Here is a 72,089-nt window from a genome sequence, read left to right as displayed (position 1 = left end):
CAGCATTGTTTACTTTCATAACAGCATAGTTTTACTCATAACAACACGGGTAACGGACCAATGAGGTTCAAGGATTGAGAGAGGAGAAGTAAAATTGTAATGATTCGAAATTCAACTAATCAGCTGTTCGGGTCAATGTAATTGTTGATTGGTGCAATTTGTGTTTGATACGTCTCGTTGCATCACTTACTGTCACTGGCAATGAGAGGTTATAAATGAAAACATAACCTCTTTTAGAAGTTAGGAGTAGTGATTCTTAGTAATTAAAACAATGTCGTAGGTAAAGTAGTATACGCAACTCGCGTAAATAATGTTAACGACACTCGTAGACACTCGCCAAGGCTCGTACCTTAAATTTTCTACTCGTGTCGTTAACACTATCTTTACGCAATCGTTGCGTAAACTACTACAACAGCATTGTTTTACTTAACAACACGATTAACGGCGCAGGTTCAAGGATTAATAGAAAAAAGTAAAATTGTAGCTTCAACTAAACAGCTGTTAAGACCAATTTAATTGTTAACGAGTGGTGCAATTTAGTGTTTAGTATAATTATTCAGTGACAATGAGAGAATAACGAAAACATAACCTCTCTTAGAAATTATGAGTGGTGATTGTTACTGTTAGTAATTTTTCAAAAAACTGTCGTAGGTAAAGTAGTAGGCCTTATACGCAACTTGTGTCAATAGTCTTAACGACACTCGTAGAAGGATCATACAAATGACCTAATGACAAATAAATGATGATGGTAGTTGTACGCACTAATGTATATTTTTTGTCATTAGTTATACTCTGTTATTTATTTGTAAATATTAAGTATTGTCAACTTTTACTAGTGTTTTAATTTTTTATATGCTTATTCTAAGGAGGCCATGCCGTTAAAAAATAAACGGTATCAGCAATCTGACACATACTTTCTTCCATAAGCTTGTCAACAACTTTTATGATGGGTAAGCGGTGGGAGTAACTATGATATTTTGTAGGGAAAAAACACAAAATTTGCAATAACTTTTGAACCCTAATTGACACAGCAACGGAAGGCTGTACTATTTAGTTTAGAATTATAACGACCATAACACATTAATTTTAATCAAAACCGGCTTTTTTCCTAAATCCGATTTTTTTATGGTTATTTTATGAGAAAATAACTTTTGAACTATTATTTTAATGGAAATGGGACTGGTACAATTTTGTTCAAAATTTAAAGTATCATAACAAACTAATTTTAATCAAAACAGGATTTTTCTAAAATCCGATTTTTCGTTATTCTATGGGGTTTTATGGGAAAATAACATAAGTTACAAACACCATAACCTCACATGAACCTTATGGTGACCTGATCAATGAGTAATATTACTTCAATTCTACCACTACCGTGTACCAAGAGTTCTTGAGATAATTAAGTCAACAATGCTCTCACCCAGCATCTGTACCATCCGTCATACACTGACAAAACACACCGCTAGATGGTGGGAACTATGTGCAGATGTAGATGTGGCTGTAGATTACCAGACAGATAATGAACCGATCTTGTATCCATCCCTACCAGACACTGCATTACTGCGGACGTCTTGTTCTGTTCAGGTGTAATTTATAACCGATAGTCTGCAATGTTTCTATTATAGTGAGAGGAGCAACTATTGTGAGAAGAGTATTGTGACCTATTTGTGCGAAATTAAAATTAATGTTGCAAAAATAAAAATAAATATACACATACATTGTTTTGTGAAATAGTCCACATTAAGTTTGCATTGAAAATTTTAATAAAAAGGTTATTTGTGTATAACAATTTTTTTAAAGTTAAATGGTGAAGTATAAAACAGTTTTGTATCGATAGATTGCTATATTTGTAGTTATACTAGTTTTGTCCTAGTACGTTATGCTCTAGCAATCAGGTTGTTTTTCACATGCTAGTCATAGGGGTTGCATCATTTTCACTTAGGTAAAATTCATTGAAGATTTAGCGGGATTTGATCCCGGATCTGGAGTTTCGCCAATAGACCAGCTCGCTCTCTAACAGCTGTACTGTAGGCTATTAGTGCACTACTGTTTATTAATTATACTTAAGATAAGAACATCCTATCTCGTCAGTAAGGATGATTTGAGGTTCATTCGTCCAAAGAAATGTGAATCCTACCGGATCGGCGGTTTCGCCGGAGCAGCGGGTAGCGGGGCATTGTGCCTTATGGAGATGAACACACTTACCGGCGAAACAGCCGGACTGCCACTGCCCCCACTTCTCAGTCGTGGTTCAACCCTCGAGGGTGGTGATTGTTTATGATTTAATGCAGTGTCCAAGTGGTGTATTTAGTTTTGTTTTGCTATTTAGTTAATTTATTTTTTATTTTTAGTCTGTTTAGTTTTCTATATCATCATGGTAGATGTTGATATGGATTTACTTATTAGTTTGGTTCATGAGAAACCAGAACTTTGTGATAGGTCCTTGGAAGTTTACAAAGACAAAAACAAAACAAGGGACAGCAGCAGCTGGCGACAAATTTGTGCCGCACTGAATCTAACCTTTCCAGCGTCTCATGGACAGACATACGAAAATAATTTAAAAAACTTATTTTCTTCATTTCTCAACTGTAAAAATAGAGTGTAAAAAGCTCCATGTAGCTGTCTGTTCCCCGGAATAGGATGTACCCAAATAGTTCGGTGGTGTTTTCTCTTCCTTCTGTGGTGGATCAAACACAGCAAGGCCAACTTTTGAGGTCTTGACAGCACCATTTCTAAGACTAAACTGTACTAGAATTGTACTAGTCTACTGATTCAGAGTTCATTGCACTCTATTTATTGTCGCCAGCTCCGGCAAAATAGTTTTCGCCGGAACAAGTGTGTTCTGACCCTCAACCTCCGGCGGTTCCGCCGGATCTGGCGCTCGGCGGTTTCGCCGGTAAGTGTGTCCCTGGCCTAAGTAATTACTGGTCAAGAAAATGTGACGTAAGAGGATGGAAGAGTTAAACAATAAAAAATTGTCAAGAGTATAGGCGATCCTTTGATGCAAATACTATGTCTCTAAGGAATGGAAACTTGCTAGTAGGCGAGGTAAAAACCCATATACACTTTTTTTATATAACACATGAGCTATCGCAAAAAAATTGATCAACAAGCCAATTCAAAAACAACATTTAGAAAATCATAAATAACGTCTATACACTATATTTCAGTCAAAATTCGTCCCATCTTAATTGGTGACCTACCATAGCGCAATCTTTGAGAAAAATATTAACTCTGACTTAAGAGTCATCACTGAATTGTAACTCTCCAAAACCTAAACAATATTTACAGTTGAGTATTGCGCAACTCAGTCGTCATTATACCATATTTGCATACTCACTGGCATTTCAAACGTCTACTCAGTCCATCAAAACGTGATCATCATAAATAACAACGACCGCCAAAAAGTGAACGCGAAACCGATAAAACGGTAATAAACCAAAAAGAGTTGTCTTGGAAAGTAAAAGCGGCGATTTCCTAACGATTTCGCCCGATGACTCGCTGTTATTTATATTAATTAGGTGTTTTTATTAACCGCACAGCGGGGGATTTTACTTTTCAATAGGTTACACACTTCTTTATGCTGCGGACCAGGTGATAAAATAAAACCCGGAATTAATGGCAACATTTAATGGAAGTAGGTTTGTAATAAATCCAGTAGCTTCGTTCTCTCTGAAATTTTATAATTAGGATTTAATTCGGTTTTAAATTGACTCGTTGAATTATCTTAACGGAACCTGTTTTCGGGGTTATGTTAAATTGTGGGAGTTACATAAAACCCCGCATTAATACAAATACGACGTTCTTGGCGATATTCTGTGGGATTTAGAAACTCGAGTTTCAGGATTTCCGAGTTTCTCCTGAAGGTTCGCTACTGTTTGTGGCCAAGCTTGACAAGTTAACTATGTTTACATAACACCCTGTATGTTTAATTAGTAGGGAATCGATTTGTTTTGTGATTCATTCTTTTTAATGATCAAGATGAGTCGACAAAATGTTGGTACTAAACATCCTTTTGCTGTTAGACTACACTCACACAGTCAACACCAACATGTTTGTATGTATTATTTATACAGGGTGTCCCGGAACTCCCTACCAATATTGTAGGCATTAGTTACTGGATAAGAAACATGTCTGAATATCATATTTAAACCATCGGAAAGTCCTTAGTTACTCACACAATCGCCATTGTTTTTGCTTATTATTATTTTTTATTGTTGAACATACGAAATTGAAACTATGCGAAACATTTAGGTAGAACAACTAGAAAAAGCTACAAAAACAAATTACGATTTTTTAACAAATTTTCCAAATTCATAAAATAATGGTGACTATAAAATAAAATTGTTATAAAATCTAAAGGTTTTGAGTTATTTAAGAAACAAAATCATTATCGGCCGATATTTTGTTTTATGAATTTTGAAAATTGTCATAATTTTGTTGTAGCTTTGTCTAGTTGTCTCTCCAAAGTTTAACTTTCGTACTTTAAACCATTTAAAACAAAATAATGAATAAGTGAAAAAAAAAATTGCGGCTGTGTGAGTAACTAAAGACTTTCGGATAATTTAAACGTGATATATAGATATGTTTCTTGCCCAGGAACAATGCCATAAAATATTGGTAGGGAGTTCCGGGACACCGAGCTGGTCTAATGGTAGAGCGTGAGTCTTCGATTCCGGAGGTCAAGGGTTAAAATCATGCCGAATTACCAAAGGACTTTATCCAAGTGATAATCCCACAATCCCTAGGCCTAGCCTGAAGTAATATGTAACACGATCCCGATCTTGGAAAACATATTAGTCCATCCGTAGTTCAAACCTGTAACCTGTACTAGTTGTCTATATGAACCATTAACCTCTGTAAGCTTTTGCTGTGTAAGCTATTTACGCAAGCTATATGTAAGTTGTAACATTGACTATACCATAAATGGTATATAGTCAATGGTTGTAAACTGTGCGGCTCCCACGCCGCGCCGCGCCGGTAAGACACTGTAGTGACTAGCGAGCGATTATTAGCTATTCAGGGTGTGTAATTAGACACAATGCCAGTATTGACGGTACAATGTGCCGCCTCACCGCCTCTGATGGTTGCCCCGGGCAACAGGTGGGGATCAGCTGTGGATCAGCTGATCGGTGATCAACTAATGACGTCACAGAGGTGGGAGAATAGGGTGGAGTATGATCCGACATAGATATTGGAAGTGTGACTGGACAGAATATATAAAAATGAAAAATTTGAGACAATGATGGAAGAAAAGATTATAAAAAGAGTTATACAAATTAAATTAAATTATATTAAATTAAATTAAATTATACAAATTTAGAATACGTATGAAAAATGGAACATGCTCAAAAATTCACAAGTTTGAAGGAGGGAGAAAAATTAAGTCAATTGAATAATAGAAAGAGTTTTATGAAAAACCCTAAGAAAACGATGAAACAAAATTTTTTGGGAATATAAAAGGAATGGTGGTAAAAAAGATCTGAAATTCCAAAATGAAAAATAATACTTTATGAATTCCAAATCAAAACATAATTTGTTAAGTACTTTTTAATATAAAATCAGTCCCATATATTAAACTTTTTTTAACTATTTGTTTTCCAGATGTAATTATTTTAGTTACCATATGTTTAATAATTTGGATTTCTAATATTTTAATTCTGCATGCTTTCAATAAAAAAGTAACGTTATTTTATAAATCAGCTATTATATTGTTCTTACCTATAAATATAGTACACTTATTTAACACATTAGAAATAGCGCAGATTCTAAATTATGTAGATTATTAATTATGGATTCTAACAATTATTAATTATATGAGATTGGGACGCCTAGGTACGTGAAGGATAAAAGTGTAGAACATGATATGATCTGTGTTGCTTTGTTACTGACTAAGATCAGCTGTTTCATCAATCTGGATAATTTATTTGCCAAATGATCAGGAATAGCTGGGTCTGGTTTCTAACCAACAAAATGCTACTTTTCTCAGGATCGAACCAGTGACATTTGATTGTTAGGAGAGCACATTATCCACAGGTTTTAAAATGTGACACAGATGTATATCTATTTAGTATATAAACAAATACAAAATCAATATCTGTTTTAAAAGAAGCAACTAAATCACCATATACTCAAGTCAACTCCAATCACCCCAATCAACTAATTACCAATCACAATACCCATTAACGTTACTTCAGTTTGCGGGAAAGTACCACAATGACCGTAGTAAATCCCGGACAAAACTCGTGCAGGTTTAATTGCATAACCGAGGTTTACGAGATCGCTATACTGTTGATAAATAGACGGGTAAAGTGTTAAAAATTGATCCCAATTAAGCTGTGGGCTGCTTGGGTGCCTCGTTAAGAACGTGAGCCTGCACGACCTAGGTAATTACGGATTCTCCCAGGCAAAGGCTTTCGATTCTCACTTGCACCACCTCGATATCTTTATTTTAGACGTCTATGAATTAGCTCGACATTAATGAGCCCCTTGAGCTAGTGCAAGGTTCATCCTATTGGAGCGCTGCGAGACTGTACTTGTTTGACGTATACCTGATAAGGATGCAGGGTGGAGCTGTTTGATAATATTTCATGTGATTTGTAAACTAGTATGTGGTTTTGGTAGAGTTTATGATGACGCATAGGTGTTATATACACATTATTGTGCAGTGCAAAAATGTATTGTAAAGATAACAATTCAGGTGAATGCCGTATTTCTTATTCAGGGAATGATATATTACCGTAGGTCTCATTATAAGGCTTGGGACCAATTTGCACTTAGTATTTTTGCGGAAAGTAAATAAAAGAAACGTCTTACAACAATATAATATATAAGACTTACCGTCTTGAAGCAATCCAGTTTTTGTACGCAGTGTACAGCTGTTTCGGCTTCATAAAGCCATCTTCAGCACATTCTTCTAAGGTAAATTCATTATAAATATGCGAACATTCTGGTTCTTGTCAACTTTTTACAACAAGAACCAGAATGTTCGCATATTTATAATGAATTTACCTTAGAAGAATGTGCTGAAGATGGCTTTATGAAGCCGAAACAGCTGTACACTGCGTACAAAAACTGGATTGCTTCAAGACGGTAAGTCTTATATATTATATTATTTAAAAAGCAAATCCTGGTCAGCCAACCACAAAATATGTCTTACAACACTTAAAACATATATTTACGCTTATACTGTTACTCACAAGACGGTAAATATACAAAAAATATGGTAAGTGGTGATCAATTTCGATTGGACACTCCAATCATCATCAGACCCAATATGCGAATTCCCTTCCTGGTGTGGTAAATTTAATACAAATACAATGCTGATCAAGAAGGTATTCAAAATTTTGATGAAATTTGGTAAAGATAATATGTAAGCCGATATTTATTCGGATAAGTTCGCAATCCATCATGATTTACTATGAGAGTTTTATAAGTTAAAACGTAATTTTCCCTATTAACGACCCTCGAAACATAGGATTTGGCATTTTCTCTAAACAATTCCGTAATAACTCAACTAAAAATATAGTTTAGTATATTAGAGTATCATTATAAATACGATAACAGTAATTTCCACAAAAAGGTAAATGTAGGTCTGTCCCATGTTATTCTTACTGAGAGAGAAGAATACCTAAGAAAAGTATTATTGTTCACTTGTTTCATCATAAGACATTTTACAAAAAGTACATCTTATACAATACCTTCCCTGAAGCAGCACACCAACGTGTTACCTAATTTTATCCAAACAGGGAATAAATCTGACATATTCTAGCAAATATTTAAGTAAAATTAAATCAGGCATTTTTAAATCGATTTAGTCAGCAGGTTTGCTAGATATTTTTTATTTATTTAAATTCATTTAAAAACCTGTGATAAACTTCGTCATGGTCACTTTCTTTATCCTTCACTTACAGGACTCTGTACTGTATTTATATTTATAGAACATCACCATATATGGTATCATTTTCATTATCATTTGATACGGGAATGCTAACCTAAGTGCCCTTTTGATCAAAGAAACAACAGAAATTAGAAGGAAATGATATAATCTCCTCTTTGTCTTTAGTTAAACAAATGTTGTCTTACAAAGAGAAACTGGAAAGTTAAAAAATATATCATAGAATATCATAGACCTATCAATCATATAGCCTAAACATCTGGTATTCTTGCCAATTTAAGAGCGACAAAATCATATGGCAAAACTAATTCCTCCAAAATATTAGCCCGTTAAATACCTGTCGCTTGGATCGATGACGACAGTGACATGGCCCAGATATTTAACAGATGACCTGAGAACGACCAGCGACACGCTGAGAAACGTTGTGTTATTGATGTTGATTTAATATTCGCTATCGCCCATCGGCCTAGGGGGGTCCATTGTGGATAATGCAGCCCGCGTGTGGCCTGCCTTTCTTGTCATCAATATTATTCCTTTGTTTGATGTATTGTTCGCTCTGTTTGCGAATCTCATTGACGTTTATCAAAATCGTTTAGCGGGATGTCGTCATGAGTGGTAGAATATGGTATCGATGGAGAATTGTAATAACGTCGCTATGTGAGGTTGGAAAATTAATAACTATGTTTAGTAAGTGAAAAAAAGCTTTGGGGGTGGATATTGTTAATAGCAAAGTAACAGGCGTTGTAGACTTTTTAAAATTTGAATTAAAACAAGCATGCGTCAAATTCATGCATACGTATTATTAATAGTTTTAACTTAACATAAACTTTTGTTTGGTAATTTTCTTAAACCTCTTGTAGAACAATGTTTCCAAGCTAGATTGTAAAAAAATACTATAGTAATTTACTGCACGTAGATGAGTTTATTAAAATCTATTAGTCTATTTAATTAAATATGCTTAAATGAAATAGAATAAATTTAATGAATAGACGGTCAGCTCCATGCAAACAGTTTTATTCTCTGGAATATGAATTGACTATCAACATTTTCTTATGGTATTTTTTTTAGATTCAAAACAATGTAAATGTAGATCCATTATCAAATTATATGGTTTTTGTTTGCAAACTATTATGAAAAATGGGAACTCACAATCCTTAAAAGACACGATAAATTACTTGGATGTTTTCAACGTACAGATCCAACGTTGACATGCAAGTTCAAGCTACAAAAAGGACACCAGATTTACCAGATTCTCACAAACAATTAAAAATTAAGTCAAAATTCTATCGACACGTTTCAGGGACTTCACATAATCCTCTACACCTTTCGGGAAATTAGGTAAAGGCGACTTAAACAGGCTTTTAACCCCATTCATGCACTTGACCGCCCCTCTTCGGAGTTCCGGAAAGCGACAAAAGATGGGATTTCACGCTGGTCGCCCATAATGTCCAGGAGCTGTGCGGGCCGCAGACCGCTGGACTAAATCTGCCAAATTTGACACAAAAGGACAATAATTCATTGTTGGTTGTCAACAGGCCACCCTTGCGCCAATTACAAAGTTTCTGGGAAGGTCGTCACCCCGCCAGACAGTGGTATGTCACGTGGTCTTCCTTGTGTTGTTCTTCCCACGCCACTGCGATTTTCCACCTTTGTTTCGACGTTGGCGTTTTCAGTTCATTGTACAAGTTGGGACCTTGTGTTGTAGTGGCCTAAACTAATTATCTACAGTGAAATAGTATGTTTTGAAATTGTAGACGTATGTGTGATTTAAACAGAAAAAGAAATGTTGCTGTTTGTTTATAAATCGTTTGACATACCGGTAGTGTAAACAAAACTTATCATTAGATATGAATGACAACCAATAAAATTATTTCGAGTAAACCTAAATTTAACAGTTATAAAATATTCTTAGGTAAAAATTATTCCATTGATAATATATACGAATATATCGTCAACATCACTTAAATAGACGTGTTTAGTGATGTCGACGATGTATTAGCATTTATCATCGTAATACAAATTATAAAAAGATTCTGCCAAAACGGCTCAAGAAATAATCAAACTTTATTTAAAGACCGAAAAATAAATAGTTTTGAGAGTTTTAAAACAATTTAACCCGTCCAGTATAAGGGGGGAAATATTTAAATACGTACGTTTAAAAAATAGTATAGTTTTTGAATCAGAACTAAAAATAACCTTCTAAAAACATTTTTAGTTAACGCATCTTACAGTTAAGAGTCCGAGACCTAGTGGAGTACAATACTAGTATGTGCTTACAATACTCAATTTTGACTTATGGCTTACCCCAGAGAAACAATGTCTGCGACTGAAACATTTAACATTCCGTTACAACAGTCAATGTCACTCACAGGCAATGCTTTCGGAAGTAGTAAATCACAAATGGCAATATTGATGACGTGGCGGGCCACACGCAGTTCTGAGACGATCGTAGATAGTAAAAATTGGATAAAAATATATTTGCACTCCCTAAAATAACTCAACTCTGTTATCTAAACAAAAGCTTGCAACGATGTAACACATGTAGTTGAGTTTGAGTGGATTTATTTCATGGAATCCTAACCCCAGATACTAACTACACAGCAGATACTAACTAAAAACACCTCCACCGCAGCAAACCTGCATACTAGGCGAAATTCCATTTACCTAGCTGGATGGAGATTTTGGATTGGATAGATTATGGATATAGGAATTTGAACAGAAGGTGTTTTTGACCTCTGAGGACCTCAAAATGAAAAAGTTAACCGGTCCCGGGTCTACGTCTTACTATGAGACCTACGGCTTATTCTCTATATAGGAAACTTGCTAAAAACAATAAACATTTGAAAATCAACAATACCCAACATTTATTACAGACAGACCATTTTATACAATTAACAAACATACAGTATGTGATGCCAATGTCCAAAAATCGATACACCAACACTAATGTTAATATGCTATGCAATTGCTTCATGAAATGCGTATTGCTCACGTCTTAACTGGATGTACATTGCTCCGCTAGGATGATACTATGATTATTTAAGACGTATAAGCTTTATGCATGCATATTACAGATGTATAAGTTGTATGTATGCATATTCAGAATCAGAATCTTTATTGTCTTTAAACATAATATACAATGCAATAGACAGCGTCAATATGATCAATGATCAGACGTATATGTTGTACGCATGCGTATTGTAGACGTATAAGTAGTACGCATGCGTATTGTAGACGTATAAGTAGTACGCATGCCTCATATCAGAGCATGCGCAGACGTGTATGAGCCGCAAGCATGCGCAAAACAAGAAATGCGCTGCACATGATTAGCGGCACTCAAAAACGCTAATAACATCATTATACGAGGCTTACACGGACGGCGAGGTTTTGTAGGATTATAACTCATTACGTATAACGAGATCAGAGCAGCGGATGTTGAAAAACTCGGTTTTTATAACCAGGTGATCTGGATCTGTCAGACGGATTACTGTAAGTAGCTGCTGACTGCTTGGATCGACATTATCTACTACTTGTGTTTATGTAGGATTAGAACTAGTAATATATTCTTGTCTTCCTATTTATTTTTTCATCGCGAATGGAATTTATTGACCAGTAAAATATGTGTTAATGGTTCTAGTAGATCGTAAGCTGATCATTGTGAAAGTTTTTAACATGAGGCCTTAGTGGTTGTAGGTTATTTTATTGGATGGTTTTTGATACGTAAAATACTATGGATGAACCGGCTAATATTTTTAACATTACTGAATATTACTTTATGTGTGGAAACCTATAATATGTGTGGGCTGTCCCGGTCTGACTAAAATTGTGACTCAGAAATGTTGTTGTAATTTTATTCCTATTGCAGGTTTTTTAAGTACTGTACCGAGTGTATAATTTATTAGTTGATACATTTCTTGCAAAATATAAGAAATATGGCCACCAATACCGATAACATTAACGGAATTACACAATTATATTTGGAATAGTAATTTGCTCGGCTTGTTACCAATTTTTTGTATTGAAGCCAAATGTTTAAGTTGGATCTATATATAGTATCAATAATAATACTAGAAGGAGAAGAAAAATGTATTAGGATTGGCAAGGTACAAAATGAACCAGCAGTTCAGGTGATGATATAATACATAATACTAGGAAAATATCACTTAAAAGGTACGAATATGTTATATATCTTTGACCGGGGTTGTATACAATCTTGTTCTATGTGCAGTCTTCACCTGAAGACGAAACACCAGTCATATGTAGAATACTTGTAAATTTCATGAAGGATTTTTGCCACATTGGATGACAGCAAGAGATTAAAAAGACGTTCATGATAAAATATTAAGCACAGGAGAAATTTTAAATAATACACGGAGTACATTGCAGTATGAAGGACAACTATGGACGAAAATGAAATCCGAAAATTTTGCGTAGCATGTGAAATCTTTGGTATTACTGTAAGATGAACACATACGCAAAAGACTGACCACTGTAAACTCTTTATCTTCCTGTCAGAATGTGGACCAGACAGTAACAGATCACAGCTGATTATGTTAGGCCAGATTCTGTCCAGATAAACTTCTGACCACGCCCATGTCTGTGTGTGAGTGAGAGAGCGTGAGTGTTTGTGTATTCGTATATGACTCACATGTTAGCTTACATTAGTCATACGATTCCGTTTTGTGTGGGTTGGTAAAATTGGGACAAATCAGATATTTATGTAACATTTTTTTGTATTGTTGCAGATTCTTTTACTATATTTTTGAGTATATCTTTGAAACTTCTACAAAATATTTTTCGAGATCCCCCTCTTTACTCATTTTTAACTGTAACACAAATATCCATGTTCCAGACACATTTGCTGAGTGACTCATTGTCCAGGATGCTAATGAGGCTGTAGGCTGGCCATTGTCATTGTGGCCTGAATAAATCAGTTGGGCCAATTTGACACTCTGAGCCCCCAAATGAATTGTCTTCGCTGTCATTGGCACGGCTAATGTGTGCTTTATTTTGATTGGTAAATTGACGGTGATTTACACTGTCGAAGACGACGGCTGTGGTATTATCTGCCTACTCGCATCTAGGTTATCCTACGGTAGGTGTCTCTCATTGTAGTACATGTTTGTTTTATGCGTATTATGAGGTGTTAGGTGTATTCAAGACGTATAAGTTGTACGCGTGCGTCTTTTAGACGTATAAGTTGTGCGCATGCGTATTTAGACGTATAAGTTGTGCGCATGCGTCTTTTAGACGTATAAGTTGTGCGCATGCGTATTTAAGACGTTTAAGTTGTACGCATGCGTAAAAACTATTCGACATAATTAAGCCTTGTGAGGAGGGCGTGAAAGCATAATTGTTTAAATCTATTTCTTTAATTCCAAAAATTACTCACATATTTGATACAGAATATTTCAATTGTCATTTTCGTACATAGTTGTCCTCGATACTGCAATGTACTCCGTGTATTATGTGTAATCTTTGGTAATACTAAGTATACCTAATTAAAATGCTCTGGTTCTTTCGCGACAGTCCCTCTTCCAGAAGATTTAAATATTGACCTATTTAATTACATAGCGTCGTTTGGTAGTGTCTAAAAACGTTATAATCATAGGAAACGGTTAACTTTGGCTATACTGCAGAATTATTATAGATTTTGAGTAGACGTTGAGGGTTAACATTTTAAATAAAGAACTAGGTTGTCTATCGTTTTATATCGTGCACGGTTACCGAATTGATTAAATTAAATGTAAATTTTGTATTTTGTTAAAAAAAATATTTAAAAAATTCAAAAAGTTTGTCGAATCTGTTTTCTCCCTCACTACCATTTATATCTTTGCCAATCAGATGCAATGCGATATATAAGCATTGGTAAACTAAAATTGAATTTAGTTACCAGCTTTAAAAAAGCTGTAATACCCTCTTTTCAAAGAGAAATAACAATTTTCATTAAATTCTTATTTACAGTCCAACTACTCATTTTTCCTGAGTTCTTCCCCATTCCAACAATACCCTACATTGCCACTGTTATCAACGACTTTTACACATTTACCTACCAAACCACAACCGATATCAAAGATGCACATTATTTACAAGCTAATGACAATATATAGTGAATAAAATAGAATAAACTGTAGGTTTCTAATTGATTCGCCCTAGCTATAATATCTAACTACCTGATGTCTGGGATGGCAGCGGTGCCTTCGAGTGCCTTCTACTTGTCAATTAAACAGCCTACCTATGGGGCCGCCTCCACCTCATTGTCCGTTATTTGATTGTTATCCACTAATGTTTGTCTTTCTAGTTGTTAAGATCTCTAAGTCCACGGGTCTAACACTGAAGCCTTACCTGTGTCTGATGCTCAGTCAAAAACAATCCTTGTAGTGAAATTTGTTGCTGCAGCTACATTCACAGCATTAGTTGTTGGTGATGAAAGACTGATGACTATGTGGAAACAATTTCAGGAAAGTATAGTATTTTTAATTGCTTTCACACTAGTGGCTGTCATTTTTTAAATTTGAAAAAGTCAACTAAAATACCTAGGTTAAGAGATATTTAAGAAATAATATGTGGATTTGGCTAGGGTAGTAACCAACATGTAGCTCGTTTAGTGAACAACACAATAGATGTCTGGTACATTTGGTAATCAAAGCCAAATAAAAAAAATTAAATTTGTTAAAATATTTAACATAAAAAAATATAATTTTCCTTAATTAAACGTAGGCCTACCTACATTAAAAAGCGTTTAAAAGTAAAATTAATTTAATTTAACCAGGGCTACACCAGTTACACTTATATTATTTTGATAGATAAGGACTTTAAATGTTTTTTCCAATTTTTAATCTGATAGTGTTCCATGTAAAAGAGCATAATATTTGAACCTCTTTAAGTATATTTTATTTGTCTATGCTTACACCAGTTTTAACTATAAGACAACTTTGGAAAACACGCAACAATTATTGCTCATTAAACTTACAAGTAACGTTTACTCAACTATGTAAATAAGTTTCTTCACTGTGTGTTATGAAGTCATAAAAATATGAAATCATTGATATCTTCGATATTAAATTTTTACATAGGTTATACATCAATGTATCTCTCAAGTTTTACGACCCAAAGCCAGTTGAACCCAGATACACTGGTGAGGTTACTAGAACCACATTATTCCATATTTGCCATTTACTATTCATAAAGTAGAGGAATCTGTGTAAAATCGGTTTTATGCAAACTTACATGGAGGAGTCAGCATAAACGTGGAATGAACCGTAAATATCTGCTAAACACGGCCGATAAAACTCCTATTTCATCGCAGTTTGCTAACCTGGGATTTTACAAGCAAACAAGGCGAATGTAGGGACTATCAGGGGAACTCTGAGCTTTGGCGATTAACTCTTGTCATTTCCTATTATCAAGGAACGTAAATATCAAGTAACTGTTCATGGAGTAATTTACTCCCTTGCATATTTATCACTGTTATATATCAACAGGAGACAATTATTGTTAATTACTTTAATTTTGTTCGTTTGCATCCGTGTGAAATGTGTAGAGTGAGTATTTATCGTATACCTATTTCTGTATTGCTGTTTTCAATGTCTTCAACACTATTCCGATCGATTAAACTAGTATATTTATGAGATATTGCTTGCCATATTTTATGGCACCCAATTTATTTAATCAAAACGAACTATATAGATTTATTCTAAATTAAGAGAACAATATCTATTAGTCATTGCATTAGAATTTGTTGCAATGGCAGGATCAACCTAATAGGAAAAATATAATAAATTTAGATAAAAAAGAATCAAAAGGGAAACAAAATCAATTGTGGTTACCCCACACAACCACCCACTTAAAAAAATCATTAACCATGCATTTTCAAAAAGTGAAGAAAAAGATTGTAAAAATCACTTTTCTTCGAAACATTTTATCTATTCCCTGTGTATTTCGTTGATGTTAATAATTTATATGCACCGTATACGTTAAAGCTAGTACATGAAAGTGAGATTTGTCAAGATAACCATCCGTGACCAATGAGAGCGATCACGTGACATGACGTAATGATGACGTCATCCCACGTGACCCCAGGTGGCGAGTGGCGATCCCCAGATACAGGGGCGGGGCGCTCTTTAAACCGCATTAGATTTAATGGCGGGAGTTTTACTTTTTCCCGCGAAACGATAGTGTTCGATATACGTGCTTTGATGTTCGGCGCGGCTTGGATCATAAAAGTGAAGAATTGGCGTGGATGATGTAGAGGCTTGGTGGAGGGAGAGGTTGTAGAGAGTTTACTTAAACGATTAAAAATCGATTACAATAAATGGAAATGCTGTAATACGGTTTATTTGCGATTAATTAGTCTTGGTCAATTATTTCAACTGAGTGGTAACAGCGATTGAGAAATAAGAAGCTGCTTTTTCATGTTTCCAAAAAAGGTTGTTCACCATTCGGGTATGAAAAACTAGTCCTTACGAGAGAAACTGGATGTCCTAGTCAGTAATAAATTTACAGGAAACATAATTGTTTCAACTTTGATACATTTTAATTTAGCACCAACTCGCCTAGTAGCTTATCGACTTACATTTGAATTAGCTATTCTTGGTATAATTTCTAAGACTATCTAGCAATGATATTTTAAACGATAAATAATACTATAATAACTCAAATTATAATAACTGTGTGGATTCCTTTCGAAGCAAATCCGTCTAATTGAATTATAATAATTATTACTAAATATCAAACATCTTTTGGTGAATTGATGACTTGAAATGATGACAATTCTGAATTTTTTTTATTCAAATGTGAACCCAAGTTTGGAGTTTGGTATATTTTAATCATGTGTAATAAAAAGAAACGCATTTATTATTCTATACTTATAATATACAAACTCACTGACTGATTAAGGCACTTAATTATTGACCACTATAATAAACTGCAAATCGTTCAACTTCAGGAATAAATACTAAGGAGATTGTAAGGAGATTCCATTTAGGCTCTCCATGTGCAATAAGACCAGTTTTTCAAGTTCCTTCATGGATCTGCCCAAGTGGCATTTAAAGCTCCCATGTTATCCTTATCAAAAAAAAAAAAAGATTTGTTATGTATCCAAATATAAAGGTAATAATTTTTTTCACGTAAAAACTTTGTCATAAACAGTTCATAAAAGCTTACTTCTTTGATTAAGTACCTAAACGATACAGTATTAACATTCTGAAAAATATACTATTGATACAATATAAAACCAATATTCAAACAATAATAGCAGTAAATTAAAATTAATGGCCATGAACGCATTAAAACGGCACAGAGTCCGAGTTTGGCGCTATACAAACAACACGGCGCAGAGTAGGTGATATAGCTACAAGGTGGGGAAGAAGTGTAGGCAAAGTTGCGTTTGCAGAATAGCACGGCGTTTTCCGTGAACTGCCAATCACGACGATAAAATACGTAAGATTATGCTTTATTCGTCCAATTTTGAATGTTAAGAGAAAAGGGTGAATGCAAACAATCTTGTAAAACAGAATGCGTTAAATTTATGATAGTCACTGTGATAAAACAAATTATTCATTATGCTGTTTAAAAAGAAATTGTTTAAAGTAAGGCGATAAATAATTAACTAATTTTACAGAACATGTCTGCAGCTATTCAATAAAAAAAAAACAACGCAATTTGAGTAATTAATTACATTTTTTAAGAAACATAAAATATGGATGATCTGAGAAAATTCATAATGTTTACCTTTGCGTTGATATTTAAATGTACGGAAAGTAAATAAAAGAAACGTCTTATAACACTTAAAACATATAGGGTATATTTACGCTTATACTGTTACTCACAAGACGGTAAATATACAAAACAGATGGTAAGTGGTGATCGATTGCGATTGGACACTCCAATCATCATCAGACCCAATAGGCGAATGTATTGGGTAGTCTATTCACCTATACAATAAAAAAAAACAGACAGCTTAAAAACCACAAGAAACTATAAATAAATGGCACGGTGAATGACAACTATCCTCAGACTGCAATACTGCAAGTTACACAGGTTAGTACATGTACAGTTTAGTTATTATTGTTTATTACAACAATGCTAGTAAACAGCTGGCAATGGAAAAGGTCATTAGATTAATAACAGATGTTAAAAGAGACTTAATTAAAACTTTATTATCACTCTGTAGCTCGTAAACCGTTGAGTATATCAAAATTTACCAAAGATAAAAAAGTCTTAGATTTTCATTTGATATCCAAAAACAACATAAAATGCAGGGTATTCCATAAGAAAAACGAAGTTGTTCACCTTATTGGAAAATGGTGTCCAATTACAAAAATTTTATTTACTAATGTTTAACCTTTTTTTAAAAACAAGGGAATGTTCCCCTTTTAAAGTTTACTGTAAGATGTGACATATTTAGAAGATCCTAATGGTGGCACAGTGTTAAGAAACACCCTATATACATGTATAATTCTACTTTTCCCAAGTTCAAATGTACCAAGTACAAACCTTTATCCCCTAGTTGTATCTTCAGCTCAGTGACTCACTCACTCACTCACACCCACGTTGGAACACTCGTGAGCAACACCACGACATAACCTGATTATTATTATTTCCACACATTTGCCACACCAATCACCTCCAGTTCGTGAGGATTTATGAGCTGATGATGGCAGACATTAGACAGCCAATAGCGGCCAGGCCGAGGTGATATACAAACAAACCTCACGAGAATAATTAGTGTTCTCAATGTGGAAAAGGTTTCGGTATTGTGAAATTTGTGGTGGTGATTTTGTGTTTAGGGTGAGTTATTTACTGTGCCAAAACTTCTTTAGGGTTTTGAGGCAAGAAAGTTCAATTAGCTTCGTGAGAGTCTTTGTAATATTATTTGTTTATAAATATCTGAATAAATCAATAATCATACATCGAGGTACATCTAATTTATAAATGTTAAACTTAAAATACGTTTGAACGGTTACTGTACAAAGGTGTAAACTAAAGGATTCCCGGTAAAAGTATTCGTATGAAATAATTTGGAAAGAAGTGGGACAATTTTGTCTGACCAATGATTAATCCTAGCCATTTTTAGAAACAGTACCTAAAGTTTAAAGTTGGGATTATTATTATTTTCAAAAAGTTTCCTTGAAATGGAAATGACAAATTAAATAACGAAGGTAAAATTAATATTTAAGATATCCTTGCCTATTTTGAAAACCATTGTAATGTCACCAGTGATGGTTCGAAGGGGGGAGGCTATAGAGGATAAAGACCCCACAATGGACCCTAGAAATTAAATTAAAAACATACGTCATAAAAATGTAAAAGATGTTTTTAGAGACAGTTCTGGAAGTTAAAAATGGTTTTTAAAGTCGCCAAACAAAAATAGTACAACTTTATACAAGAGGGCCCTCGGACCCCCCTCCTGGTCCTCCCCTCACAATGTCCTAGAACAGCCACTGAGCGTCACAAAATTATAATTTGTTGCAAGAGAAGTTTGTAATAGAAAATCTTTTTTTAAGCTTGACAAAAACTAAAGGTAGACAATCTAGAAAAAAATCCTTTGTATATTTCCAAATCTACTAAAAAATTTACCAAAAGAAAAATAATGGCCGACAAATTGAGAATTGTAATAAATCTAACAGTAAATGGATCATTATCTGTTATATGAATAAAAACATTACGAAATATTGTGTAACATCGTAACATACAACCTCAGCTTTCAATTTCACGCAAATGTGGATAACAACACAACAGGTACTAACAATACTCACGGTGATATTTCCATACTGCTCGTGTTAGCTTGAGTTCCCAGCACGAAGCAGCCCAACACCTAATCAATAACCTTGTAGGTTCGGTACTAAATCACACCAGGGCTACCACGCAGAACAGAGTGATGTATGGATTGTGGTCTGGACCTGGGAAACGTCTGTAGATCTGGAGTAAAGTTTTCCTGATATAGAGGAAGCACACGGCTTAAACTGTGTTTTCTTTGATTGTATCCCATTTTAAAAGGTGTTCCACAAGCGAAGTTAAGTGCCTTAGCTTGATTTTACTCACTTCTACACCAATTTTTCCTAAGACACTAGGCACGAGCCAGAAATTGTTTTTCACATTACGAACTTAAGTCTAGACCTAGGGGTTGCGGCACTTAAAATATAAAATCGATTGGTGTTTTGGCAGGATTTGAACCCGGGACCTCAGGGACTGAAGTCCAACGTTCTAAAACTGCTCACTCCCTATCTCACATCATTACATAAAACTTAAGTGTCAAAATGCTTTGATTAGTTGTTGGCTATTTTTCCTACATCGAATATTTTTCACTTTTTTAAATATCCACTGTATTTAAGTCTCTAGAATATCAATGAGTACAGTATAAAGTTTGTAGTCGTAAACAAGTTCAGTATATTTGTATTCGCATATCCTACTGGATAATTTCACAATAGTAGTATACATTATCCGGCTCGAAGGACCAATGGAATTAAAGAGCAAGAATTGCATTATGGGAACAATTATGAGTATAAACAGATGTTGCTGAGAAAAGAGTTGAAAGTAAATAAAATGTTCCATTACTGAAACACCTACATTGTATTTTGATAGTTTCCATGTGCTTATGCAAGGTCAGTTTTGAGGGGGAGCTCGTGAGAAACCGCAATCAGTCTAATTTGATAAGAGATCGGTCCCGCCCCTAGCGGACGTGAGCGTTTGATCGCACCGCGGCTCAAAATCGGCTCTTTTATGCGCTTCTCGTGCCCTTTGCTTACCTGGTATTTAAAAGAGTTATAGGGGAAACTCCGACTCCGGGTCAAGCTAAATTACAAACCTGCTAAATTAATTGATAGCTTCATAATTACTGCTTAACTCCGTTTATGCATGCGGTCCTTTGGTGCTGGACAATGTTGCAATATGTTGTAACCGACTTGGGAAATGTTTATTGAGTGTTAAATAAAATGCACCAATAAAAAGGCACAAAGATGAATTTAAAAACTCACCAAAAAATATTGATAAATTTACGTACTATCGTAAAAATTTATGTTTCTGAATTAATATATTAATTTAGAGAAACACAAGTTTTTCATATGAGAACCAGCATTGCAAATTGAAAACAACTATTTTGTACATAATATCCAGTACAACATTTTCGAACACCATAAATAAAAATGTTAAATACCTGTAGTACTGTCATTGATCCTGGATTTAGATCAGCGACCCAGGTTTCGAGCCTAAAGGTTTATTTTCAAGCTGTTACCATCATGAAGCTGTAACATACATAAATGTATTTTATTAAACTTGACTCCAAGATATAAGGGCTACTTAAAAATTCATATATGGTATATGAAAATAGTTTTTTTCATATTCATAAGGGATTTTCTATTTTACCTCATTTGTGAAATAATTTAAATGCATTTAAAATTACTTTGGTACATATGAAACATAAATAAACATAGTCGAGTATTTCAATGGTTGTAAGGGGTTTTTAAATATCCCATCTCCATGTTCGATGGTTGAATTATTTTTAAATAAACATATCACTTCCAAAGCCATCAATAAAATTAAAAAAATCAAATTTCTTGTTGTCTTAGGACGCTAGGCACGAGCCAGGGATTGGTTTTCACTTTACTTCAAACTAGACCTCCGGGTTGTGGCATTATCACTGGCGGGATTTGAACCCGCGACCTCTTGGACCGAAGTCTCGTGCTATGGAACAGCTCACTCCAAAATAATCTAAATGAAATCAACATTGCGCATGCGCATGCGTGTTATACTTCACTACTGATCATGCGTAGAACACTTGAGCACTGCGCATCGCTTCTCCGACCTACTACGCATCTGGCTAATTAATATTTGCTCGTGTAGCCGGACTGGTTGCTCAATCGAGCAGTAATTTGCTCATGTCCGCTAATATACCTTCGCTAATATCTATTTGCGATATTTATATCTTGATGCTCGACTCAACGATCGATGTCACTATCATTACAGGCTATACTTCAGCTGTTTACTCATCACACTCACGCTATGTGATAAAGGTTAGGTAACGGGCGCTCTTATATAACTGTTATCGATTGGTGTCTTTGTTTTTGCAAATATTTAAAGTAGTGTAAATATGTTTACTTGGCTCTCATGTAATTGACTAAAGTCAATTAGTATTCTACGTATGTAAACGTTTTCAGACTTCCATTTAATCTTTGTTTTGGTAATAGGGATTCAAGGTTGACCTTGACAGAAACTAAAGAAAGAAGTTTATTAGGTACACCTAGGTACATTTTTGGCCCTTAGTTAATTATTCTGGCCCAGTTATTTGTGATTTTTCTTCGTTTTCGTAAATTATCAACAATAAGATTTAACAACGGTTTTTGTTTCAGTAGTAATACTTGTAAAATTGCATCGGTCAAATTAGATTTGAAATAAAACATGCGATGATCTTTGCCAAAAGAAAACCATTTATATGTGATTTTATAGTACAAAATGTTATCATACTTCTTTCCTTTAGATTGTTGAGTTCGCATAGAAAGAATCTCTATCTTCAGCATTACAATTGATTTTACCCGAAACACTTACAAAAATAGTTTGACGTAATATGATTCACATGTCAACTTAGCAAAATTCAAGCTGTTATAATATTGGTGTTATTAAAGATTTTTAGCGAATATAGTACCTATAATCTTATTATATCTAATTTCGAGTATTTTTTTATATTTTTTTCATATTTAATTTGCTTATTTTGAATTAGTTACGCACAAAATAACCAAAGAAAAAATTGAAAACATGTATTTACAAGCAATTTGTAAAAGTCTTTTTTTAATATCCATGGGATAAAATTTATTAATATAGGTCTTGCAACTGGTAAACCTAAACTAATTTCAAATTCTTAAATTTAGCAAAAATCATTTCCTCAAATAAGGTGTCTCCAAGCAGTATCAACTATAACCCAACCCAACAACCTTTACATAGTTATCCGACCACAAAACCACTCAACCTAGACCACCAACGTTACAGCAAATCAATTAATCTCTGTGTATTTAGTCGTATGGGAATCGGAACGACGGGAATGTGTGAACACGGGTCACAACCGATGTTTGGTGACAAATTAACAGCTGTGACACCACAGCGGCGCCCGTGGCGTGATCGATCATCGATAATCGATCTCGTATGCTAATCGATACATCGATTGTCACACCTGCGACATCGTTAATCACGACCACCCATAAGGGTTAGAGTTGCAAACTGATTGGAAATACGGTGAACTAAATGACGGTGAATGTATAATAACAGTTTAATAATAGAATAACGAATGGACAATGTGTACTTGTTACTCAGTCGAAAAACGTACCTGTTAGCTGATGTGTATCAAACAGTTTTTGCTATTAGACGATTTAGACTTCTTAAGTTTAAAATCAAATGTTTCAATTGATATTAGTTAGTTGGTGTAAGCATTGATTTACTTAGAGGCTACTGTAAAAAAAGTAAATCTAGGAAGGGAATAACTGAATTTGAATTTATAATATTTATTTGCGTTTTATTGTTAATATAACGCAGCAAATAGTATATAACCCTGGCTCCTAGGCTAAATAGGAAAATACATTTTTAACTATAAAGAAAAAAACAATGTATATATTAAGTTGTAGGTAATAGGAACTGCCTCCACAGGAACACTTGAAGTAAGAAAACTAATTAGGCTATAGTTGTTTAAGGACTAAGGTCATTCGAAAATCAATTTATTGATTGGAGGTAGCTAAATGGCCCAGAGAAAGATTGCAGGGGATCACAAATTTTAATATAATTATTTTCCAGCGCATTTTGACAATACCATCTATCTAGTCTATAATGTTTTTGCCAGTAAAATTTCAGAATATGGAAATGAACGAGATATTCACTCTCCCTATATATCATACGGTATGTAGTCTACAATGAGAGTTAATGTAAATAAAATCGAGTTTGAGTTTTGGGATGCTGCAGACTACACCAGTGGTCCGATTTTGATAAAATTTTGTATGTGGGTGTACTTGTTCAGATGTTTTTTAATTATTATTTTTTATTGTGATTTCCCTTTAAAACCCATAAAATACCAGAAATATCAAATTTTCACTAATATTATTTGTACTAGTTTGATTTAAACATGTTATGAACTAATTTAAATCATTTACTTTGATTTAAGTCATTTTAGCTTGAAACACAATGGTACAAACACAATGTTGTAAAAATGCGTTTCATAGCTACTCCCACCGTTTGCCCATGGAGGGTTGTCAACAGGCCAAAGGGAGAAAATATGTGTCAATTTACTGGTACCGTTTATTTTATTGAGTGATTTGGGCATTCTTGACTTAAGCGACCCATACCCTCATCTCCAGCCACACTCATGAGGCAACGTGGGTGATAAAGATGTCCCAACCAGTGGCAGGAAACACCAGAAGATAGAGCGGCGCATACAGGATGTGCAAGGAAGGATCTATGTTGTGTTGTGACTGTCACGCTCAGCTGAGCGTCACGCTGTCTTACTATCCTTGACACGCTTGTTACGTCACGGGGCACGCGACCTGCACGTGAGCCGCACGGTTTGGCAACACCGAGATGTGTGAAATGCTATACAAGGTGATTGGTTCTGGTCGAGAATGGTTGCTTGTAGAAATAAATTGATGCTGGGTAAGTTTGATTTTTTTAGGGAGAACTTTACCGCTAGAAGACAGTTGCCATTGCTTGGGAGACCTGCCATTTCTAGGAAGGTGTAGGTGTAGACACACACTTGTGGGCTCTAAACGACAGTGTCTTGGCATTCATGAACTAGCAATGTACACAAGTCAACTAATTCTTCCTAGGAATCAGGATTTCCATCACCACTATACTTAAGCAATTGATACTACAGTCTTCCCATACACTACACCAAAATTTCAGTAAGAAACCATCGTAGAATGGCTGCAAATTTCTAAATCCCCTTCAACTGCCCATTAAAACCCTAATGAAAAAAAAACTGAAATGGTATCTTTTGTAAATCAACCAGTGTCCTCAAGGAAGGATTTTTTTTAACAAACGTATGTATTTGAATTAAGTCATGGTTCAACAAAATAAAACTTTCTTTAGTGGGTGTTAGCCCAATTCTACATCTGTTTCCAAATTGAGCAAATGATGAACAGTACATCATAAAACTCTTCCTTTGGCAATCTCGTCAAGTATTTAAATGCCAACGTTACCCAACAGCTATAGATCCATTTACCCATGGTGTGCAGCTAATCTAGACGCATTACCAGCACCATTGTGGCAGACGCCCTGGTGGGCAGCCTACTCCTTTTGTTTCTCTGTTCCGGATTCTTCTGCTGATTGTTTTACAAAGGCATGCGACACTTGGGTTGAGATTGCCTCATAAGTATCCCATGTGCCAGTTATGGCTTCACATCCTCATTGGCCTTTGGCTCTGGTGCTGAAGGCGTTTGGAGCCAACGGCAACTGCTCAAGGGATTGAGCAGAATGTCCCTTAGTAATATACTAATAGTCCTTTATATACTAATAGTAATATACTAATATACTAATAGTAATATAAGAATAGTCCTTGGAGTAATGTACTATGGTCTCTGCCCAAAGGCTAGGGAGCTTGAATACCGTCTTGGAAAAGCCAAGTCGTTGTTAAGAGCTGGTAGTTGTCACTATTAATGATATCCAACCTAACATATCGGTGCCACATACATAATATTGATATACAAAATACTTGTGTAAAAAAGCATGATTCATGTGAAGTTCAAAAACTGTTTCGATCCCTTCTTTTTGGTTCTGTAACTTTGAACTAGATGATAGCCTTAATCTCAAATGAATTTGACAAAAAAAAAAAAAAAACATACCGACACGTTCTTCCACAACGTTTTCAGTACACTTGGTAGGATGGAAATTGTGCATTGGTTTTGTTGCAATGCAATCTTAATCGACCAACTGGTAAAATTGTCTACTCAGCTGGCAAATGGCAAGACATATAAATCTGTTGGTTACACGGTTATCAAATAAGTGTCTGAAAGATGAATTCCATCACTTGCTTTTCTGTGGACGTTTTCAGTAAGTGCACAACTGATCCTACTACAGAGAAAGTGGAAAGATTTAAAACTCTAGTGCCTGAATGTAGTGACGCCTTTTTCCATTTCAGTCGTAACAAATAGGTTGTCGACGCCATCTGTAACCTATAATGCCATAGTCCTGTATAATGTAGTCGTCTGTGACAATGCTCTAGTTGAGGGCGCCACTGTGCTTGTGCTTGGCAGCGTTCCCTCATTGTCCAATGACTAATGCCCCAACAAATCTGGCCTGACTGCTTTATACCGCATAAACACACAGTTCCACCACTGGCTCCACCCAAATAATTACGGCTGGGCGAATGAACTCGTTACAAAAATGCTAATGTATGTAAATGTCGCGCGCCAGATCTGTTTATATGTTTGTATAGGTGTGATCAAAATGTAAAGCACATTGTAACTTTGTAGAAAGTGTGGGTTTGTGCAGTCGATTGCAATTGTGTGTATCAGCATTTCATGTTTTTCAAAGGGTAGACCACCTTTAGCATCGACAGAAAGAAGTTTTGTTGAATTAATAATTTGTCTTGGTTCTGCTAAGTTATTTTAGTTTAAATTAAATTAATTGACGAGTTAGATACATTTGGTCATACAAAATCGACAATTCTGGGTCTTGTTAGTCTAGTGGTAAAGGTCTTTGACCATGATGCAATAGGGTATAGCTTCAAGGGTATATAAGTTAAATACCGTATAGTAGTGGAGTAAATAGGGTATGTAGGGTAAATAAGATATATCTATATATTTAAGGGAATGGGATTACTTTTTTTTATTTACCTAGTATTGTCATAAACTAACGATAGGTATGTATGTTTAATCTCTGTTACTACAAACGAAATGTTATTGGCGTAGATGCAAGAAACACACAGTTATATTTTAAACAAACTATGTGTTTTATAATTTGTATTGCACTCTAAATACTCCCATGGGATTATAAACATTTATTCTTCGAGTTTAAATTAATATAAACTAAAAAATTATTTTTTAGTAAGTAGGTTTTTGTTTTTAGTCACTTGTCTCCTGGTCACTAGTCTGTGGCTATGGTAGAATTTAAATCTTCATCATATCCACTAACACCATAAGAGTCAGGGTCACTTTGTACGCTTGGAAAGAGTAAAAAGATTAGCCAAATTTGTAGACACTGAATTTCTAAATGATATTCACAATACTCTTTTAATACTGTTTTAAATAAGTTAACCTCCAAGGAGCGTTAAAACTGGTTCTCATATACAGAACTTTGGTTTCAAACATTTTCTGGGAAAGCGCCCCTAGAAGGACCACCGGCAAAAGGGAGGAGCAGCTGATTACAGCCCATGGAAATTCGCCCTAAGCCCTTTCCTGAAGCATCGCACGAGGGATTTTTTTCGTTCATTATACGAGTAATTTACAAAAGTAAATTTTTTTTAAACTTTTCTACAGCTGTTAGTGTCCCCCCCACATCTTATAGGGGGAGGGGACTTATGAGATAAGACGTTTAGGGGAGGGGGAAGCAGTCCAGACGGGGGAAAGTCAGTAACAATTGGCAATGGGCAATCAGGGCCTGATAATTGCTGCACAAAGGCGCCTGATGACCCCCGTGACCTTCGACCCGCAGATCCGCTCCACCCTCAGTCTCTTATCATAATTATTAAGTTCGTGCGTGAAAATTTACTGCTGAAAATACCGAGTTTGCGCGATTTTTCCATGGGGTAATTTTAAATGCGTTTTCTGAGATAACGCTTCTCTTGGGTGTTCTAATATTGTATAGGTTAGTAGAACTTTGAGTGCTCTTTAAAGTGCTCGGAGAAGAAAATTGTCTTTGGTAATCAGTTCATTGATATAGGGTCTTTTAGGTATTGGGCTATTCTTTACAAGAGTATAGTATTGGTTAGGTAAGTGAAAAAAATAAATATATCTGTAAAAGATTATGTTTGACTTTCATCGATCAACTATTTTTAGAAAGTGAAATTAACTGACGCACCTCGAGTAAAATCATGGATACTAATAAGTCTACAGAAAGTCCATGACACATGACAGCTGATTCTGTCTGGTAACAATGAGGAGGCAACTTTGGCGCCAAAAACCTCTACCAAGTTGGAACAGTAACACTTAATGAGCTCAGCCATTAACTGCTAACTAGCGCGGAAATCACAGTACAATCAGGCGAGTTTCCCCACAGGTGGGATGACTCAAGGAATGTTCCCGGTTGCCAAAGGCGGTCCAACTGCTCCAGATACTGACTAAGTGACTGTCGACATTGTTATTGATAGCTGGTCGATACAGAGGAGAACAAACAAACAAACAACGCCCTCTATTGTGGTCCGTGCAAGTCATCTAATAAGACAAGCCTTGGAGTCCGTCAGCTGTCCTGCTCTACTAGGCACGTGACTTTAGTGATGAAAAATGTGTTTTTTAGAAAATAAATTATAGTCTGTATGGTGGAACTTGTCTCCTGACCGTCTACTTGAAGAATGGCCAATGGTTTAAGGCCCAGGGTGGTAGACAGGGTCTGGGTTTAGTACCAGAACTCGGGAGGGTCAAAAGGCAAGTTCCACAAGTTCCATATTACAGACTATATATTTGACCACTATACATTTCCGATTTTGTCCTCGATATATCTTTCCATATTGCATTCGCGGAGACAGATTTCCAAAGAGACAGTTCCCCTGCCTAAGGGTTGATAATGTTCTACCTTGATACGAGGACCTACGGCTAAACGTGGGTTCGAAATCCTGCATTCGTTGCATTATCAAATTTATTCCTATACTCTGTAGGATAGAACCTGTCTCCTGAGCCTCCATCTACCAAGACTTTCCAGGTAGATCCAGTCAGAAGACAGGTTCCATCACACACCCATACAGGTTTCATATAGTTGATCTTCGAGATCTAAAGTAGGGGCTATACGAGATAGAGAATGAAGAAAGACTTTCATCAACACGTCCCTAAGGTATTTTTATCAATCCAGAACCTCTTCGAACCACCAACTTCACACTCGAATTCTAAGGTTTTGACACAATAATAGAATCAGTAGCTGCTCAAAAAAGTTGTAGGTAAGGGTAAAACAAATTATAATATCATTAATAGATTACAATTATCCTATCGGATTTGAAGTTTTTTCATTAGTCAAATAAGTTAAGTTTCAATAATAAACGCATCCAAAACATATTTAACAATGTTAATTTTTCTCTTGGCTTGAAATACACACAATTTGCTCAAAAACTATCTGTAGTTCCTTGACAATATTTCAAGTAAACATTTTTTCGTAAACCATGTAACTCTCCCCATAAACAAAGTTACTCCATCTACACAATTTTCAGAAATTATTCACCCAACACAAACTGAAACAGTCAAACTGCATACAAATGCAAATCTGTGACATTTTGCTATTTGACAAGTCTGTCACATAACGGATAAGTTGGATGTCAACTGTTAAGCTCCTATGGTGACAACGGTAGCTGGCAGCGGACGTTATGTCAAACTTACTGCAGATAGTCCACTATAAAGCTATCTGACAGCATGTCCATTTGCATACTCGAGGATAACCGCGGGCTAAAATGTGACCCGGCTTTGTTTTGTAATTGTGAACCATATGCGGGACTTTATGTGTCCTCGGGTATTATTTGTGAGAGGAGGAACTGAGGGGCCAGTTCTCTTAATCTGGTCTGTAAGATAATCCGAATGTTTCGGCCAGGCCTCTTAATCTGGTCCGTGTAAAATAATCCGAACGTTCCGAGCCTCTTGAACAATGCTTCTATGTTTTTTATTACTTGTGGGAAGAAAGTTGTGTTGAGGGTAGTGTTATATTTTCGTTAAATATATGATCCCCGCCAAAAATCTTTACTTATGCTGACCTAAATTACTGATTTCACAATATTTTTTTAACAATTCCAACTAATGGAATGACTTATTGTGTGTATAGCAACTGTTATGCCCAATCAACTTGGCCAGCAACAAAAAATAAGGTAGAAAATAGAGTTTTAGTCACTAGGACATTCTGTGTCTGGCTCTCACAACTAAGTTCTTAAAAAAAAATTGGCTGCAGCTGGTCTATTTAGATGGTACGCTTTCTTCAGTATCCAATGGTCAATTTCCAAATTTAAAGTGAAATAGCAAATGTAGAGAGTCTACTTCACAGAGCTATAGACGATGGATGGGGGAGCGAGGTGGTCTAATGGCATATCGCGGGAATCTGGTCCTTGAGGTCCCGGGTTCAAATCCACCAAATCGCCAATTGAGTTAATCTTAGGAATAATGACACAACCCCTAGGTCTAGAGTGAAATATTGTGGAAACGATCGCGGACTAGAGCGTAGCCTCCTAGGACAAAAAAAAAACTACATACTATTTGAAAGTTATTGCCATAATGCATGGAAAGCTATTTGCTGAAAAACAAAAACTCATAAACTCCATGGTCGGTGTAATGTAGACGTTTCTAAAATTATAAAAAAAATATACTAAACATTTATATTTTAGATTACTTCTGCATAACAAATCTTTTCAGTTTATAGATAATATTTTTTAGTGTTAGAATTATTTTATTTATTATCTTGACCTGATGCTATCAACATAAAATAGCTTTTAGTGGTCATTGATAGGAGATAGTATACTTTAAACTCAATTCAGGTGAAGATGCAAATTATTAGATACGTTAGACTCCTAGTTAAAAATGGTTAGCCATTTGTATTGTTTAATTAAATTAAATTAATCAATTCAAAACTTACTTACAATTCATAACCCACCCATGCTAAAACCTATGAACTTTGTCATCCCTTCCGATCCGTCTATTGAAATCACCATTTCAAATAACTCAAATACTTTGCAAAAGTCAACCACACCGTCATAACAATAAAGTAAATAACAATTTCAGAGGATATGACAGCTACATTTCATCATAACAGCCAAAGCTGTTACGAACTTTTCGAAACCTGAGCCAGCTATTCTCAGATATATTGGTATATTACCTTAACACACGACCATAAAGACGATCCGATTTCAGGCCACACAGAAATATAAGGCGATCTAGTCGAAATATTGGTTGGTTTTATCTGAAATGCGAGTTTGATTCGTTCAAACCGTAGTGAAATTCAATACCGTAAACAGATGTAAAACCAAAAAGCTTTAAAAGCCGCCGTCTGGGAACATCATTCAGGGCAACGGCACTTGAGACCGCCTCAACAGGTCAGCGCTGGTCATCTCCGGCGGGAATTTATTGTAAATAAAAGTGAAACCCGGGTGATAATTTAGTCGGCTGACATCTCGGATTAACAATGTGCTTTTATTGGGGTCCCGGTTGGGTAAGCTCACTTTCACCGAAATCCTGGGATTATGAGGGATTACGCATTGTTTATGTTGATTTTAGTCAGACGTCTGGCCTGAATTGGTATTTTAAAAGGTAATGTAGTTGAATATGGATATGGAAACCAACAGTAATATAATAAAAATGATTGGTTGTTAATTAAAAAATTAAGGTATGATAGGAAGTTTGATTGATCTAATCTATTCTTAAAGAAACCAAATTCTTTAAAATTTTGACCATATTTGTTTGACAACAACTTTTATGCTAAACAAATATCTCAATTAATTGAAATAGGGGGAAAATCTATCAATAATTATTTTGCAAAATTATAATTTTTTACTATTTGCTACAATACAACTAAATATCCTTTTACAACCAAATAACCCCTGTTTACGTAATTTTCACAATGTACATAATTAATTTAAGTTTTAAACCGTCGCGAACCTTAAACCAACATTTGAGCTAAGATTGAAAACATCAAAAAACAAAAAAAATTTAGTTCGCGCTTTTATTGGAATATAGAAAACATTGAGCTCAATTATATAATAATATTTTTATGTATTCAACAGAAGTGGCTTTGTCTACCAATTCATCTCAATCCTCAATAGAACAGAACTCACCATAACACATTCCCTTTCACATCGTGGTGATAATTGCTCCATTTCAAGAGTCATCTTTCCGGTTTCCTTTTCTTTGACACTTTCCATTTCAGGAGCCGCGGCATCTTGCGCATTAATTGCCCGCCTGCGCACCAGTACATCAATCACGTGATCAAGTTTCGCGCCTTTGCGCACTCCGTCGCCGCGCCTCGTCAATATGTACGCCTGCGCCTCGCTAACCCTCTACTTCTTTCGGATAATTCCGCGAATCAGGGACATAATTTTTTCATTTCCTTCTGCGTATTTGAACACATGTTAAATGTACTGTATTGAATGTTCTAAGTTGTTACCTGATGTTTAGGCCTACTTTTACTGTTGTGTTTACTATTAACTTTTTTCATCAATCTAGTTCTTTACGATTCCAAAATTTTAGCCTCTTCAAACAACTTTTATTACATTTTTTTATCATTTCATCCTCTTTCGGTTGCAAATTCTTAGGAACAACGTTGTACTTGATTGTCACTAACTTGTTGATAAGTAGATTTCATACTAATTCAACGTAAGTTACAGTAGAACCTCGATACCAAGTCCCTCTTGGGGATTATCAAAAATTAAGACTTTTTATGAAGGTTGACTTCTCATCGAGGTTTGCAATAACATGTAATTACGGGTAAAAAAAATCTAGGGTATTTCAAAATGACACTTGTAAAGAAAAAGCACTTGTTGTCGATGGGTCTTCTTATTGAGGTTCCACTATACAGTTTTATTAGAACAAGATTGAAAATAGTTGTAACTAGCTTAGCTTATATTAACAAATTTACTCTAAATTAATTTAACGTAAACATATTTTTAGTTCTTGTTGCGTTTAGCAAATCTTTAAAATATATATTTATAATAATCTTTAGAACATGAGCTAAGAACAAAACTTATGCCAGGTGATGGATGATTTATTTAGCAACTCGAAGGGCAGCCTGTTGGCAGCAGATAGGCTTCATGACAGGCGTCAAGGCAAGGTTTCATTGTTTGATGTACAGATTTAATGGTTTTTGGCTCATATCGACAGTTGTTTTACACTATGAACATTGACAATACTTTAGGTCCTACTTCCTCACATGATGAGCGTCATTGAGCTACAAGCAATATATTTATTATTTCCTTTATGTAAACTTAATAAAAATTTGTTTGTATGATAATTATAAATTTCAAGTAACTCTCTGATTTCCTTTATCTTTTACCTTCCTTACAATCTTTTTTGCAAATGAGTGTTACCCTTGTAAAAATAACTGTTACATGGTTTATCCTTGTAAAAGTCAACCCTTCTAATAAAAAAAATAATTTTTATGCAGTATTGAGCATTTGATTTCATGTTGTAGGCGTTGTTTTCAATAAAAAGTTTCAATGAACTAAAAAAGTTACTTCGAAATCATTAAAGTAGTATTTGGAGAAAACCCCTATTTCGTGACTTAGATTTAAAAAGAATTCTTTATGGTGTGAATTTAAAATTTAATAATCTTAAAAAACAATTATTCCAAATATGGTTTAGTCTTGCAGATTAAATATAGTGAAAAGTCTGTTTTGTGGAGTATTCAATCACTAAGATGTATAAGCACAATTCAACATAACACTAAGAAACAGCATTTTCGACTTGGAGACACCAAAATATTTCCACATATTGATTTAAAACTTAAGCTAAAAATAATCAATTTTCAACTTCTTCGGGAAAGTAAAATTAAATCTCACTTATATTAAACCACCCTAAAACCTAAAGACAAATTTATCGCATCCAATTTCTCATCTATGAGCTTTACAAGAACGATTACACGATTACAGTCTTGCTTAAGCCGTGATTAAATCACCCAACCGTGGATAATTCTTCATAAACACTCATTGCTAATTAAATTTGATCCTTTATTACAATGTTCGGTGAAAGGCCAGATCGGCGGCGCCCTGTGCCGAGCCCGCGCGTCAGCTAATAACTGGGGGTATTAATTAAAAGCAAAATTTGGTGCAGCTCGCCCGCATGGGGCTCCGCCCCCAACAACTTTATCTCTCATGTGTGGTCGCTATCGGGACATACAAGGGGCCCGAGGACACGCTGGGGTAACATGAGGAGGTGCCCGAACGTGAGGTACGAGGGTGGAGTTTTAGTCAGTTAGATATGACTAGCACCTGTTGCTCGAATTCGAGCAATTGCAAAGTTTACTGGCATTATTTCGAAACGAAAGTCATAATTTCCGATGAAAGAGTCAACTGAAAGATAATCAATCACTCTACTCCAGTTATCGAATCTGAAAACTAACTCGCTTTGAAAACGAATGCTCTTGTGTGTATAATGTGCTACTATGAACAGCTGTTTTAGTATGCAACTAATACAAATTATTCATCCGTATAAGTAAACAAGATCTTTTCTTCATAAGAAATACTTTGGGATTTTTATAGCCTGTGGGGCAAAGCCCGAGGTCTTTTATTACATGAATTGGTCTAAGGGGGCGTTTACACAGAAAAAACTTAATTTTGACACATCGATGGTAAAAATCAGTCCATTACTAACGGAGGAGTGGTGTTTCGTAGAAATCACCTTCACGTATTATATATAAGGATTAGCAAATAAGTTGATAACATGCTTTTGTTGACTATTGATGGTAGAAATACCATTTTGCTGTTAAATAGCTAGTTATTCAAGAAAATTGGAATGAACTAACGACTGCATGTGCTGATAAAGAGCTTTGTGTAGGATTCTGGTTTCTGTTGAATACCTAACCTAACCTAACATAACCTAACCCAACCTAACCAAAACCAACCTAACCTAACCTTCGACAGAGGGTGCTGATGAGGGTGGTTTGTGTACAGCTCTGATTTGTACACATATCTTCTGTGGAAGCGCTCATTAACATATTCTCAATGTGGATACACAACTGGCTGCAAACGTCAGTATCTACGTTTACGTACAGTCTACGTACTGGATTGGTGTATCTACGTCAGTATCCGAAACTCAGTGGATGATCAAACGTCAATAGTCTGCCTCGTCTTCATGTTATAGAGATAGTCAGTGAAAATACTTTTTGTCACAGTAGCAAAAATGGTTTTCAAAACTTTATTGTTGAGCTTAAGTAAATCTTTTTTTTATGAATTTTATGACACGAGAGGATATATTTCAGTTTTATATTTATAATCTAGTTTAGTCCTAAAGATCCCAAATATAAAATAGAACTGATTTAATCTGTAAGCTAAGTTATCCTTGTACATTTTAATTCAGTTTTTATTATGACTAGAGGTCGTCCAGTGGTCTAAAACTCGACCAAAAATATGTAATGTAGAAAATTTTCTATTTTAACCTCACGATGAAAATAAAACATGTGATTGGAATTTCTTCCAATTGTTTTGATTTTCTGTTAAAATTTCGTTGTTATTTTGTCACCAGCATGGCAACCCATATGGCCCATGTTAATTTTTGTTTAGTTTTGATCTCATTTTTTTGTGCTTATTTTGAGCCTAATTTAATTTGTAAAGGGATTCTGCACATCTGCAGGAAAATATATTTCCTACAGTATGCGTAGACTTTCCCTGCGATGCAGAAGAGCGGAGAGAAAAGGTTTTAAAGAGACATGCTTGTTTATTAATATATAGATTATTCTGTTTAAATTAGATAAATGTTTTAAATGACGTCACGTAAATGTGTTCAGTAGTTATACAGCTGATTTTCTCCCAGAACCCCCTCCCACAACTCAAAGGTGTTCCTATGGGACAGTATCGCTCTGCTACTTTCTCCACTTAGCAGTTTGCTGTACCGAAGTGCGGTGTCATCCTCGGTTGTGGTCGCAACTCGCAACATTGCTGGCTTTCAGTTTGCTTTACTTCCGTTCAAACTGTGGGAAATCCACAAACTCAAGTGGCAGAACGCATTTCAATTTAAATAAACTACAACGGTTGTCTTATGAAACGGGGAATGAACCCGGTAACGTTTATTGGTAACCCTAAAACGCTGATGTTTGAAATTAAATTAGTCTCTGCTTTTCAGATATGAGTGAACTTACTTAATTTCTTCGGGAGTTAATACGAAAGAAAAACTAGAGGCTGTAGCTGCTAAATGGGACTGGTGTTTTGAGATAATCACTATTAAGGTTTAGAGGTTATGTTTGGCTGTCAGCGTTGTCAATCGTCTTTGTTTAAAGGGCTTGGTGACACCAGCTGACTATTTTAGAGTCATGCCAACCAATCAAACTTAAATACACCATTCCAAGTTATCAAAGATAATACTAGAATACATAAGGAAGCGAAATAGTGACTCTCCTCTAAAATTTCAACTTAGCCCCTTTACTTGAAAACCCCTTACTTGATAGACCTTGAAAGCAATATTTTATTCTTACATATTGTTTATGTCATGTCACTCACATCTGACGAGGTTATAGGACTAATCCCTATTGCTACCACAATGTATGTATACTGTACACTATATAAGATATTAATTTAAGTACTAAACCTTAAGTAGTATACGGGACATTGTGAAAATTCTCCTAGTAATTACATTATACGAACAGATGTACCTATAATAACCGTAAAAACACTTCAAATTAATTTACTGGTTGCACAACAATCTTATCATGCACCACCTGTATCCACCTCCTGACGATTCCTATTTATTTGCAACCACTTTTCCCTAGACGCTGGTTCTCGCTAGACCAGCAGCTATTAGCTGTCCATCAAGCGGTCTTTACGATCGACGCATCTTCGGATTTGAATCGGTGCGAGTCTTTGAGTGTGGCAAAAAAGGCAACTCAGCTGTGAGCGAACAGTCCGGCGCATGCGCGTTAACTAGCTATTGTACGGTCAATTAGACTTGCAGCCACAATAAACAGCTATAACATCAATTTGTATAACGACCGGTGGAAAAACCTTGTAGCGAGTAGACGCGAACAAACCGAAGGCACTCGAGGAATCCGTCATCAAAATATCGGCGGTCGAATTCCCGCACGGAGCTCGCGCTTCCTTTCAGGGCGGTCCGCGTCACTCAGCGCGGTTTTTGTCCGCCGCGGCCGCTAATGAAATAAACACTCGACAAATAACTCGTCCTCTGGTTTTTGCCGCTTTATGTAATGTTTCCCGGAGCTAGCCGGTGCTACTGTCGTCTAGGTACCTGTCACATAGCGCTAGGTGCCGCGCAGAGCCGCCTTGATCTCCAGTAGTCATCTGTTCGGAATCAGCAATACTGTACTGGCCAGATGGGGAAAGGTATATAATATGATCACATCAATTTTTGACTGATTTCATTTATTACTTTTTTTAAATTAATACTAGTGTACATGTTGCTCGAATTCGAGCAGTTGTAAAGTATTACAGGATTTGCAAACCAATAACAATCATACTAAGCTATCAACATTTCAACAAAAACACACCTGCCTTCCCTGTAGCAGCAAACCTAGGCACTCATATGTTAACTTAATGTTATTTAAATAGGAAAAAATTACCATTTTCAGGAAATATCTTTGTAGAAATTAATCCAGGTAAATGGAAATTCGCTTAGTCTGAAGGTTTGCTGCGGATACACAATTTCAATAACAGAAATGATTGAAGAATCTGAATTATTACTTATATCTATGAATTTATCTAACAATTATTTCCTGTAAAATATTATTACAGCAGCTCAAAAATATTGGAACAGACTTGGTCAACAAATGCGTAACTGAAAGAATCCCATACTAATGACACTAACATATAGTTTGACAGTTCCATTTAATTAATGTTAAATGTTTACATTCGGGCGAGTGACATATTTGATTTATGTTTATGATCCATACCGTTCCTGTTCTAATAATCATGCAATATGTTTGGACCAGCTGTGTGGAATTGTAAAATCAAAATTAATTTGACAGTTAGTTCTGCTTGTTTACGTTTTTAAAATTTTTGGGTTTGTTCTTTGTTACCATGGATACCATCAATAAATATTTCACTTTCAATGAAGAATGGAACCCTTTTATACAAAACACTTCTACGTCCACTATTGTCATACGCCTGCCCAGTATGGGGAACTGCTTCATCAAGCTCAATTCGTAAACTGCAAACATTTCAAAATAAAGTTTTAAGGATAATTCTAAAATGTCCCTGGTATTTTCGAACCCGGCAAATCCATTTAGAACTGGGAATAAAACCTATAGAAGATTTCATCAAGAAAGTTACATCAAAATTATTTACAAAACTTCCATTAACCAGCAGCATTGGATTTTATAACACAGGCCAACCTTCTGAAATCCAGAGACTCCGACTAAAACCCAGATTGCCTCAAGACGTTTTATTATAACAACTTTTTTTTTCATTTGTGTTTCATTGGTGGACAGTGCCTTTACAGTCCGACCCGCTAAAACAGTGACAATAAGTGCCTGAGGGGCTAGCCATAGCTAGCTGACCTCTACATATGTTAATGTAATTAATAATGTTATTTTTGTCTTTCTTATATTACCACCTAACCTGTATAGCAATGTAATGCTGATCGGTTAATAAAATCTTAAAAAAAAAAAAAACTTTCAATTTCTGATAACAGCTGGAGTTCCATAATAATGTTTGTTTCCCATGTTAATCTTATGGACAAATACGAAACTTTAAAGGGCCCCAGGGCCTAACTCTCTAAATATTTCCCTAAAAAGAAAGTTTCCTGCACAACTTCACGTTACACTCTTTCCAATGACACCAAAAACATGCCAATCGGTTCAGTAGTTTCGGAGGAGTAATTGTCACAAAAATCCTGCTTGCGTATTAAATAAGTATAGATTTGGCATTGTCCAGTTAATAATTTAATTTAATTCTGATAAGTTACCCGACTAGATAATAGTTCAACCATAGTACCTACTTATTAAAATGCATTTATGATGGTGGAGTTTTAGATCCCTAGCTTACCTATTTTTTTTACACTCTTACAAACTACGTGTCCGCGCTACGTGTACACTTGTGTTTCTCTGAGGACACTTCCTGGACAAACCATAAAGCCTGTTAGGCCGCTACGTGTTTGAATTGTTGTAAAGTTACTTGGTATAATAAACTTATCAAATCAAAATTAATATAAGAAGGGAAAACTCACAAGTCTGTAAACGAATGTAGGATCCATTCTGTCTATGGAAGAAAAATATAGCATAAGTTATAAAGTATTCCATTAGTTGGGAATTGTAAAAATAGGAAATGCTGTGAGTTAGTGCAAATTACTGTATACTATCGGGTTAAAACTAATTCGGTTGTTACTTGAAGAAATTTAATTCCTGATTCTGCAAACCAATAAATACGATTCTTATTTAAGTTGGGGTACCAAGTGTTTCCTGCCGTTAATTTACTAAACTCGTCCCCAGAAAATATATCAACCATTTTTCTGTGCAATCTGTTATACCATACATCCTTGTGACAATTAACATCTCCAAGTGTGAATGAAAGTGAGTTTACATTTAATCATTTGCTTCTCACTAACATCATACACAATCTCTTTACCTGTTCTTCTTATTCGATGGTCTTGTAGTTTTCAAACACTAGACCAAACCTCACTCGACCATAGAAGGCGAGATGATAGACAAGCCAGGAAGTATCTTCGCATGATGAGTGTTTGACATTTCTGATGTTAATCACAAGTCAAGTTGTCTAGACGCGAGCCAAAACCATTAACGCAGCACGTCAGACAATGAAATCCTTGGCTTTTGCCACCCGCTAGAGAGCCAACTTAACTAACGGCGAGTCTTAACGATTGCGTGTGGCTGTAACTTAACCATCAAGGTAACTAACAGACTATTTTGAAATTTGTTAGCATTTAACTGATCAGAAATATGTTCCTTCTAGCTGTTATGAAAAGAAATGTTTAGAAACCAAATTTATATGGTTTTATTCAACTTAATAGTCAGCTACATTTTACATGAGAGAATTGCACAAAACTGTAAACATTACATACATAAACAAAACAGTCTTAAATAAAACAGCTGAATAAATATTTGACAGTACAAAAGGAATCATATTACATAACATTCACCCCATCTTTTTTTTTAAATGTAATCCCTTAGATAGGTGGGAGGTCTTCGGACTCTAGTGGAACGACGCAGGTTTGTTTCTTCGTTATCCCTCACAGAAGTAGGGGTCACGGTCTCATGCAGAGGGGATGTTTCGATTTCAGACTGAATAGAGTTCCCAATTTCAGGTTGAAGCAGATTTGATTCACGTCTCAGGTCTTGAAGAGCAGGATCTAGTTCTTGACTGGGATTTTCCGAAGTCACTGGCTCATCCTCTTGTTGGATAGCTTCAGGAGGAACAGCGAGATGTCGCACCGATACCAGAGCCTCTCTACCATCTCTATACTTGATGCGAGCATAGTCTGGATTAGCCTCTATCAGCTGAGCTTGTTCCACTAAAGGTTCATATTTGTTATTTCTTACATGCCTTCTCACTAATACTGGTCCTGGATTCATGAGCCATTGAGGTTGAGAGGTGCCATAAAATGATCGTCTCTGGTGTTTGAAAAGTCGTTCATGTGGGGTCTCATTCGTAGCTGTACATAGTAACGAGCGTATACAATGCAAAGCTTCTGGCAAAACATACTCCCACTGTTCTGTCTTCAGTCCCTTGTTTCTCAGAACAAGAGATACAGTCTTCCAAATCGTTCCATTATATCGCTCAGCTTGAGAATTACCTCGAGGGTTATAAGGTGAAGATCGGCTAGTGGCGATTCCTTTAGAGTGTAAGAAATCACTCAGTTCTTTTGACATGAAAGCAGAACCTTGGTCGGAGTGGACAAAAGCAGGCATACCAAAGATGGTGAAGATTGATGTAAGTGCTTTGATGACAGAAGATGCTGATGTGTCCGAGCAAGGAATAGCAAACGGATATCTTGAAAACTCATCAACAACCGTGAGTATGTATTTATTCCTTGTCACAGATGGTATTGGCCCCTTAAAATCAATGTTAAGTCTCTCGAAAGGAGCCATTGCATGGATGAGTGTTGATGGGGTTTTTTGGTAGAACCGAGGTTTCACTTCCGCACAAACAGAGCATGAAGCGGTCATTCGCCTGACATCTTCGATAGAGTAAGGGAGATTTTTACTTTTTAAGAAATGAACCATCCGTACTATTCCAGGATGCCCAATGTCACAATGAATTCTACGGAGTTTTTCGAAATCTCTACAAGAGATGGAAGATGAAACTCGTGAAAATGCATCTGCTACTACGTTTTCCTTGCCAGAACGGTACACTATGTCATAAGAGAAAGGTGCTAGTTCCAATCGCCACTTTAAAATCTTGTTGTTCTTAACCTTTCCCGCGTGTTTCTGATTGAACATATATGACACAGATTTCTGGTCTGTAATTAATTTAAACCGTCTTCCAATCAGGAAATGCCTCCATTTCTGTATTGAATCGAATATTGCGAGGGCCTCTTTTTCCACAGCAGGTAGATGTTGTTCACTCTTAGTTAGGGTTCTTGAAAAGAAACATATTGGCCTTCCAGCTTGTGAAAGGGTAGCCGCTATAGCTGATTCAGATGCATCTGTTTCTACAGTAAATGGAATATTCTCTTCAACTGCAGACATGCTGGAGTTCGCTATTTCTTCTTTTAATGTCTTAAAGGCCAATACTTCTTTACTGCCTACTGGGAATGATTTGACTGTAGTAAGGCAATGAACCTTTTCAGAGAATTTAGGAATCCACTTTGCGTAATAGGACAACATGCCAAGAGCTCTTTTAAGGCTTGCATTATCAGTTGGAACGGGGAAATTCAAGAGTGATTGCAGGCGGTCAGGATCAGGACGCATGGACATGTTTTCTACAATGTACCCCAGAACTGGAATGCTGGTCAACGAAAACTTAGATTTTTCTTTGTTCAGGGTAAGATTATACTTTTTAGTTGCTTCCATGAATCTCTGTAGGTTTTGATCGTGTTCTGCTTGGCTACGACCACAAATAGTTACATCGTCCAGATAAGCAAACGTGTCTAGTAGATTTTCATTTTCTATAATCTGATCAATAGTTCTTTGAAAACACGCCACACCATTAGTTACGCCGAAAGGAATTCGAGTGTATTGGTAAAGTCTCCCATTAGCTTCAAATGCAGTGAATGGTTTATCTTCATTCCGAATAGGTATTTGGTGATATGCCTCCTTTAGATCGATTGTACTGAACACTTTGTATTGAGCAAGCTTAGAGACAAATGATTCAATGTGAGGTAGAGGGTAGGCATCAAGCTGTGTGAATTTGTTGATGGTTTGAGAGTAGTCAATACAGAGACGTCTCTTGTGCCCATTGTTGACCACAATCACTTGTGCTCTCCAAGGTGATTTACTCGGTTCAATTATTCCTTCTGATATAAGCCTACTTACTTCACTTTTTATGAACTTACTATCATCTTCAGAGTAGCGGCGGGACTTGATGGCTACAGGCTTGACGTCATTAGTTAGATTATCAAACAGTGGTGGTGGTGATACTTTAGCCCTAAGTAGATTGCAAACATTGAAGGGTGGGCGTTTACCACCGAAATTCAGCTCCACAGCAGAATGTTGCCGAAGGATGTCATGTCCAATTACAACATCGGCACATAAATCAGTTAAGATGAGCAGCTTTGTCAGTGGGTATTCGTGGCCATCGCACACCATGTCAACAATACAGTGGCCAAGAGTTGATGAAACATGACTTGTTGATGCCATCGATATTTCATGCTTTGTTGGGTATTTAGAAATATTGAATCTTTTCACAGTAGCTTCAGATATAAAACTGTCGGAACTCCCAGTATCAATGAGTGCATCTACTGGTTTGCCGTTTAACATCAGTGACACTGTAGCTTTTGAAAGACATTTTTGTGAGGCAGCAACAAGAGAAGAAGACATTGAGTTTATTTCTGTCTTATCACTTTGAGTTGTTTTACCCTTAAATGTCCTACTTTGGTTGCGAGAATTGCAAACTGTTGCCCAATGGCCTTTCTTGTCACAAATATTACAAACTGAGTCTTTGGCAGGACAGTTGGCTCGAGAGTGTCGTGGCCGTCCACAAAAGAAACATTTTTCTCTTCTTATCGAGGATAATTGGTGTGAAGACGAATCAGAAGCTGCCTGAGAAACATTTGTATCAGTAACATCAACATCTTTAGGAGTTGACTGAGATATAGAGTTACAAGGGCTTGAAATATATGAAACCGCCTGATTTTCAGCTGATTCCAAGGTAATGGCTTGATTATAAGCTTCTTCAAGAGTCAAAGTTAGATTTTCAAGAAGTCTTTGTCGAATGGACTGTGATATTAGTCCTCGAATGAAAGCGTCTCTTATGTACTCGTTGCGATTTTCATTAGCAGTGACAGATTTAAAGTTGCATGCTTTACTAAGTTCTTTTAGTTTTCGAAGATACTGATCAATATTTTCTCCAGGTTCCTGTCTTCTAGTGGCCAGTTGATGACGTGAATATACCTCATTAGTAGGCTTTATAAAGAGTTTGTCAAGAATAGATATAGCTTCGGTATAAGAATCAGCCTCTGAGATTATTTCATGTATGTTGTAGTCCACAAAATTAGTTAGAAGTTTTAGTTGAATAAATTGTTATGAAAAGAAATGTTTAGAAACCAAATTTATATGGTTTTATTCAACTTAATAGTCAGCTACATTTTACATGAGAGAATTGCACAAAACTGTAAACATTACATACATAAACAAAACAGTCTTTGACAGTACAAAAGGAATCATATTACATAACACTAGCTTCTCTGGAATGGGTGGTCATAACTATTTATGTTAGGGTAATTTTTTTTTGTACCTCTCTCAAAAATCTTAAATGATAATAGTTTTTTAATTAAGGAAAATTATTTCAAATTTTAATTTTCCATTCTTAACAGAAGACGAGCTATATTCAGTGATAAAATGTTCAAAATACAGGACAATCTAGAAAATACTATAACAAACTCAGGGACAACTATTTCAGATATATACTTTGAATAAAGGTTTTATTTTACTGTTACAACAAATAAGGTAAATAAATATAGGAGCAACAAATATTTACGAAAGTAATGCTGTATATTCTAATGAACACTGCAAAACGAAATCACGACCGACCTTTGCGGCGCCAAAGCAAAGAATAGGAAAACGAAGCAGGCGTGATACAAATAAAATGTGAGATAGAGAAAATTGGTCCAAACGCATCGGAGATGGAGAGATAGCGGCTGGAGCACGTAGAGCCGGATAACATCAGAGATCACGACTGTGCGAGATCTGGCGGGAGATGGGTACATAGAGTACAGTCTACCACACCATGGAGTATACTCATAGCAGAGCAGACCATAGAGCACACAAGTATCACGACTGTGTGAGATCTGGCGAGAGATGGGTACATAGAGTACTTTCTAACACACCATGGAGTATACTCATAGCAGAGCAGACCATAGAGCACACTGGTATCACGACTGTGAGAGATCTGGCGGGAGATGGGTACATAGAGTACAGTCTACCACACCATGGAGTATACTCATAGCAGACAAACAATAGAGTACACTAGTATCTCGACTGTGTGAGATCTGGCGGGAGATGGGTACATAGAGTACTTTCTAACACACCATGGAGTATACTCATAGCAGACAAACAATAGAGTACACTAGTATCTCGACTGTGTGAGATCTGGCGGGAGATGGGTACATAGAGTACGTTCTACCACACCATGGAGTATACTCATAGCAGACAAACAATAGAGTACACTAGTATCTCGACTGTGTGAGATCTGGCGGGAGATGGGTACATAGAGTACTTTCTAACACACCATGGAGTATACTCATAGCAGACAAACAATAGAGTACACTAGTATCTCGACTGTGTGAGATCTGGCGGGAGATGGGTACATAGAGTACGTTCTACCACACCATGGAGTATACTCATAGCAGACAAACAATAGAGTACACTAGTATCTCGACTGTGTGAGATCTGGCGGGAGATGGGTACATAGAGTACGTTCTACCACACCATGGAGTATACTCATAGCAGACAAACAATAGAGTACACTAGTATCTCGACTGTGTGAGATCTGGCGGGAGATGGGTACATAGAGTACGTTCTACCACACCATGGAGTATACTCATAGCAGACAAACAATAGAGTACACTAGTATCTCGACTGTGTGAGTTCTGGCGGGAGATGGGTACATAGAGTACTTTCTAACACACCATGGAGTATACTCATAGCAGACAAACAATAGAGTACACTAGTATCTCGACTGTGTGAGATCTGGCGGGAGATGGGTACATAGAGTACGTTCTACCACACCATGGAGTATACTCATAGCAGACAAACAATAGAGTACACTAGTATCTCGACTGTGTGAGTTCTGGCGGGAGATGGGTACATAGAGTACTTTCTAACACACCATGGAGTATACTCATAGCAGACAAACAATAGAGTACACTAGTATCTCGACTGTGTGAGATCTGGCGGGAGATGGGTACATAGAGTACGTTCTACCACACCATGGAGTATACTCATAGCAGACAAACAATAGAGTACACTAGTATCACGACTTTGATAGATCTGGCAGGAGATGGGTACATAGAGTACAATCTAGCACACCATGGAATATACTCATAGCAGAGCAGACCATAGAGCACACTAGTATCACGACTGTGCGAGATCTGGCGGGAGATGGGTACATAGAGTACGGTCTACCACACCATGGAGTATACTCATAGCAGAGCAGACCATAGAGCACACTGGTATCACGACTGTACGGGATCTGGCGGGAGATGGGTACATAGAGTACAGTCTACTACACCATGGAGTATACTCATAGGAGAGCAGACCATAACGCACACTAGTATGGGTATCACGACTGTGCGAGATCTGGCGGGAGATGGTTACATAGAGTACAGTCTATCACACCATGGAGTATACTCATAGCAGAACAGACCATAGAGCCATCGAGCAAGGAATACTATTCATTGTTGGTATTCCTTGTTTGCTGCATAGAGCACACTAGTATCACGACTCTATAAGATCTAGCCTTATATATTGAAGACGTCAGAGATGAATTTTACATTAATTGCTCTAGTTTTTATACCAATGCTAAAAATATTTAAAAAATGTTGAATTTATGTTATAAACTAGTACACATTTGACGTCGTAGTTAGGTAATACTGCTGAAAGGTCGGTATGCATTATTCATACAGAAAATCAGAACACCACCATTGTCAAGCACAAAGCAATCAAGCTCTATTGTAAAACGACACAAACCTTGGCGACGATCTCAATCCGAGCAATAGACTACAGCCAATTATCAATCCATGGGGGGCGCTATGGTGTGGAGCGAAACTATGCGCATGCTCTGTGGTGTTAAGGGTGAATGATTTGTCAACTATCATAACTTGAGCAATGATTAACTAAGATAGATTGTATCTCATACACTTTTTGGGTTTTAAATTTAAATTGGTATGTGGTTCGATCCAAAGTATTGCCATACAAATCCGCTAATAGCTAGGGGGAAATTATGAAAACTTTTATCCCCTGTTTGTTTACTTTACGTTTTGAATGAAAGGTTCTGATAATTTGCAACTAATTCTTGGACAATTGAGCTAGTGTTATGCGTGATATTTGACACTGTAAATATCACGACTTAACCTTATTCTGGGTGTTATGGAGCAATTCGAGAGAAAAAATCAGGAGAGCGAGCTGGTCTAATGGTGGAGCGCGGGACTTCGGTCCCTGTGGTCACGGGTTTAAATTCCACCGTATACCAATGGATTTTATCCAAGAGGTAATGCCGCACACCTAAGACTAGCATGAAAAACTATACCGGACTAGAAATTTGTGTCTAAGGGCAAAAAATCATGATATATCACTTAGATGATCTACCATTTATATGTTCTTGCATTTTCCTCATTCATTTCATACCACCAGTTTACAAAATAGTGCTAAAACATAAGTGGTAGAACTATGCTAATCCAAAACTAAAACTCTATTTTCAATGTTTAAACAATTTAGCAACAAATTGTTCTCACAAAACTAGTAAACACCCTCATCAATGTTACTCACTTTTGCCACGATAAAACAACCATAAAATTTGCCCTCATCTCTGTTGCTTGTGCAGTGTATCCACACAGTATATGGACGCTATACACACCTAACACTACGGCTACGACACATTGGCATTGGAGATGGGTGAAAGGCTGAAATTGATAACCATAGGATTGCGAAGATAAGATATAAATATAACGGATAAACGGAGCTGAGAAACGGTCGATTCAGCATTCAATGGAAATGAACTGGGAGACTCAGTTTAAATCAAATCTTGTGATCGCAGCAGATTTATATCTCAGTTACTGTTCTGTCGCCGCCTGCGTTTCGATATGGTATTGCTTATAGCGTCTTGAATACCTTGTCTTGGGTGTCACTTTCCCCAATGAGGAGTAGTAGGGAAGTATTGAGTGCAAATTGTACTATTGTAGGAAATGCCAATATCAATGTTACCATAGATTAACTAAGATTTGTAAGCTAAGTTTTTGTTTTAATTCTTCTATTCCTGACTCTTATGGGATTCGTTTGAGAAAGTAATTTTTTGTAATTATCATGTGGTAAGATTGTAATACATATATTTTAAAGCTTTTTTAGTTGTAGAATTTTCAAATCTACTTTAATACGAGAATTTACTGAACATAGTCATTTGAGAGTTAAATGATGACAGATTGAACAAATGTATAGGCCTAAATGTGCAACACACTAATTATTCGCTGTAAAAAAAATTAAAAAAAAAAAAACTGCTAGGAGTTATAATTAAATTTACAATAACAATTACACTTGCTGTAGATACAGTTAGCCTATGATGATACAAAATCTACGGTTTCTCCCAAGAAATTACAGCTAGATTTAAGTTTTTCAGTGCTATTTCTAGTTCTAGTTCACCCGAAATGATATATTAGACTAATTGATAAATTATCAAAACATTTAGTATCGATTATAATTTAAGATAATTCATGTAAACTTAAATAATTCAGTATAATTACAGACAATAGACCACCATAATGGTCTATTCTCTGTGGTATAATTTAAATAGCTATTAAAAAGAAGTTGCATATATAGGCATTTCACAATTTCATATAGGCCTATGCTAGACGAACCTTTGTTTTTAGGTTATGAGGATGAGGACTAATGTGGTTATTACCTCAAAACAAATATTTTTAGAAAATCCCTCATTGGTTGAATAATAAAGAAAAGTAGGCCTACCTGACAGATGTTCACTGAATACACCACTGACTTCTCAAACAAATTTTGGATTTTAATCTCATTAATAATTAAGTTATAGTTATTGAAACTGTTAGAGAGGAAGAAACGAGATATGTGAGAATTGAAATTGAGGACTGAAATTCAGCATCAGGCTCGATTAGGACCAAATGATATGGGACGACGCCACCCGTCCCAGTCATATTAGGACTTAGGACTCACTAAAAGGATGTATAGTTCATGCAAATACAAATTTCTTACAGCACTCGTTAGAAAATGTATTCCGATCCGCTAACCAACCTACTCTCAATCCTTAGACAGTTCAATCGCAATACAAAGTGAACTGGACTCAGATAGGTATGTGATTGCGGATTTGTCCATCGGATTAACGCAAGTAACGGATGCTGGCAGACAGGCCTATTTGTTGGGGAGCATTGAACAGTGAGCGCCGTATGACCAGACTCCATATACAGGCTCTCCGTGAATATCTCAACATTCCTGGATCAAGCCATTGGCTGCAAGTGGGGAAGAGATTTCCTGATACGATCCGAAGTAATTAACTGATAGTGAGGAAATATTTGTCAAGAGTAGTTTTTGACCAAAGGTTGTGTTGATTATTCTGTATAGAATTAGAAAAGTAGCATACGAATATTTTATTTTAATGTACCACAGTAAATTAATTTATAATTGAATTGGTGTGTAGTTACAGACAAAATCTATGGAAATGTAATTTTTTACGGTTTTTGCAAAGAATTTGAAATTTTTATATTTTTTTTGTCAGACTGGAAGAGCATTTTCATGCAGATTCAAAGAACATATCCAAGCCGTAAAATCAAACAATAAAACACCCCAACGCTCAATGTATGCAGAACACATATTAGAAAATAATCATAATTATGGCAAATTAGAAGAATGTGTCAAAATTCTAAATTATGAAAAAAGGTGAAAAAATTGATATAAAAGAAGAGCTGCAAATATACTGCACCTACAATCAAAAGAATACGGCGACCAAATTCTCAATGTAATGCAAAAACAAAAGCAAAATCCAATACATGAAAAAATCAGACAAATCAGGGAAGAATCTTGCACATTTACATGTTAAAAAATACACTTAACCATTTAATCAAAATTTAATATGAATTCAAAACATATGTTATTAACTATTTATTTATTTTATTTGTTTACATACTTTTATATAGCTCATACTGTGATCATGGCCTTAGTGCCGAAATACGTATCAGTTTAAATAAAAATGAATTTCAGGGTACTCTGGTTTTTATTATTTCGCTTATTATTTTTTTACATGTTTACGAAAAAGACTTACTAAGCATACTATTTTATTTATTGGTATAGCTTGGTTTTATTAGTTTGGGAATTATGGGTATCTTCTATAAGGACATTAATTCGATAGGAGATTAATTAATTTGACTATTCTCAGAAAACTTTGTTTAATCCATTTACCCAATGGTCTATACGCTGTTTACACGAGGCAAGTATGTAAGCAGGTTACATGCCTCTAGTATAAGGGACCTGAGGAAGGTAACCTGCCTGCCAACTAACTTCTAAACAAACCACTTCTTTGACAACTGATCATGATTACTATTAGTGTTGTCCCCAAAGAGAAAAGATTAACATCACTGTGGTCATTCGTGGTCATTGAAAAGATACAGCATTAAGAACTATTTTATTACTTTAACTCAGTTTAAATACCTAGAGTTCAGTAAAAATACCTAGCTTACTAATTATAGGTCTTTTGGAAGAAATTTGTAATATTTAATTTGTAATGTCAGATAAAACGTAAAATTTTAACCATTCTTAATAGATTACAGTAGAAAATTAATAGAATATCTCTAATGGGAATTATTAAAAAATACTTCTTATCAAGATTATCAATAACATGTCATTAAGAGTTACATAGAATCTATAATATTTGAAAATGATTCTTGTTGAAGGGCCTCTTGTTATCGACGATCGAGGTTCCAATTTTGAAACACTTTTTCGTACTAACCTTAAAAAAAACTTATCACTGAAGAAGTTACATTTCAACTGTTCCACCAAGCAAACTGTTCCTTGAGTAACGGTCGAACTGATTTACCTATCGATCGATCAGTGATATCGCCGTTTCGTATTCCAACGAGAGCAGATGCGTTATCAGGCACGGCGCCATGGGAACGGGGGTTTGCAAATTTTGGAGAAAGGTATGCGGGAAAGGTACGGGGGATGTGGTAAATGTGAGGCACCGCCTGAGGCAAGTTTCGTGCCGGGGATATGTGTTATGTGGATACATTTACATTCGCAGTGTCACACGGTACTAGTAGTGTAAAACCGACCCAACGCTGCCAGCAGTGTTACGTATAGTGTGGGATCGGGTGGAGAGTGAGATTGAGTCAAGTAATTCAGTAAAATAAATGCTATCAGCAAAGTGATAACTTTCTCCCTATAGCTTGTAAAAACCTCGTATAATGGGTAAGCAGTGTAATGATGGATTTAATGGGTAAAATCATAAAAATTTGCATATTTTTCAACCGTAATTTTTACATCATTGGGGGTTGTACATTTTGATCAGAGTTTAAAGGGCCATAGTATAAAGTTTTTAATGTTCAAACCATTTTTGTGGAAACCCTATCATTTTAATTATTTAATGGGGTTTATCTGAAAATCACCTTAAAAATCAAAATTTTCAAAAACAACTTGAAGAAACCATTGATACCAAAATAATGGAGATAGTACCCACATCCAAAATTTCATCAACATCCAACCACAGGTGTAGTCTGTAACTGTGTGATCAATAGGTCTGTAACTAATGCTTCGAATCACCTCCCAATTGCAATCTTTTGCTATTCATAAGATATTTCAAATTGCTTGATGACGTTTAGGAGACTCTTTGATAAGAATCAAGACGTGATAGGAAAAAGGTTTCACTCAAAGAAGACCCTATATTTAACTGGTTAAAAACCTTCAAAATTTAAATGAATTATTCCACAGCAGCAAAATTGTTTGTTACAAATACACACTAGGGGTAGAATTAAATAATTACTTTATTCAAACACTTTCGTATTTGAAGTACATGCCAAACCTTAAAAAAGAGAATTTATATAACACCAGAACAAAAAAAAAAAAAAAAAAAAAATACTTTACGCAGCATTTTCTAGCACTTGATCAAAACCGTGAAAAGAACATTGTTGACTACAATGTTGAAACCACCATGAGCTCCTTGGGGTTCTTGTCAATCAGAGCGCTGATGTATTATTAATACATTACAGGAGTTCGGGTCTGTACAAGGCTGGGATGTACAGAAGCCCGACAAGCATTAACATCGGCGTTAGGCCACGATATATAGGTCACTTGTACCTACACACTTGTACACGACGACTCGGCGCAGCATTCGTCAGGGTGACGGACACCCGCCGATTTGCTTACACTAGTAGAACATCCCATGGTGATCGGATCTGAGGCGAATTTACATCGTTGTAAGGTGGTTCGGCCACCTTGCAGTGCTACATGGAACAGGTTGTTGCAATCTTCACTGGGGTTTGAGTTTATCCTTAAATATGTGTTAATAGAATCTATCAAGATAAATATTTCAATACAAGTTACTTGCTTGAGTAAAATTATTTTAGAAGGACATTGGAAAGTATGATAGCAATCACCCAATATAAAAGGTGCTAAATGTGAAATTTGTTTTAATGGGTCCAGATTACCGTTATCAACATAGTATAGGACCGAAAAAACCATTACGAAATTTGCTTATAGCTTAATTTTCTCCATAACTTATTAGATATTTTAGCTTAATTTTCAACTCACAATTTATAGAACAAAATATTCAATATTTGCCTTCGCATTTTACAGGTGCCACGAATGTGTCACTTGTGAGACAAATATTTGTCAAGTAGGATCATAACACAGACAAATTAGAAAACTTTTTAGACAGTAGAAGTAATTTATAGTTTCTTTTCAGGTACTCACTCGAAAGGTATTAATCGTCCAGATAATAAAAAAAGGCCCTCTTCATAAAAAAGGTAACATTAATCAAAATTAATTAAATGTTCCATGGCAAAGAGGGAGAAAGAAGGTTTAAAGGAGGTGTGCTCACTCGATGGCTATTTAAAAATTACCTTGCAATTGAGTGTTAATTTTACGCCACAGTAAATGATGATCATATTTTGATCGTTGCAATAATGATATTATATGAGATTTCATACGTGACATACAATACGTTAAATTCAGATACTCAATGGTTACAGACAAAAGAACCAACATTAAAAAGTCTTGTCAAAAAACATCATTTTCGTTCAAACATTGTAGTTACACGGAAATGTATCCTATAAATTTCGTTAAATCCCCTCAGAGAATATATATTGACACAGTGTATCTATATAATGGAACGCAAAACTAGAGAAGACAATGGGCAAAACAGAGCAAGGCCATATTAGCTGTGTATGCGAGCCCGGAGCGGTGCAGGCTGCAAATCAAAGAACATTACCGGACGATTTACTCTGGAGCCGCCCTCATACAGGCTGGCCGCAAGCCGTGCTAAGTACAAGCATAGATGAACTACAACTATGCTAGATGACTAGATCGCGTCAGAGGGAAGGGTGTGCTGATAGAGAATTGTCTGAAGAATCGAACACAGATCAGAAATTAAAATTAGGGGAAGATTGCCTTCCAAATCTCTACCAGAAAAATTATTCCGACGCCGCCCTCATACAGGCCGCGAGCTCTACTGAGTACAAGCATAGATGAACTACAACTATGCTAGATGACTAGATCGGGTCAGAGGGAAGGGTGTGTCTGAAGAAGTGACCATAGGTCAGAAATTAAATTGGGGGGAAGATTGACTACAAAATCTTCACCAGAAGATTCATTCCAGTAACACCCTCATAGAGTCTGCTCGCAGTGATAAGTACAAGAGTGATCGGGTCAGAGTGAATAGGATCTAATGATACATTACTGTCTGAAGAAGCGTTCACAGGCAAAGAAATTAAAAATAGGGGGAAACCGGCTTCCAAATCTTGTAAACACCCAGGTCACATTAGAAAATTGATTCAAGGTTACGATGTGATGGGCAAGCTTATAGGGTGATTTTTAACAAAGAATGATAGGGATATAATTTTAGGAAGAGTGATTTACCCTGGGTTACTTGATAACAGATAAGATCATCACTTTTGGCTTTTAACCAGAAATCAGGAACATCGTATTGGAAGCCTGTAATAAACAAAGACATTTTGATCCAATTTCGAACTCTTAAAGGCTCTGTCTTTTCTCTTGCCAAATCAGAAAACTCTGAGGTTTTAGATAACACTTTGCCTATGATTTTGCTAGATTGATGACACTTGGGTTGCAATCGGGTACAAATAGATGTAGCCTACAAATTCAGTGCAGAAGTTTCTCTAACAGCTGCATGGCTGTCACGAAAGATTCTATGACCGTATACAGATTCTATGAAGATATAACGAGTGTATAGCAACAGAACGAAATTTAGTCACTTACAGTAGTAATCAGTGGCATCCTAAGTAGTTAAACTTTACACCCTTAATTTAGATTTAGTATAAGCCAACTGAAAAATATCCACAAAAGTCAACATTAATCGTAATACCACAAAGAAATGTAGCTGGACTCGTGAAATAAGGGAATACTGTGCAAACATTTTACAAATCCGATCTTAGCCCATAAATTAAATTTTTTCTGTTCATCTCTATTTAAACCCTGCCAAACATGTTAATTGACAGATCTTGTCAAAGTATACACCACAAGCCAATCTCCTCAGAATGCGGACAAAACGTGATAAAATGAAGGTGTTAAATACACCTTCCCTATATAGGGCGAGATAAACCACACTGACAATGCGCTAACTAGCTCTAGAAAGCTGTATTGAGATAGCAGAGTACTGCTAGAGCAGAGCCTCAGCCACTATAGACTCTAGGGTAGAGCGTATCTGAGATCTGTAGGAATGCTATGTCGCCAGTTATGCTTCTGATACCATCTATAATTTATCACACGGAGAGGTTGGAAGCAGCCACCATTGGAAATTACAGATTGGCTTTACACTGCTTTGCATTGTGCGTTTGGAGGGCGTAGTGTAAAATGTGTGGCAAAAACATGCAAAATGTGTGGAGAGTTAGAGATGGCCGTACTCATAAAAGTACTACTGTATTTCTCTTGTTATTGATCCAAAAGGGCCTTGGTGAATTAGAGAGGATGTGGTATAGGAAGACACATCAATGGAAAAGTGAAGGAAAGGTATTTGTAAAGTTGATACGGCAGTTGACCAAAGTTAGCGAAAATGCTTGCTGAAAAATTTTTAAATTTGAAAAACATAATGAATAACTCCTTCATTAGAATTGTATATGTTATTAAATTTACGTAAATTATATAAAAATACGTCTAATAAAACTTGAAACAAATCGTATTTACACCCATACTGCCTACTCCTATATCGGTAAATGCATATAAATGATGGTGAGTAATGATCTAATTCGATTGACCCGACAATCATCATCATACCCTATAGGCGAATCATCAGAACCTCGTAACTAGGGACGCCATAGATATTCTTGCCATCCACCTTTAGGGTCTGATGATGATTGCAGTGTCAAATTGAAATCAATAAATACTTACCACATTTTATAAGTATTTAAGTAGAGTGAGTTGACAGTTTAAGTGTAAATATACATTTTATAGTGTTGTTATACACATTTTAATTTATTTTCCGTTAAATAAGTATTAATGTTTTTTCCATGCCCTCATACACAAAACATGAATCAAGAAGAGGTTACTTTAGTGTACTAGGCATAAACCTTCTTAAAGAGCATAACGATTGTATGTGATTGTAAGAGTGGTTAAAACCATCCAAAGTGTATCTATTGGGGTATCTAACCAACCTCCAAAACAAACTACTTTAAATAATCGAAAAAAAAATTATTTATTCCACACCATCCATCTGTTTCAAACTCCAAGAAACTAGACCATTGTCAAACAGTCCATGAATAAATTAATCACAACGAGTTAGGTCGAGAGCGACATAATACTTAATTAAAATACCCCCAGCATTGTTTGTAGATTCTGTGCCGGCCACAAACAAATGATTATCATCGGATTATAATGTCTAAAAGGCGTGCCTGTCTGGAGAGTAATAGGCCAATCAATTTGGTGCTCTTGTGGAGTTCAATTAGTAAATCAATTACTCCATGTCCGACTTGGATGGGTGACAGAATCGTGGGATGCGATGTATTGGCCACTCATGCAAACTCCAAGGCTTTGACACGTCTTTCAGCCGGCCTGCTAGGGATGAGTGGGTGCTTTACAAAGATTCTAGGTTTTATTGGGTAAAGTTTGTAGACTTTTTATGGCTGATTCAAAAATGTCTTTAACTAGATATTGGGAGTAAAAAAACTCAGGGCTCAAAGGGTGCTTTACAAAGACTCTAGGTTTTATTGGGTAAAGTTTGTATGTAGACTTTTTATGGCTGATTCAAAAATGTCTTTGTCTAGATATTGGAAGTAAAAAAACTCACTGTTGAAAGTCAAACAGTAAAAGAATCTAAATAATATGAAACAGTACACCTATCAGCTAGGACAAACTGTATTATTGTTTAGTACTCTTTGGCTGTAACTTTGGAATCCAGGAACAAAGAAATGTGAGCTTGGTAAAGTTTAATATAACTTATTAAATATCGAAAAAAATTATGAGTCGAAAGAATATATGAAATAATATCCGAAAACCTAAAAACCCTTTAAATGCTGTCATGATTTATACTATATTGTGACAAGGAATAAAAAAGTACAAAAATCAGAAGGCGAAAATCTATTACATAAATGATATTCTAAAAAAATAAGGAAAAACTATTTACTATTAAGTTTTCTAGTTATACTGTACATGTTTAAAAACCAAGATAACAAGTTGTCTAGTTTATCAAGCTCAAGATTCTCAAATCATCTAGTTTACCATTTAAGACATCGTGTTATCAAGTTATCGAGCTATCAAGGCATCAAATGATGAACATCAGCTTCACCTAGAGGCTATACCTTCAGTCACCCAGCGTGAGTCTTCTGTCTTCTGCTTGCTCGTGCGTGACGGGCAACACATTGATGCTAATGTCTTAATTGCTCCATGCATCTAATGTATCACACAGCACTATTTACTTTCACTCTCCACCGTGGTATCTTCATAAGATAGCATAATGGTGGGGTTTAAAGAACTCTACCCTTACAATTGGAGTTTCTATACACCCTAAATTTGTCTTATACCTGATGAGGTAAATTTGGGTCGGCTAAATAATGTATTTCTTGAGTACACGTAGCAACCGGTTGTATTTTAAATTTCGTCGTAAGAGAAAATGCACTGCTATAAGAAAGTTTATATACCTAAGACCAGAAGGTGAAATTTCGATGATCATTTTGATAATAACGTGAGCTAGGTAAAGTTTAATAAAACTTACTATCGAAAAAAGTGATGAGTAGAAAAAATATATAAACCTATAATATAATAATATAATATAACCTATAATATATGGTCATTTTGACAAGGGTGCCATTTATTTTTATGTGATTTGTATTTAGATCTAGTCAAAACAATATTATTTTGAATGTCAAGTTTATGTTTAATTAAATGTAACTTCTAAAAATGTTAATATATTTATTTATGGAAAAATATTGCACTCTCTAAATATATTTTAACAGTCTTCATCAGTGGTAGACCTCTTGAAATGTAATCTTATAAGACTAATAGTCTTAAATAAATTTCGAGCAATGCCGAACTGTGGTTTGAATATAAGACGTTACTGACCTAAACCTTATTTTATTATCATTTAGAGACAGAGTTTCTGTAACAACCTGTAAACTATGTAAAACAATGTCTAAATTGTTTGTTTAAATCTGAAAAAATGTCACGTTAAACATTTTCAACAATGAAAAAAGTCACTTAGACCTTTTGTTGATCCATTTTTGGTTATAGGAAACTATGAAAATTCATTAACTCCTAAACGCCTCCGTCTCTATAACTATTACCGTAAACTGCCTTATTTAAAGAAAATTTAGTTTTTTTTAAGAGGGGTAATATCAACTCTTAAAGGACTAGTAAGCGTCTCCTTCTATATTCTATTGTTTATTGCATGACAAATATTATCTGCCAATTATTTTCCTTGACTGCAGGCTAACTATAGCCTCAGCACATAACGGTAGAAAGACTCAATCTCAAGGACACAGGACGAGGAAGGACAGTCCCAGGACATCCTCAGCCTCGTCGTGATCCTGCAAACCGTAAACTAAGGATCTAGTTTTAAATTTGAACAGCGATTCCTTTCACACCGTGAATTATTCGATCTGGTCGGTTGCGCCTGGGAAAATATCTGTGTAAACGTAATTGCTCGGACGCCTCTTGCGGTTGCGCAATTGAGAGAAATGGACGCTGACTGTCCTAGTTGTGGTCATCTGATAAAATATCACGATAGCTTTGGATGCGGTGAAATAATTGATTATGTTTGTATTCAAGTTTTTTGTATTGTGTTTTTGTGTACAATATTTTCGTGTTTTATTTTAAAAAGCCTAATAATTTATTCATAATTAGTTTGTAAAAAATTGTACATAGTTCCAATACTCTAGGGTTTACTATTTCAAACAATTACCAACTATAGCACTAAATATCAACCAGTATGGATTTTTTTCTGTATACAAAATATGCTACAATACCTGAAACTTTTTCTAGATTATATCTAGACATTATATTTTTCCTCTAGCAAAACCGTCCTAAATTAAATCATTAAGGGGTTCCCGAAATAAAATAAGTTTTCCATCCAACAATATTTTGAAGACTTCTCCTTAAGGAACTTTGAATTCCCGAAGGATGTTTACAGCTTTAATTTCCCCAACTGAGATCATGTCTGAAGAGGATAAACTAATGGGATTACCAGCATTCCCTATTATTACACTTGATCAAATAAATAGAGCCTAAGTGTGTATATAAATTATTTAGTTCTTTGCTTTCAGACAAATTAAATGCAACGTGATACAGTTAATAGTAAAAAATGAATTTTAGACGTCTTTTAAATAAAAAAATCTAATTATTTAGAAGGATTTTGATTAAATTGATTACTACTAGGTAAAAAAAAATAAAATAAAATAAACACTCCTTTAAAAATGGAATGCAAATCATATACTTGCTTACTACTGAGATTGCCGTTATTTAAATCCAGATCCTTGAATTTAAAAGCTAATTATTCGATCTGTCTGACGAAATTTAGGTACCTTACCTCTTGGGTAAGCTTAACCTAGATCTCCCCATCTCTTACAACAAACTCAAGTCAAATAACACCCATTAACCACATGGCAAAATAAGTATATACCTGTTTTAAATACCCCCTGTTCTGTAAATAGTCCCAAGCAGGTATATGGGAACGCACACAATTACATGAGAAGGATGAAGCAATATATCCAGCAGCTGTAGATCTACTATCAGCTGATCCATCACTCGGCATTGTTGTCCTGTGTCCTTGTCAGGATGCTGAAGACTGCTGCAGACCTGTACAAGGAGGTAGCTAAAGTGACATCGCTGATATCAATGTTATTTACTCTTACATGTAATAAATTCTGTGTATACTTCCCTGACTATTAGTTAGGTTGTAGTGTATAGCAATTGTATTTTTGTAAACTTGTACGTACTGAAGTGGGTCAAAGGGTAAAATAAGCTACAGAACATTTCTTGAACAACATTGTACACTTTTTAAATTGGTTGTCAAACAAGAATGGACAAATGTAAAATGCCCCCGCAGACTGTGAAATGCAAACCTGCAGACTAAGCGAATTTCCATTTGCCTAATTGGATTTACACTAAAATGTCTCCTTAAAAATATCACATTTATTCCCTATTTAAATCAAATCAGTTTAACACATACTTAGGTTTGCTGCAACAGGGAGGGTTAAAGTGTTTTTTTTTTATGTAAAATGTTAATAGTTAGTAAGAAATAAAAACATTTTCCAAATTTGGGCAAAATATGTTAATAAAGCAAACTACAACAGTTTACTTATCCTCCATAAGAATAACATAGGAATTTTAAATTTACAACTTTTTTGAATTTTCTCCGTAACCATTAGGCGCATTATAACGCTTCAATATACTAAATTATTTGTTTTTTTAAGCTCTACAAAATAGTTTGGAAAGAAATTGCAAAAATTTAAGTTTTTTTAGGTCAAAAATGGGAAAAACCCATTTTTACCCCATAAAAGCCCCCATAAACCCCCGTTCCCATGGTCCGATCATGCTGGTTCGCGAACTCGTTCGAATAAACGTAGGTTTACACGTTTGTACCATATTTCATCAAAATCGGATCATTTTTGCTCGAGTTATCGCGCTAACGGACATATATATATATATATATATATATATATATATATATAAATATATATATATAAATATATATATATATATAAATATATATATATATATATATATGAATTTGAACAGATGCAATTTTTGGGCTCTAGGGACCTCAAAACGAAAAAAATCGGTCCCGGGTCCAGGTCTTACCATGAGTACTACGGTAATAGCTTATTCCCTATATGGGAAATTCGCTAAAAGGTGGCTACATAAGGGAATGTGAGTGTCAATTGTATAACTTATTCGCTTTATCTATCCAAATACCCTAAGCACATTGCGTTTTTGAATGGGATAAATATGAAGTTGTTGTAGCCTATATTATGATCCGTAAAGACCGGACCCGCTAATGACAATTTAAAGGTGTGTTCATGGTTTTGTAAGGGAAAGTTTGACTGCTTTGATGTATATTGATTACTTACAGGCTATACATTTCAACTTTAAACTTACTACGATCAAATGGAGCTATTGATCAGTAAGTCCCTGCTTGTCCCGTGGTCTTAATACTCGAGAGCAGATATGTTTCTGAACATTAAACTGACGCCAAACAAGCATTTGAGTGCAAAATAAAACGAGAAGTCTCGCAAATAACAATCCAGACTTTTTAATACCATCCTAACATACATTTTTCGTGGTGTATTAGAACAAGACGTACGTAGGCTATTAACTAGAACAGCCTATTAACACATATCATCTTTTATGCTGGTGTCCAGTAATCGTTTTGCAAATAACCCCAAGCTTATCCTCATCAGTTTTTGTATCCAACTGAGCATTAAAGCCATAAATGTAGGAACCATGTTGTAGTAGAACAAAGCACTTTTCCCAAATTAGCCTTGCTGAGACTGCAGGTCTGCTGCAACGGTGTTTACCATTTACATATCTCCAACTGTCTACACGCAACTAATAAGCACGACTCCAAGTCTTATCCTTCTATACTGCCGCCATATTTTAACTTGCTTCTCATCTGCTCTACTAGGCCTATGATATCATCACCGCCTTAGTCAGTACCGCTACTGTGTCTCGTCAGTTGCTTATCACCTCATTTATCACTAGCGCGTTCTGTATTGCTCCACTTACTGTATTGCTACACGTGCTGTATTGCCATCATGTCCAGTGTGACAAGTGTAAGGATAAGTTTTAATCAGCTGACCAATTACGCTTTTGTACTTGCATTTATACGCGTTCTGTCATATCTTCCTCTAATAGAAGGCTTTGGTGTGTGGCAACGTTGCGCAGGCCGGTCTGTTGCCATGGTAACAACAGTAATAAGCAACGTGTACACGTAAACACTCTGTTATAGACTAGTGCAAACAGCTGTTTGCAGGCCGGGTCTGCAGTGTTGCCATATTTTGTCTCTCCGCAACCTTGTACATGAGGTTATGGTTCTGTAGATGTTATTGGTTGTTTGTATTTTTTAAGGAGTTACATTTTTTTAAATAAAGATTAATTGGTTGCTCATTGGTATCTTCCACTGATCACCCTAAAAGTAAGATTTAAGAGCCTTCTCAAGTATCTATTTATTGTTAATCAGGTACCTTATGGTTGGATGACGAGCCTTTCTTAAGATGTGAGGCCTAGGTGTCTGGTCTAAGGCCATCTAATAATGATGAAGATATACATTATTTTAATTTTCACAAGACCTGAAAATATTTTATCCATAATAATAGGAATATAGGTATTTTTCAAAGGTATATTTCAAATGATAATATAAATCACAGTAAAATATTTGAACTTTGTCATTTTAACTAAGAAAAATCCCTCCGAAGTTATTTCATTGAAAGGGTAATAAATTGCATCTACCAACTTCTAAAGATACTTGACAAAGTAAACAGTTGTAAAGGATCCCACCTGCCCACGAGGTTGCCAAAGAAGGTCGGCATTATGGGTCTGAAAAAACGTAAACAAACATTTGGCAGGTTGCGGACGAGTAGAAACTCATGTCCAGCGCTAATACTCGCTATTTATAACCAGCGAACGAGTTTCGGCGGCGCTGCTTCGCTCTGTAACTGCCGATAGCAATACTTCTGCTTCTCTGATATTGCTGAGGAAACCAAGAAGAATTATTTGGGGACCTGCTTCAACATCGACAGTGAGCGGTTATTTATAAAATGACGTCTGTACAGACGGATGTCTCTGACGTCAACTATATACTGAATATTTCGGAGGAGTGCTATTTTGGTTGAGGAACTATAGTCCCGATGCTCTAAATGTATGTCAGTTCCAGCCTTTATTTTCATATTCAAACTGTTACTGCTCTTTTTTCTTTAAAAATGCAGATTTGGTAGCCATCAAAAGTGTGTATGACACGTTGAAAAGATTTCGGAGGAGTGCTATTTTTGACGAGAAACTATAGTCCCGATGCTTTCAATGTATGTCAGTTCTAGCCTTTATTTTCGTATTCAAACTAATAACTGCTCTTTTTAATGTAGACTTAGTAGCCATCAATTACAAACTAGATATTTGCTAGTTACAAGTACGGAAAACACGTTCAATTGGCACTACCAATTCCTGAAAATACCTTTGATAAAATTCAGCTGTAAATACTATGCTCTATATGTGGACTTTGTCAGAGAAAAATGTTCGCATGTAAAGCCCCAACGAAAAACATGACCAGTATCACAGCCTACTAATTTATAATCGCTTTTGGAATATGCTTATTTTTGCACCCTTAAATATGAATTGCGTTTTTCTTTAGACACAACTCTCTCTGTGAAACAATACAGGAACTTCTTCCAATGTGTTTACGTTATTATGGTGCATTCATTTTATTTTTTGATCTCTTTACTAATCAACAGTCTTTTTTTTTTTAAAGGAGTTTCAGTATCCACCTCAACCTCTCCATCAATTCCAGCACCCAGAAGGGTGCCCAAGATCTCTCCAGAGGGCATCTAAACCTCTTCTATATCCAACTGCCTTATTCTGCATGAACGATGCCCACAGTAACATATAACTCCCTAATGAATGGTACATTGTTCTCATTCTTTATGCCACGTGTCTATAAGACTTGCGTATGCGTGTGTTCTTCGCGGCACACTTCTTACTTTCATTGTTTAAATCTATAACTCTGGTTTAAGTGTTTGATTCATTAGAGACAGTGGAACGCGTGCTAAATGGTGCAGCTTGTTATTTAATCTGTTTTGTGAGGTTAAAGAGGTTCTAATTAGTAAGAAATAATTAATCCAAAAGTAAGTCCTAATCCAAAAGTAAGTTCTGAAAAGTAAGTTCTAATCCAAAAGTAAGTTCTAAAAAGTAAGTTCTAATCCAAAAGTAAGTCCCAATCCAAAAGTAAGTTCAAAAAGGAAGTTCTAATCAAAAAGTAAGTCCTAATCAAAAATTAAGTTCTACAAAAGAGTTGGTTATTTGTTTTTATGTTAAACATCGTTCAGAAGCTTTTTTATCAACCTCTATACACTATTTACCATAATACACTATGATCCATTAATACTGGAATCATAATTTAAGCTATTAAAATACATCTACCACGTTTTTAAGTCAATGCAGTAACCGCTCGTAAAGTTCCCTAAGTGTTGATCAAAAATAGCATTCATACTAATAATGTAAAAGTACTCTATTGCACTCTTCCCATAATCCCAAAACTCTTGTTAAGAAAACTAATACGTGGGAACAACAGGTTTTATAATTTGAAGAAGTACAGATCTCACTGCAATGGGCCTACATTCAACGTTTTGAATTAATAAATTCTCTTCTGCATGAACATTTAAATGCTTTATACAAGCAAAGTATTTTAAAATTTTTAGAACTCTATGAGGAATAATTAATTATATCTTACACCACTTTATTGTGTAAACAAACTTCACATTAGTCCAGTTTCCAATTCCAATGCAAAACGGATTACACCATAAAGTGTCCTGTAAAGCCAGCACTCGCTGGGACATAAACCTATGTTTACTTCTGGACTTGTAATTGCCAGATCCACTTTAGTCTTCAGTTAATGACACTAAATGACACTGATGCGCCGTCGGCAAGTTGTAAGTGGTAGTTAAAGCTCGAGTCTCATTCTCGAATGTCCTGGATGTAAGCAATAACACTTTCAGTAAAAAAATATCGTATAGCTTTTAGTGGGAGTGTTTAAAACACAGAGGAACATCTTAGAGTATCCTAGTTTTTTTTTAGATCGGCGAGACTAGTTTAAGCCAGGTTTTGAGCTGCCAAGTTATCAGAAAGGTAGACTGCTTTGACAACGAAGCCACCGACACACAATGCTACTCTCAATATAGAACATACATTATTTTGAAACCACTCTGTAGACTGTTGCATAAAAGTAAATAAAATATTTTCAAGGTAATTGATGGTAGATGTGTTATTTTATGGTAAACATGTCTGAGTAAGGAAAAATGAAGGTTTTACTGTTACAGTAATCATTTGAAGCTATGTAATATGGTGTATCAATATAGCAGTAGGAGAGGCCTTAAATATGGTGCATGATGAAGTTCACCCATGCAACGTACAAGATTATATTGCTAAAATCGAGCTGGAGTTATTAATACTTAAATGTATTGAAGCAAACATTGTGAGAATAACCGGTCCTGCTAACAGCCTATAAAATGATTCATAGTAAAATTATCCTCACTAATTATGGTGCTATGACAATATAAAAATACATAACAATATCACCAGATACCTAAATGGTATTAAAAACAGACACATACTTTCTCCCATTGGCTTGACAACAACCTTTATAATGCGTAAGCGGTGGGAGTAACTATAATTTTTGATAAAGAATGTCACAAAAGTTGCAATAACTTTTGAACCTTAATAATTACAGCAATGGAGGGTATACCAATTTGTTTAAAGTAACAAAAGTACAATAACATGCTAAATACAAGTATAAGACGTTCTGGCAGTTTTTATGGGTATTTAAAGGTATTATGAGGTATTATTTAAAGGGTTTTATGGAAAAAACCTCAATTAAAATTACAATTTTGCGAAAAAAAAACTCTTGAAAATTCCATGGAATAGTGCACACGTAGATAAAAATCGGACCAAAGGGAAGGTCTATAGTTTTATTCACATCCACACTACCACACGGACATCTCTTTGAAAATCAATTTTTTTGGTCCATGGTGACCAGAAACCAATATACCTACCCAAAACCCAACTTTGAAACTTTTGAATATACAACACTTTCACCATATACACTATAGAGGGAGAAAGTAACAAATATATAAGACGACGGGTCTTGAATGTAGGGCTATACACTTTACTACATTGACCAAGCACACCAGCAAGTACACTTAACAGTTTAATTACAAGAACGTCTCACCTTGGTAATGCAACACGTAAAATCAATTACGGCGATGGAACTATATAATGATTAACCTGCTGGAAGCGCGGGTTCCCACCTCAGTGAAGCAGTAAAGACTCACGTGAAGGTCAAATGCAGACTGTGTAAAGCTGAGATCATGACGATCTATTGCCTAGATTGAGCCACTCACTGCAAAGCTAATGGGTCATATTGAGCTTGAAGTGTGCGTTTCTGCAAAGCTAATGGGTTGTATTGTGCTTGAGGTGTAACTTTCTGCAAAGCTAATGGGTCATATTGAGCTGTAGGTGTAACAATATGAAAAGCTAATGGGTTGTTTTGAGCTTTAGGTGTAATTTTCTGCAAAGCTAATGGGTCATATTGTGCTTTAGGTGTAACTTTCTGCGAAGCTAATGAGGCATATTGTGCTTGAGGTGTACGCTTCTGCGAAGCTAATGGGTTGTATTGTGCTTTGGATGTAACTTTCTGCAAAGCTATTGGGTTGTATTGTGCTGTAGATGTACGCTTCTGCAAAGCTAATGGGTCGTATTGAGCTTGAGTTATAATCTTCTGCAAAGCTAATGGTTCGTATTGAGCTTAAGGTGTGCTCTTATTACAAAGCTATAATGTGTCATGATAAGCTTTAGGTACATCCTTTCATGAAATAGATGACTAATACTGAATTTGAGGTGACCCTCCCTGGAAAGATAATGGGTCATATTGGATATGAGGTATACCTTTCTGCAAATATAATGGGACATGATGCACTTAGGTATACCTTTAAAATTAATGGGTCATATTAAACTTGAGAATTATCTTCCTGCAAAGATAATGTTCATATTAATAACTTTGAGGTGTACTATACTACAAAGCTAATGGGTCATATTGAACATGAAATGTACTTCCTCCACACTAATGAAGGATATTGAACATGAGGTATGCCCTCCTGCAAAGTTTAGCGTCATTACGGCTCGAGGATTATTTTCCTGCAAAGGTATTGGGTTATCGACCTATAGGTGTATTCTCCTGCAAATCTACTTGGTCATATTGAATATGAGGTGTATTTTCCTATAAGGGATGAGGGGTTAGAAAATACTAAAATGTTTCATAGCTCAAACATTTTTAGTCAGAAATATATTGAAATTTATCTTGCACATGTCTGGCGAAAACATTGAAAGTAATAACAAAAATTTACACTATTTCCCGCAGTAATAGATACACATTTACTCATTTTTATTATTTGTATATATTCACAACTAAAAGTTCAGGGTTTATAGATCAAACCGGAATATTGAGTTTATTGTGTTATCGTGAAAGGTTACATGTGATAATGTCTATTAATGGAATTTTGTACACACATCTTTACGCAAAACTCCACGTTTACTATTAGAGTTTCTAATACAATGTCTGTGGCATTAATGATTATTGTGAACGTTACCTATTATAATTCTTTCTCACGTAATTCATTATATGTAACAACGTTTTGTTTTCGTTGAAATATTTTAGTTTTAGTTAATAGTGAAAATATCAAATTTGGCTGAAAAAAACCTGATAGTAAGGTGATATCAGTAAAGTGTTACAAAAACAGTTTAAATTTTTGATTAAATTGTTATTAAGATTGGCCCCTTTAAACAGAATTGTACAACCAAAAATGCTGTTAGAATTAGGTTATTAAGTTGTTGCACCTCTTTTGTGATCTACATATAAAATTAATAATTACTCCCACAGCGGTAAGCTGAATGTAATGGCCGTTGATGAGCCAATGGGAGAAAGTATGTGTCAGTTTGATGGTCCCGTTTAATAAGGATATTCTACATGCGCTACAGGCAAGTTTTCTGCAAACATCACCGCAAAGCTCGTCGCTGCGGTTCTGAGGTGTTTGTGGTGTTTCTGCCGGTGAAATGTTGTGGTGCGTGTACCACAAACAAGTGAGGCTTATTGGACAGTCTCATCCACAGACTATTTCCATACCCTCGGCACGATGACCCATAAAACACTATAGTTACCGGCCGTACACGCATAAGCGTAATTGACGGAGCGGCATAATTTATTGGGATTCTCGGTGTGAACAGCCGATACGATCGTGATCCCGAAACAATCAGTTAAGCGTGATTCCGAACCGACAATTTATGTCGGTATGAGACCGTTCCGTACGGATCTGATTCCGCGATTTTTAAGTACCGGTTTACGCCTTTTCGTTGCCGGGAAATGAGCGGTTCCGACCGGAGTCCGATGCCGCGAAGCGATACCGCACTCCCGGCTGCCGAATAAATATGATGATTCGGTCCAAATGTTGAAATTAGCATGAAATGGTCGCCCGCTCGTGATCTCGGGTCGTGGCGAAGGTGTGAGACCGGGAATACATTACAATAGCCTGAGGCCGACACTTGTGGCGACCACGACCAACTCTGCACTAGTTTCCACCACAGATGGAGGTCAACTGTTCTAGGAACATTCAGTTCAGCATCTCCTGTCTCATCACAATACATATCTGTGATTTTAGCGACACTTGTGGGGACCACGACCAACTCTGCACTAGTTTCCACCACAGATGGAGGTCGAACTGTTCTAGGAACATTCAGTTCAGCATCTTCTGTCTCATCACAATACATATCTGTGATTTTAGCGACACTTGTGGGGACCACGACCAACTCTGCACTAGTTTCCACCACAGATGGAGGTCGAACTGTTCTAGGAACATTCAGTTCAGCATCTTCTGTCTCATCACAATACATATCTGTGATTTTAGTGACACTTGTGGCGACCACGACCAACTCTGCACTAGTTTCCACCACATATAGAGGTCAACTGTTCTAGGAACATTCAGTTCAGCATCTTCTGTCTCATCACAATACATATTTGTGATTTTAGTGACACTTGTGGCGACCACGACCAAATCTGCACTAGTTTCCACCACAGATGGAGGTCGAACTGTTATAGGAACATTCAGTTCAGCATCTTCTGTCTCATCACAATACATATCTGTGATTTTAGCGACACTTGTGGCGACCACGGCCAACTCTGCACTAGTTTCCACCACAGATGGAGGTCAACTGTTCTATCAGAGACAATCCCAAAATAATGTTCAATTGAGTGTATTAAAATTCAGGTCCACATTGATTCAGAGAAAAACGCTGAATGGTAAGCATTAGACATAAACACCCAACATTCTACTAATGGATAAACCACAAACATAATATTTGCAGAGGGCTTGAGCAACAGCCTTTCATTAAAAATCTTCCACGGACATCTGACGAAAACTCTTTTTTCAGCTAATATCGAGATATTATGTGATTTTTATAGTGGGTTGGCATTAAAAGTTCGCATAGTGCCAATACCCTACTAAGGAAATTTTTAAATCGTGGGCACATTCAAATTATATGGATCCTCAGGTCCAAAGTCTAGAGACGCGACACCAAAACTATCATTGAAGTGATAGTCAATTGTATCACTCCTCATCAACTCCATGACTTCCATAGTGTCCACTACAACACGTCATATCGTGTGCCATCGGTTCAACGAGTTTCCATACCGTCCACACCACCCACCCCGTTCCCACTCCGTCTGCAGGCCGCCACTTGGGATGCACCACCAGCACCGCAGGTTCTCAGGCGTGAGGTATGGCAGGCAAGAAACGGCGGCCACCTGCAACAATAACACCAACACATTTTTTTCTTTTACGCGGTGTTCTTTTATTGACCAATTATTTGAGCAGGCGGCAACCTCCAGTCAATCAAACGGAATCTTTTTATTCCGCCGTGCCGTTTTTCTAATCGCTCCCGATTCACCGGACTAGATCCTCGTTGTTTACGGCCGCGCGGACTCGTCACTTCTCGTTGATGACAAATTTATCACGTCGCCTTCCAAGGGCTTGTCGCGAGTCAGTTTTTACCTTCTTACCGATGCGAGACAATTAACACTAATTGGAGAGTGTTATATATGACGGCGGCCCGTCTTTGTGCGAGCTGTTCAGCCAAAACTGGAGTGAAGTATAATTGTTATTGCCCGCTCCATAACATGCATTATGAATGGTTGTGGGATGCGCCGGGACTCTGAGATGGCGCGGATGTGCTGACGAGAGGATGGTAGGTGCGACGAGGTTGAGGAGCGTTAAATAACTAAGACAAAGTTAATAAATGGTGTGTACTATCTAGATTTGGACCGGTGAGGAGTTTAGCAGATAAAAAATAACTGCACTTGATAAAAACTTCATGTACTTACTTCTTGTAAGTTCATCCATTTACAGCTAATTTTAGTTTATGTGCAAAGTGACATTGTAATGTAGGATAGTTCAAAATAATCATCCGTTTAAACTATTGGTAATTCCATAGCATAATTTAGACTGCACAATAATATTCAAATGAATGATGAAAGGTTCAATTTTGCGATTTTTAACTATCTAAAACCCCACATTCCAGACAACCTTGTGGTTTTTCATTGTGAACTAGAAGATGGGTTCCAGTATAGTTTAGCTAGTATTGGAAAGGCAGAAACCAAGTTTAATCTCGACGCTTCTTTTATCTAAGCATGGATTTAGTCCGGAAAACAACTGTTTGCCGCCTGCTTAATCAAATAGGCTTCGTTCTACTAGAATAAATAATTTTGCCGGAAATCATAATTGTTTTTAGTTTTTGAAAACCTGTAATATTTACTGAATGCAAATAATAATCTACAAAATTAACACTGAACTTATTCCTAAAGATAAAATCTCAAAGTTTTGTAAGTAGTCAAATATTCAGATAAAAGCGAGTGCTTGAAATGTAAAACAAAACAACACTACAGAGAAGTTATAATCAGTGATTGTTAATTCCTTAATTCTGTGGAAACTTGAAATGAATTTTGATATATGTTAAAATGAAATCCCCTTTATAGAAGAGGCAGAATTGAAACCTCCAAAGTAATCTTGAACTATATTATAGCTTAAGTATTGACTAGGCACCCAAGAAGATAAAGAATTTAGAACTCAGGGAATTTCAAGTGATTTATTACCACTCGCGTGGATCTACAAAGATCACCACCGCATAGATAAATAAGGAAATCGCAAAGTTAGTTTCCCCATCATCTTTGTTTTCCGTCATCATTAACAGCAGGAAAGTTTGTTTACAACACAAACAGTTGTATTACAACTTTCTGTGATATAAAAACATTGGGTTTACCAAAGCACTGTGGAAGAAATCTTTTCTAGTAGTTTTGAAATTCCCACCCTAGTTTTAAATGAAACACTTTAGATTATTTTTTATGAGTTTTCAACCTAATGAAGTATGAAAATGAATCTGGTCTATAAAGTGTAACAATGCCTGTTCAGTTTATCTTGGTAAAATGTGTTATTGATTCATGTAGAAAATCAAATAAAAAATATGTCGTTTAACACTATAGTACTTTATCGGGTTTTATGGTCAAATAAATAATTTTTAAAGTAAAAAAATGTGAAAATTTCATGGATTAGTAGCTTTTTGGATTAATGTGTACATTCTAAATTTCATCAAAATTTGACTACAGGTAGCTCTATACATATCAACATACAGACGCACCACACAAAAACATCACTTTTAAAACATTTTTTTTGTTAGGTACCCAAAACAGATGTATCCACCCGAAACTCAAAATCAGAAATTTAGACGATTACAATACTTTCTCCATATACTACCAATATGTAAAAGGGGGGGGGGGAAATAAACGTATTTAAAAAGAAAATCCAAGATAATATCCTACAAAAATGAAGCAATCTAGAATATCTTATAATCCATTTCAGCCTGAATATATATGTTAATCAGAGACAAGCCACGAGTTATTAATACAGCAATAAGAGGCTGGAGACATTATCTGACAATCTGGGAATATTTAAAATAAGTGAGATGTTTTCGTGACACATTGCCGAGGACTGGTGACTAAAACCAGGTCCTCCGGTACTCATTCATATCTGGTGATAACTAGCTGTTATTTATACAAGTCCGTAATGTTGGGTCCTCTTTACATTCAGTTTTACTTCCTCTCTCGGTAAAAAACTGAAAAATGTTTCGGACCTCTGGATTAACAAAAATTTAATTAGGAAAGGTAGTTGTTCTTTAAGTAGAAATGAGAAATACCATTATTTTACCAATTGTCAGGAACGTTCCTCACTTTATGGTAATAGGTAAAATAATAGTGTTGGTTTTGTAACCTATTACTTTCTCGTCAAGAACGTTTCAGTAAAGTTAAGCACGTTCAGCTTTACTCGCTTGCTTGTTATACAAATTCAGATGACGTGTCAAAATAATACGGTATTCTCAGTAACCTATTATTAAGGTACTGTTATTTTATTATACTTGCTGTTAAGAGAAACAGTTGATGAGTAGGATTGCTGATTAATTCACTTGTTTAAACAGTTTGACGACGGATTAGTATTTGATGCTACAGAAATTATAGGGTAAAAGGTGACACTCCATAGTAGTAGTAATCTATCCTATTACTTAAAATACCCACCTTGCTCTTCAAGGTTATATATGTGGAACCAAAGCACTTTTTGAACATAGAGAATTATTACAGCATTAACATTGGTACATAATAACCAAATCATTTGGGGGTCATAAACCTGTAGGATATTTTTAAAGGTAAGTTATGGAACAATTTATGTTGTGTAAATTCTACGTGATTTTACTGGAAGCAATTTTAGAACAAGGCTCAAAAATTGAACCTCATTTTATTCCGCGATCCAAGATGCTTTCAAGGCTAATAAAATAACCCCTATGATGGATCCAATATTTGTAAGATCACGAACTAAAAAGTGCCTTTCTACATACTTGCAAAGTGTTAGAATAGTTGCACACGTGAAGCTAGTGTATGCCAGAGGTAAATACAGTGGCAATAAACAATATGATTTGCTAACCTACTTCACGCCAACAGAAATTCGCAGCCGCCAAGCATGTAACTGACCATGAGTATACGAGACATTCTGCCACTGTGTTGTTATATATTTGTCTTGACGCACTTTCTGTCTCATAAGAATGTTACATTGCGATTTCCTACATATTTTTACAAAACAAACCATCATTAGTCGTGTAAGGGAGTAGCAACAATGTAAGCTGAGAAAATATTACCGAGTAGGCGAGGCAGATAAGAAGTAGAGTAGATGGAAGAAACAAAGTATGGTTTACAATGTTGATAAGCATTTTGTTATGTTTCTGTCTTGTTTAGACTTAAAGACTAAACTGTTTGGAGTGGCGTTTATGATCGTTGAAATTGTAAACTTTATTTGTGGTAAAGTTTTAAGGTTACTGCCACATAGGCCTATCATTTCAGGATCTTATACTCTGTTAGTAAGTGGTTGAAGCGATCATACATTTTTAACATAAGTCTATAGTCTGTATGATGGAACCTGTCTACTAATCATCTGGTCAATGGTTTAAGGTCCGGGACAGTCCCAGGTAGATGAAGGGTTAGGAGACAAGTTCCATCATACTGACTATTATAAGAACTTTTGTGGAATGAACAGTG

At 35.9% G+C, this 72,089-nt stretch overlaps 1 protein-coding gene across 1 annotated transcript; it reads right to left on the bottom strand.

Moving 5' to 3' along the window:
* Positions 1 to 39,808: 39,808 nt before the first annotated feature.
* On the bottom strand, positions 39,809 to 71,546 carry LOC129003504 (uncharacterized). Its single transcript, XM_054431800.1, has 8 exons — positions 71,529 to 71,546; positions 68,149 to 68,261; positions 66,980 to 67,397; positions 58,391 to 58,501; positions 45,292 to 45,506; positions 44,671 to 44,734; positions 43,930 to 44,103; positions 39,809 to 43,219 (listed from the first exon to the last, which is right to left on the bottom strand). The coding sequence occupies exons 1-8, from the start codon at positions 71,544 to 71,546 to the stop codon at positions 39,809 to 39,811; spliced, it is 4,524 nt and encodes a 1,507-aa protein (XP_054287775.1).
* Between the last annotated feature and the right edge of the window lie 543 nt (positions 71,547 to 72,089).

The sequence above is a fragment of the Macrosteles quadrilineatus genome, unplaced genomic scaffold, assembly GCF_028750875.1.
Source record: "Macrosteles quadrilineatus isolate MER2022 unplaced genomic scaffold, UCM_ALF_1.0 Scaffold_9__3_contigs__length_116548681, whole genome shotgun sequence".
Lineage (NCBI taxonomy): Eukaryota > Metazoa > Arthropoda > Insecta > Hemiptera > Cicadellidae > Macrosteles > Macrosteles quadrilineatus.
The sequence above is the reverse complement of the archived record's forward strand: the minus strand, read 5'-3'. Positions and strand labels throughout refer to the sequence as shown.

What these genes read in the sequence shown, in the direction of transcription:
- LOC129003504 (XM_054431800.1), bottom strand. An exon ending in TATTGCTTCATCCTTCTCAT is followed by an intron (nt 45,507 to 58,390) that starts GTAATTGTGTGC and finishes ATCTCCCGCCAG; the next exon opens with ATCCCGTACAGTCGTGATAC. An exon ending in TATCTCTCCATCTCCGATGC is followed by an intron (nt 43,220 to 43,929) that starts GTTTGGACCAAT and finishes CTCTTTATAAAG; the next exon opens with CCTACTAATGAGGTATATTC.